Source organism: Lacerta agilis, chromosome 1, assembly GCF_009819535.1.
Source record: "Lacerta agilis isolate rLacAgi1 chromosome 1, rLacAgi1.pri, whole genome shotgun sequence".
Classification (NCBI taxonomy): domain Eukaryota; kingdom Metazoa; phylum Chordata; class Lepidosauria; order Squamata; family Lacertidae; genus Lacerta; species Lacerta agilis.
This window is the reverse complement of record NC_046312.1, coordinates 100,035,204-100,096,151: the sequence shown is the minus strand read 5'-3', so window position 1 is coordinate 100,096,151 and position 60,948 is coordinate 100,035,204. Positions and strand designations below refer to the sequence as shown.

General features: G+C 39.5%; 1 protein-coding gene across 1 annotated transcript; it reads right to left on the bottom strand.

Annotated features, from left to right (window-relative positions):
* Positions 1 to 2,878: 2,878 nt before the first annotated feature.
* EPC2 (enhancer of polycomb homolog 2) lies at positions 2,879 to 49,822 on the bottom strand. The gene is made up of 14 exons (XM_033164419.1): positions 49,402 to 49,822; positions 23,808 to 23,967; positions 21,563 to 21,708; positions 17,186 to 17,392; positions 15,858 to 16,006; positions 15,424 to 15,556; positions 14,141 to 14,332; positions 13,445 to 13,534; positions 12,307 to 12,452; positions 11,854 to 12,197; positions 7,049 to 7,185; positions 5,745 to 5,901; positions 4,941 to 5,274; positions 2,879 to 4,136 (listed from the first exon to the last, which is right to left on the bottom strand). Exons 1-14 carry the CDS (start codon positions 49,552 to 49,554, stop codon positions 4,064 to 4,066), a joined length of 2,421 nt encoding a protein of 806 aa, XP_033020310.1. The 5' UTR covers positions 49,555 to 49,822; the 3' UTR covers positions 2,879 to 4,063.
* Between the last annotated feature and the right edge of the window lie 11,126 nt (positions 49,823 to 60,948).

Genomic DNA, 60,948 nt, shown 5'->3' with positions numbered 1-60,948 from the left:
AGAATGTATTGTTATTAGTATAGTTTGATCGCCACTAAAGGATGGCTATCAATATGAAAGGTGATTTGTAGATTGATTAATTTAATAAGTACACCTCCATTGAGGCAGGCAAGTTGTCACAGTTCTTAACATAGTGGTAGTCAATGTTTTGTTTCTGCTCAAAGGCAAACAGTCAATCCATTACATTTTGACCTGGACCACGCGTTCCTTAATAATTTATAAACATTAAAGAACAAAACACAGCATTCAGAGGGATTACTTTAAATAACCTCAATGTTTTCCAGCTCATTTGCTAATTAATCCCCAGAATATTGAATTGCATTCCTGACTTCACTCCCCTCTAGCTTTATTCTTCCCACCTGAGCCCAGTTGGCCTTTTTACCTGTTGCATAAAATCAGTAGAAATGTTTCAATGCGGCAATTACAACATTCCACCTAATGGTTAATTTGGGTGATCAAGTGCCTAAAAGTCTGGAAGTAAAGCAAAGGCTGCTCAAAAAGTGGCTATTACATATTCAGGGTTCTTCCTGAATATAAATTTGCAAATTAAAAGCCCTTTAGCGCTATGTAGCATGGTGGGACAGTTAAGAGGTTTGGAACACATACCAACATTTTTTAATCCACTAGGTTAGTATTAGTAAATGAACCAAAGTCACTCAGCTATTGGCTCCACATCTTAGGTAAAGGTAAAGGGACCCCTGACCATTAGGTCCAGTCGTGTCCGACTCTGGGGTTGCGGTGCTCATCTCGCGTTACTGGCCGAGGGACCCAGCGTACAGCTTCCAGGTCATGTGGCCAGCATGACTAAGCCGCTTCTGGTGAACCAGAGCAGTGCACGGAAACGCCTTTTACCTTCCCGCTGGAGCGGTACCTATTTATCTACTTGCACTTTGACGTGCTTTTGAACTTCTAGGTGGGCAGGAGCAGGGACCGAGCAACGGGAGCTCACCCCGTCGCGGGGATTCGAACCGCCAACCTTCTGATCAGCAAGCCCTAGGCTCTGTGGTTTAACCCACAACGCCACCCGCATCCCAGAAACATCTTAGGTACTGCTGTGCTAATTTGGTACGGTATTTCTAACGGGCGAATTTCCCTACTCAGACTCTGAGCAGCTTGGGATATTCTTACAGTGGCAGCAGTCTTCTTGGTACTAATAAAATGTATGAGCACAGCCCCACCTCAAATGTTGCAGAGTACCACCCTTGGTGTGCACATGTTACCTGTGGGAGAAGTGGTTGAATAAAATGAAAGCATATTAACAGGAGTGTCTCTGCTATAATTTGGGTCTTAATTTTCTAAAAAGCACCTGTCTGCATGGAAGTAAATAAGAGCATTAAAAATAGCTTGGTCAGTGAGAACTAGGAAACTGCAAGTAGTTTTCTTTGTACCCTTTTATCACTATATGTCTTTTTCCATCCTTCCTTTTCAACCACTTCATTCAATTTCCCTTCCACCCGGTTGCCAATTTTTTTTCATTCAGTTGCTGCAAACCTCAATGTTCCCCTAATCTGTAGGTACCTGTTTACAGGTGCTGCCACGTTGTCTACATAACAGTTGGCATCCTCCCTTAAAGTTGCGAAATAGAATGTATGATTTCAAAGTGATGCAAATCCAGATATATTTGAATTATTGGTTCTTTCTTTAGCAGTGATTCTTCAGACTCATAAAACGAAAGAAAAGCAGACCTCAATATACCAGTTTTTCATGGCTTGAACTATGGATAGATGTTCAGCTTTATTTGGAAGATACAAGGAGCCACGTTCAGTACTTCTGTAGGCTCTTCAGGACAATTTAACTGACTCCCTATATTTTGCAAACAAACAATATCCTATGCAATATTTAGACTGGCTCAATAGTACGTATGGAGCCATCAAGCATGGGTCACCTATTAACTTCTTACCTTTTTTCACAACCAAATCTTCACAAAGCACGAGGATAACATATATGCTGAAAATTCTTCTGAGAAAAAGTCATTCTAATCATTTTCTTTCCTTCTCTGCAATGTTTTAAAAACTCCAGGAGTTCATTAGTTGCCAAGAGGGGGAATGTCCTCTGGCTCTCTCCTACTTTTAGATAATCTGAAAACTCTGGCAGCAAAGAAGCAAAGAGGCTCAATGCATTTTACTTTAGAACAGGTAACGATTCTTTATATAATAACTGATGGAAGTATATTAATAACATGGTATACACACATGATTTATACTTTTTAAAAAAGAGGCACAACATAAAACCATGTAATATAATATAATAAGACCTAAAGGCAGCCTAATTCAGATGTCACTTGTTACTTCAAATATGTTCAGTCTCACTTCAAAAATATAAATTCAGAAACAATTAAAATTAGAGAAGCATTTTGTAGTTTTCTTTGCCACATACATATTCCAAGTAGTAAATTTCTATTTAGATGATTCTGCAAAAGCAGGTGCAGCATAAGTTACAGCTATGAGGTAGGGATTACTTGTGCAATATGCACTAATGTACATTGATACAAATGAAGGAAAATTTGCCCCTTTAAACAGATTCAAGCCCCAATGAAGAGATTGGCACATGCTACCCTGTGTTGCCCACACAGTTCTGCACATGCCCATTGTTTACCACAGAGTCTACCATGTTGATTTTTACAGCACTATTTGTTCAATGATGTCTACACGGTACCAGTCCAATGTTGGGATTCACACGTGCAGCCTCGAGTGCTGGATGCAGAGATCCAGCTCCATGCAGCAACCTTCTGCACATGCACTCCATGATCCAGCCAGTCATGCGCCTCGAGAAGCTTCTATGTGTTGCTGGATGGAGGTGCAAGTGTACATGCTCAACCTCGGAATATGATATGCAAACTGTTCTCCGCATTGTGAAATAAATACGTATGCAAGGTGCCCATGTTTTGATATGTATTTTTATTTCCCTGCAGTTTTCACTTATCAAGAACAAGTAACAGGGAAAGTTGTCTGAACTAGTGCATAAACAAACATTCTGAAACACCACTACACGTATCTAATTTACAAGAACCGTATAAAAAAAGTCACTAAAACACTACACTACGAAGGTGTCCAACGCTTACAGTCAGACTTTTTCCAACCCGTTACTTGCCTTGTAGCCACAGGAAAACTCTCCAAAATTGAAAGACAATCTGCCACAACCCTCCCCCCTCCCCCATCACCTGGGATGGCTCGATATCTAGACATCCAATAATTATTGCAATGATATATAATGCAATACATACCTGGTAAAATATCATTTATGTGGTGTGTTACAGTTAAAAGCCGGTTAAATTATGCAGACTTCAGATAAAATATAATCAGTTGAAAATTTTCTTCATATCTGCACAGTTTAATATGTGCTAGATGCATAATTTTTTACTAGTCAGGTTTTCTGTGTAATTATTTTTTATAAACTGGTATTATAAATAGAAATATACATTCAAAATATATGGAAAAGTGGGTTACTACATTAAATTTGCATGTATCGATCCATCCCTTTCCCCTGCACAGTAATAGAAAATACTATTTTGCCTTGAACTTCATATTTGACAGTGAAATGCCACTAAAGTATTTACCAAAAAGTCCATCTAAAATTGTGAAACAAAATGAACCAAGTGAAAACTTTACATTTTCTTTAGAAAAAAATTACAAGAATTTTTCCTAGCTATGAATCTTTTAACTTTTTTTTAGACACAAAGTTGGATTTATTTTTACAAGATACAAAATGTAAACATGGCAAAATAAATAGTTAAAACAAGTGATGCAGGATCCCATTTCATGCTCATGATCCCATTAAAGAATTATTTTTAAATCCATTCAGTTGCAAATTCAAGTGCAAAAGCATGATGATGAATATCTACTATTCAAGTAACAGAAATAATATTGATGATACAAATAAACTATTTTACAAGGTAGTGATTTTCCCAATTTTACAAAATGTACATTATATATCGACTTAATATACGATATGATAGTCCATTTAGGTCCATTTTAATTCCCTGTGATCCACAGGGTGTTGTTTTGCATTCAGCTGGAATATAAATGACTACACCATTAGCACAGGTTGAGCCACTGCTTTGAGGTTATGTCACCTCCATTGCTACTGTCGTCTCTGCTATTCCATTCAACCCCAATCGTTCTGGTTCATGGTTCTCTCTGAAAATGGTTATAAAAGGAAAATAGTTAATTTCTCAATATTTGGCAAATTAATTATCTTAAGTGTTTTTTTCACTTTAATTGTATGGATAAATAATAAACATAAACACAAATTAAATTAAGTGAAAATCTTACTGTTTATTTTCCAGATTTTTAAAATAAAAAACTTACCTATTGGATGTTATTTAAAGGTTCATCAAAGTTCTATTTAGTTGAAATGAATCTTATCACATGAAAACTCACAGTACAATTCTATCCAGGTTTACTCAGAAGTCACAGTAAGCGACTTATCAGAGATAAATGGATATAAGACCGCAGCCTCAATATTTTCACCAAGCAGTCTAAGTTTCTTCCACAATAACATTTCAAAAAAAGTTTTCTTCTGATTATAGGCGATTATTTAACTGAAAATCAGGACTGTGGGTACATTCAGTTCCAGGAGCACACAATGTAAAACTGAAAACAGAATTCAGTGTACAGAAAACTACTGAAGGGGAAAATAAAAGACATGAATGGTAATGTGTGGATTTTCAGAATTTTCCTGAAACTTCAGAAGGTGGTATGATGACTGAATAAACTTTACAGTCACTGGGGGTGGAGCTTCATAGCTCCCTGTACCTCCCTATGACCATGAAAACTAGAACAAATTAGTTCAGAATATAATTAAAATTATACTTTTGTAGGATGTGATCTGGGATCAATTCAATTTTATGTTAAAAATAAAAAGCAGAGGTGGTCACATTAAAATCCTGATTTGAATCATTGTCTGTCTGTCTGTCTCTTTCTCTGTTTATATATACTCACCTTGCTATGCTGCTGATGGCGCTACTAGGAGTCACCTTTGGCACTCTGTCCATACTGGCAGCAACTGTGGCAAGTTTTAAGGCAGTTGGCGATGGTGCTGAAGTCCTTGTATTGATATGTACATTGACTGGAGAAACAACACTGACATTGTTGAGGTGCACTGCGTTGGTGAGACAAGAATTGTTCATGGGAAGCGTTTGAGGGCTGTTTGTGCACAATGCTGGGATTAAGTGGTTTGTGGTGGTGTGGCCAACTGTCCTTACAAGTTGTACAGTTGAGATCCCTGGGCTAGATGACAGAGCCATGTTGGTGGAGTACAGAGTTTTTGACGTTGCTGTTCAAAACAAACACACATATACAGTAAGATTTCCAGGAATAAACAATAACACGTTCACGAAAATCAAGGTCATTGTGAAACTAATCTAGAACTAAACACCAGAACTCTTTTGCTTAACCCTCCAAAGCCTGTAAAAATTTAAAATGGTAAAGGAGGTTTAAGCTGAGGATAAGATCTGCCAAGCTGCTTTGAAAGGGCTTGCACAGTTGAGTGCGGATAGTAAGAAGGATCAAAGCACTAGTGGGCACACAAGAGGCAGCCACTCACTTCTCTAAAGTGTGGCTGAAACAAAACACAGTGAAAGTATGACCTTGTCCATTTGATAAAACAAATTTACTCTCAGCTGAACATAGTCTCATTTATATCCTAGGTTTGTTTCCAAACAATAATTTGATTTCACTAAAAATAAGCATCAAGCAGTTTGTTGCAAATCTCACTTGACTGAAGAACAAAAAAGAACTCCATACCTGTGGGCTGAACAACACCATTTATATTGTGGCTGGCGCTCTGTTCCTTTGTCACCTCACTGCGACTGGGAGCAGGTGCACTCACCACTGCAGATGCAGCAAAATGGGCGCTGGCCGAGTCAAGCGTTTTTGACATACAGTCAGAGGTGCTTGAGCCCTAGGCAATTTGCACAAAACAATTATTGTTAATTATGGACTAATAATGAGATGCTGGTGCATTAGCTCAGTGTGCGTCTCATAACAGGCAGAGAAAGTCAAAATATGTTTCCAACTCAGTGTTATTACCCTTCAATATCATATCCCAGAGTCAGGATACCATAAATGAGTATCTTTGCCTTTCATCCTATACCTCTATTAGCTCAAAATTATGTTGATCCGTTCTGAAACTATAAAGAGTTCCTTTGGATGTGAACACCTCCACACCTCAAACAGTAGAAGTTCCTGCTACATCAGATACTGCTTGCCAAGAGCTACAGTAGACATTTGGTGGTGTGGTGGTTGTGGGGGTAAAGCTTCAATGATAATGTGCAGTGTTCTGTGTGAGATTATTCTTAAGAATTCACAATTCCAAATAATTTTCAGCAATAGTGTAATAATTTCCAAACAAAAATATGGGAGGGCTTTCTTAGAGTGTATAATGTGAGCCACTTATTATTTAGATATAAAAATGTTATTAAAAACTCATTCACAGGAACAAAAAAATATGAGGGATGCAATCAACTAAGCATTTCTTAATCCAATTTTTACTGATTTCAAATGATCCTGCTTGCTGAATCAAATTTTAAAATAATCTGCTTCCTTTACAGTTAACAAAGTAGGTATTTCTGCTACCTAGACCTACAAGCAGAACAACAGTAAAGTTGACCCATACTTTTGATATAGAGAGCCATCATGACATTAGCAGAACTTTTTTGTTTTTGTCGTCTATGAATGTGACTGTCCAGTTCAAACAACACATTTGTCTCTGTGTATATGTGCATGTATACCTAGAGCAGGGATAACCAATTGGGTGCCCTCCAGAAGTTGTTGGACTCCAGTTCCCATCAGCCCTAGCCCTATGACAGATTCCAACAGCATCTGATGGGCACCACTTTGGCTATCCCTGACCTAGAGGAAGGTCAGTCCAGGGATGACCACATGGACAAAAAGTGCAGTGTGAACCAGTTTTAAAGGAAACATCTCAATTCCTTTTTTGGGGGGGGGGGGTAGTTTCATTCTCTCTCTCTCTCCCCAGGAGCAGGGATAACTGCTGTTAGAATCATGTTTATAATAGAAGAAAACCAGTTTCCAGAACAGAATATTACCTGTGCTTTTGGATGCGTCTGTTGGGAGGAATGCTGAGACTGCTGTTTCTGCTGAAGCTGAGCAAGTTGCTGTCTTTGCATTTGAACTAACTGCTGTTGATGTGTTTGAAACTGTTCTTCTGTAATACCCCCTGTTACTGCAGAAAAAGAGATTATGCTTAAATTTCCTCAAAGAATCTGGCAGAATACAATTCTCATAGGAAACTTTAAAGAATATGAAAACAGGACAAAAAGCAACAGATTTATACAAATCAGTTAAGCAATGTACAGAAGCTTCAGTAAATGTGTTTAATCTTGTGCTGTTAACTGGTTTCTGTTTTGTCTAATGACTACCTGCTGGATCACAACAGTGAACAGTTGATTTATAGTAGCTAAATACAGATGCTATGGAAGAATTCCTTGTCTAATGAAAACCCTTTGAAAATTTGTTGTGCTTTGAGGTAAGTTACTTAATATTTAAAATGCCACCAGAAAGGAACTCCTTTCACAGGTACTGCAAATAATTAAGTGGTCATCAATTAACAGGTTCTGTAATATTCCAAGGATCAATGAGTCTCCTGAACAAATGTTGCTTTTTCCTTGGAATGTTGAGAATGTTTTATGGTGGCTTGTGGTCATCTCATTATTCAAATTCATTGCAACCTAGTGTGAGTAATTCATGGTTCAATTAGTGGCCAAGCTGAAGCTCAAGTTCATGTGTGAGTTTTAAAGTAACAACAAAGATTTATAAAGCATTCATGAAATTTTATATTACACCCCAAAATATTTTGTGCTATGGGTGCAATCAAATGGGAAAAGCATCCATCGGCAGTATAGGAAAGGCAGCAATTTGAGAGGCTGCAGATTAATTGATGAAAGTTGCCTCCATCCCTATTCCGCTGATGGATGTCTTGCATTAGTGGGTGTATACCCACTCACTGGATCCCGCCCTATGTATTATTTTATATAACTGTTATTCTAGAAGTCACCATAGTTTTCTTGGAAGCTAGTACAACTCACAAATGAATGAAGAAAAGGCAAAGTCAATGAAGCAAATTTTGTTTTGCCTTTGCTGCATTCTACTGCTGTGCAGTCCCTTTCTACTGCAGCTGGCCAAGACTAACATCAATCCCCAAGGAGTTTAGGAGAGGGAAAAACAGGCTTTCAAATATTAAATGCCTCCTATATACTCAAGTGGTTATGACCTAGTTTAAATTGACGCCAACAAATGGACATGCAAAAAGCAGAAGTTGTAGGAATTTTTTTCAAGTATTTCAGCCCAATTATGGTTTTGACTTGTACTTGGGAATGGAATGATACTTGAGCTCTTCAGTGTAAGCTTCAAGTGTTTGGCATTTAGCATCAGAACCTTAGTCTTATGGTTGAATAAAAGATTTAACGTGCCTAAGCATTTCAATAAAAGGTATCATGTGCCTAAGCAGCAGAACCAAAATGCTTAACATAGCTTTTCACCCCAGCTTCACTGAAATAGATTCTTCTGGCCATATTTATTTTGGAAACATTCTATTAAGGAGAACAATAGATTACTGTTGCTTTTTATTAATTTATAGGGAAATTACAAAGATTTAGTGGAGAACATAAAATTGGTTTTGTGTTACACAACTCGGTATGCTATAGTCCTTCAGAAATTCAAGAGCAGGAGGTCTAGATTATTTTTGAAAAGTTAAAGTAAAACATTTTTACAATACAAGTTCCACTAGTTCCTTATACTGTGATTGCTATTCTTTCCAAAACACAAGTAACAGTAATATGTCAAGAATATGGAAGATGTCAGGATCCCAAAGGATGTGCTCTATGTGGAGCTGGTTTCAGGCACCAGGCCTGTTGGCAGACCAACTGTGTGTTACAAAGACGTCTGCAAATGTGACATGAAGGCTGGCAACATCAACTGCTCCTGCAACAAAACATGTCTCTCCTGCATCAGTCTCTACAGCCACAACAGTTAAGACTTCACCCCCACCATTTTCTCACAAAACGGACGGATCCCAAGATAAACCAGGACTGCAGAACACAACACATATATATCATATTACACATCATAATTTGCCTCAAAATTATCTACACATTTTGGACTAATCCAACCTTTGGGGTGATCTTTGTTGGTTACTAAACTTGAGGATGACACCATCATTGCTACTTATTTCACAAAAATATCACATTTCATTAATGCTTTGCAAGGCAGATCATTTCTAGATGGCAGCTGACAACCAGATACACAATATTGCTGTACCCTTTCTACACAATATGAAGGGTAGAACAATAAATCCATATGCCCTCAAGACTATACTTTTTATTGGAGGATGGAATGTATTTTCTGTATATAAAAACTAGATGCTTCTCTCCCAGAAGGTGCATTTAATGCTATTGTATCTATGGTGTGGTGGTATGAATATTAGAAGCACTATGGTCAACTATGATATAAGTAGGACTTGAGCATGATTCTCCGACTATTTTTGACTAGCTATCCGAATGCCCCTCATGTGTACCATTTTACAAAACTTTCTATTCTAGTTGTTCAAAAGCTGTGCCATTTTCTTGTGTACATCTTGTCACATTTAAATTTATTTATTTATTTATTAAACTTATTAGCTGCTTTTCACCCAAAGGGTCTCCAAATAACTTACATTGGCATAATAGACAAGAAACATGGAGGGAACACTGTGCTACTGAAGACTAATTTAGCTGAACCACATTCGGCTTCGACGCATGTGCTCTCAACCTTTAAAAGGATGATTTTTGACTCGAACTCAAATCTGATATACAGTGGTACCTTGGGTTAAAAACTTAATTTGTTCTGGAGGTCCGTCCTTAACCTGAAACTGTTCTTAAGCTGAGGTACCACTTTAGATAATGGGGGCCCCCCTGCTGCTGCGCTGCCACCGCGCGATTTCTGTTCTCATCCTGAAGCAAAGTTCTTAACCCAAGGTACTATTTCTGGGTTAGCAGAGTCAGTAACCTGAAGCGTCTGTAACCCGAGGTAACACTGTAAAAAGAACTGATGCAGCGCAGTTGTGACCATGAGCTTTGCCATTCCTACTCCTGCAGGCTTTCAAATCCCACTGGCAGGAGCCCACTGGGTATACTTAAGTAAGCTATCACTCTTTTAGTCTCAGTACGCAGCCTATAATATGGGGATAGTAGCCTAATTATTGCAACGTTCTCTTTGAAGCATCTAATTTATGAAAAGAGTTAGACAACTAATAATTATAGAAATCAATATTCTTATGCCAAGAGTAATTTCTCTTGCTGATGTAAAACTTGTTTTTGAAAGTGTGAATCATTTTGTAGTGCAATCCTTGGCAATGACTGTTTTGCTCTCAAAGGGTACAGATATTATTTGTCTACTGTGCACAATCACTTGAATTTGACAATTAACCTGTTAATGACAGTACTACTCAGAGTGCTGCAGCTGGTTTCATTTTCAGCAAATATTAATGGAGAGGTTAACAGGAATATGGGATCGGAGTTCTACAAAAAACCCCAAAAAGTTAAGATACTAAAGTGTCTTCATCACTCCATTATATATACAGGAATCAGTTCTGAGATCAGTTGCTGCTGGCATGTTAAGCAAGCACACAATTTTTGCTTATACCACTTACAGAAGGCATTGAGAAGAGATAGGAAGTAACTGTTAAAAATCAAGATCCTTAAGATATTACCCAATTACTGGGATAAAGTGCCTATTGCTGCCGCCTCAGGGAAAGACAGGGCAATATATACACCATGAGTTCCTGGAAAAGCTTTTAGGACTCCCCCTTCTCCACTTTAACTGAAGCTACTTAAGACCTATGAGAAGCAGGCCATCAGGAAGTTCATTATATCAGTTTCTGAAGAGACTGCCCAAAACAACTTAGTTTTTTCTTAAATATTTTTCTCTTTCTTTCTTTCTTTCCTATTTTGATTTGCTGTATGAACATTTGAAATGCCATGGTAAAATCACACAATCCATGTGGTAAGCCACTGCACACCAACAGCTTTCTAGTCAGTAATTATGGCCACACAGAGTGATTTAATAATGGCCTTGACCACCATTAAAAAGCTAATGTTGCTCAAAGGAGGTGTGCATAAATTGCACAGCATTGTGCACATACTGTTATCAATACTAATAAGCAAGGGCAACTCCTAAGTCCCACACGAAAAATAAAGGATTATGCCGAATGCTTCTTTAAAATCCAGCAATGCGAAGTTTGGTCCATGGGCGATGCAGCGTATGAAGGTCAATTCACTTATTATCACCAGTTGTGTATGTGTGTTACAGGGTGGCTTTCATGTTGCATTAAGGATCAAGGTGCTACTTGTGCTGTAACTGCTGTAAGTAATGAATCAGTTTTTGCGATGCAAAAATAAAAATAATGGGACTTTATTAATTTCATGTAATTTCTTCTGTTGTGTAGCCCTACCTTATTTATACATGTCACCAAAGCTTACTCACCACTAAGTGTGCAGCCTTAGTGCTAGCAGTATAATCAAGTCATATGTTAGTTCCCTGTTTAAATCCATTAAACCAAATATTAGTAAATGATCTATGTGGGTGGGGAGTGTAATCTCAGGGACAAGATATCCAGGACATCATTCATTGCCCTGCATGGCTCTTTACACACCCACTGTATGAAGGAATAAAATATCTGTACAAAAGTATGTAAAGAACACACACTGTGATTCTATTTTATTGCAATGACATCTCTCTCTTCCCACCCCCCAACCCCAATACACATACTATTTTCTCTTCTAGAATCCTCAGCTAAGTCCCAGGTGCAAGGTGATGCATATGCATTTAAAGTTCAACATTACAAATCTCTGCCTACCTGATATGCCATTCTTGCTGGTGTTCAATAAAGCTACAGATGGCGCAGAAACTCTTTTATTATTCACAGCCTGCCCTGGTTTCCTTGAGGTACATTCTTCGCTATCACTGTCCTGTATGTTTAGTAGCCGTGGTTGGAAACACTGCAGTCGACACGATCTGATATTGCTTAGTATTTCAGAAAGAGAAAGTCTATTTTCACAATGTTTATTGGAAGCATTGGTCCGTGAAAAATTAGAAGAAAAGTCTACATTTTGGGAAGAGCTTGAGCAACTGTTTAGCATATCTGGGTCAATCTGTTTCAGGACAGGATCATGTTCTGTGGATATCCGGTCCATCAACACCCTGTTTTAAAAGAAGAAGAAAAATATATAATATACATTTGAGTTTTGCTTCCATGAAAAGGGAAGTAAATAGTATGTTATTTTACCAACAAAATTAGCAATTCTCCTACCTTCCACCCCTGCCAACTCGTCTTCTTGCAAATCCTATACATCTTCTTGGAACAGTAAGTGTTGTAAGGCAATGCCTATATCTTAGCTTATCCAATTCTGCCAGTTCTGAATTCTCATGAGAATAATTAGTTTGGTCCAAATGAGCCTGCAGAAGACAAGACAAGAATAATTTTGCTTTCATTTTTGGGAAAGGGAAAATGAAACTTGAATAGAACTATTTACGTAAAGGTCCTGACATTATTTTGGCTGCAAAAAGCAGAACACTTTCATAAAACAAATTTCTCATTTTAATTATTGCTCTCTATTGCTTTTAATGCTATACACTACCCTGATGAGGGGATGATATATAAATACTTTTACAAATATGAATAGAATAAACAAACATCATACAATGTAAGTAAAGGGTGAGACAATTGCTAAGAACACACAAACATTAGGTGTACAAGTAACAGGATTAGATTTGCAGGGTTTAAGCTATTGTGTAAGGTATTTTGATGGAATGTAGTCCCATATACCTAAACTAGTGCATTCCTGACACTATTAGTAGGTTTTTTTTTAAATCCCTTCCACACACACACACACTGAAATAGGACATGAAGTTCCAAAATTGAACAGCAAAAGCATAAAAGAGTAAAACCAACAACAGAATAACAGTATTCCAAAGGATCAAAAAAGTATTACGATTTAGTCCGTAAAGCCTGGGGAAATAAAAAGGCCTCCACCAAGCACCAAAGATTGTAACAAAGGCATTGAGTGAGCCTTGTTGGGAAAGGCATTCCACAACTGGAGTGTCACCATTGAAAAGGCCCTCTAGTAGCCATCAGCCACACCTCTTTTGGCAGGCATACCCTTTCAAGCATACTGAAATAGTTAAAGTGAAGCTAGCAGTTCCGTGTGTGCCCCAATTTCCTCAAGGTATAGCCCTTCCTGTACATTTGACAGCCTTGACTGGATATGCTGTAGCTGGCATAATCTGATATTGCTTAGTATTTTAGGAAGATCAAGTCTGTTTTTAAACACCCAAGGTAGACGAGAGAGGAAAATGAAGAGGAAGGCTGAATTATGCTCCTTTTGACCAAATGTCTGTCTTCTGCATTAATCAATTAGATAGGTCTTAACAGCAGCAAGGATCCTTACAGCATAATACTGGCATCCTGCCCTCCTTCTGAATGCACTGGCTCCATCAGGATCATTTTCTTCTTCTGGCTCAGACACCGGTGAGGGTACCTAGGGGGCCAAAGCAGTTTGATTTAAAAACACGCTATTGTGCCAACTTATTATAACTGACGAGTACTCCGTTTGCTCAGTTTTAGCAGTTCATTTATTGGAAACTTAATAAAATAAAATAAATTCCCATCAGCCAGCATCTAAGGAAGAGTGAAGCAAGTTTTGTGAACTTGAGGGTCTACAGAATTGTTTTTCTCCATTAGTCCCCCATATCCCACAGAGACTATGTTTCAGAACTGTTCTTGAGAGCCTGGGAGGTGTGAGCTGCCCAAATGCAAAAAGGGCACCATAGAATCATAAGAGTTGGAAGAGACCACAAGGGCCATCCAGTCCAACCCCCTGCCAAGCAGGAAACACCATCAAAGCATTCCTGACAGATGGCTGTCAAGCCTCCGCTTAAAGACCAGGCTCATCTAAGCCCTTTGTAGAAGCCTAAACAGCCCTTTGGATCCCAGTCACTGTGGCATGACATTTCAACAGAAACCTATGGTGAAAAGGCAACGTATTTTTTTTTAAAAAAAACTTTTTTTAGAGTGACAAATATTTCTATTTTACACAACTTTTTCCTTTTCTCTCTGTCACTATATCTTAGTTGACATGTATTACCTGTGGAAATTCATCTTCATCTGAACTGTGGAAGTCATACTGTTTGATATCACTTTTACTGATCACAGGCAAAGGCTCAGTAGTGGGTTGCTGAGGATTTATTACACTCTCAGTTTTAGGCTTCTTTGGATACTTCTTCTTTTGACGGACAACATCAGACACTTCCTCTTTTAGAGATGAGTGGTGAGCATGCTGTTGTATACAATAAATTTTGGACAACCCCCCCGTTTGTTAATAATTATTCTTATTTCATTAAACAGTCTATATCCACCACCACCACCCTTCCAATCTCACTATGGTTCAGCTTTGTTCATGAACAGGTTGCCTAAAGAATAAAGTTTATATAACTCTGAACAAGTATTTCTTTTACATAATTTAATATTCAACAACTCACACGTATAATATTCAGTATCCTTTACTGTGTTCTGCACTAACTTTTAAAAGTAATCAGTATATTTATAAAAAGTTGGTGTCTTGCACATTTTTTTCCTGCTCAAAGTTTGTTACTTTGTGGCAGCAGAGAACAAGGCAAGTATGAACCAAACCAAACAGTGATAGGTGCCTACAATGTAATAACCACTAGATGTCATCAAAGTTAAATACAAGAGAGAAACGTTTTAATGAAATATGTTCTTTTTGATTTAAAATATTTGAAAATGTTTAGTTCTTTTCTAAAAATATATGTAATGCAAATAAACCAATTCTAAAAGCTCAGTGAGCATGAGTCTCTATGAAGTAATTGCAACTGTTACCATTACAGTGATTTGAAGACAATGCTGGAAGATTATTTCTCTACTAATATGAAGCAATTTTTTTAAAAAAAATATGTCTGGATAAATTAGCTAAAATTAACTGCCAAAAAAGCTTTAATCTACAGTTATCTCTCGTAAGAGGACTAAAGGAAGAAGCAATTTTTATGTTCTTGACCTCTGTAACCTGAAAGCATTCTAAAATGCAGCAATGCCTCCACCAAATGGCTTCATATACAACTAGAAATATAGACTTTTCTAACTAGTTTTCATAAACCAAGAAGCACAGCAAACCTTCCCAGCTCCTGTACTATTGATTTTTGAACTGCTAAAATGAAAAAAGATATACAGCTGACTGCATACATCAGGTATTGGTATCGGTATCTGATGTACATACAACTTAAGATAGATTTTTATTTCTGCTTTCTTCTGACAACATAAGAAAATAATTATTACTGCATATACATCACACTTTCCACATTACAAAAGAGGACAATGTATCCTGGGTAATTAATGGTGATGCAAGTAATTTACCTTAGCTTTACATTCTTGAACCTTGTGATGATTTCCATTATGAAGAGCTGCAGGAGTGGTGTTCATCTCTTTTTCAGTTGTATTAAGTTTGACTTCGTTAAGTATTTCACCTCCATAATCACCCAAATGGTATCTTAACAAAAAAGAAAAATAATTATTGCTAATCATTAATGAAATACTTTAAATATGTGAAGTGCTTTAAAATATATTGTCTTTATTTACTGTCACATGAACCCTGCAAGGCAGGTCATCATTGCTTCCTATTTACAAACTCAGAGCAGAGGATATGTTTGATATAGGACAGAACACCCCATGTGCCAAGTGCAACATTCCACCAAACATACTATATTCGCTAATCACTGCACTTCCAACTAAAACATTATTTTATGGAATTCAAGTGGAACCTCTTTAACAAGAATGGAAGAAAAAATTACCTTTTCTCTACAACTTCCAATGTCAAATGTAACAACTCTCGTTTTGTTTTCTCTCGTCTCTTAATCATCTCTAAAATTGTTATGGCTCTACTAAACTCCCTTCTTAATTTCAGCATTTTCTCATAAGAGGCTTCATCATTTTTTCGGTTCTGTTGGGGGGAAAAATATTAATAGTAAAAAGCATATATGGAAGATGTAATCGTACGGAGTTTTAATAATTGCACTCTATATTGAACCACTGACATTTAAGGTTGGGTCCAAATTATGTTCAGGTAGCATTCTGCTTCCACAACAGTCATCCAGAACAAGGTAAACTTCACCTCCCCAGTCAAAAACATCCACAGAGCCTACACCTTGCCTGAATTGAGTCCATGACTTTAGGCACTTGGTTCAAGACTTGTACTGCCTTACCCAAGTTAGATGAAAAGGAGGTAAGCCAAATGTCAGCAATGCCCAAATTTCCAAATGGTTTTTCCCAACAATGTCATATAGAAGTTAAATAGCACAGAGAATGATACAGACATAATATTATTGCCATGGCACAGAGCAGTTCCCCAGCATCACCTTCTGGAAGGAATCTGCCAAGTAGGAACAGAAACACCAGAACACAGTGGTTCTCAATATCAAGCTCAGCCAGTGAATCTCAAAGGACACTAGTCCATGTCCCTGAACAGTCCAAGAAAATTAGCATGGTCACACTTCTCCATCCTTCATCCAGCAAATGTCATCCCATAGGGTGATCAAGCCAAATTGAGATGACTCTTAAATAGTGTCATCTAAAACTGAAAAGCCACTATTTGCTCAAGCTACTTCCCTAAAAAGGAAACAGTTACAACTGGCCTATAGAATATTTATTTATTTCCAAAATGCAAAAACAAACAACAGAAATCAAAACAAACAAAGTTACATCTTTAACCTAATCTTCAGGGTCTAATAAGATACAGAGATCCGGGCATCTGAAATCCAAGGAAATGAGACTGAATCATACTAAAGAATGGACTGCAGAAAGTGACAAGAGAAGGGAAGCTAAAGTCTTGAACCAAAAATTGTAAATTAGGATCCACTTTGAAGGCACACTGCATTCATGGTAGCTATAGTACTCCAAAAATTAGAATGAGAATGTGGTTATAGTCCCATGATCTTTATTTTATTAATATTCTAGCTAATATTACTTAAAAACTTCCTTACTATCATCTTGATTATGAGTTAGGTAACAGATTTTAGCAGACAATGCAACATTTTCCACCTTTTGTCCTTAATAAGACAAATAATTTGTGACATTTAACCTTTGGAAAATAGCAGTTTGGAAAACTGCAGAACCGAGTTACCTTTCTTGTCTGCATTTTCTCTGTTCTCCTCCGAAAAGCCACGTATGGATCATTGTTGGTGGAGCCATCTCTTTTTTCTTGCTTGATTTGGGGGATGAGGGAAGGCCCTCTGCAGTTCTTACGTTTTCTTACCCAGTAGTCATAGACAGCCTTAATAAGGTAATCATCCTCATTTAGCAGCAACTTAGCTTCCTGAAGTGTTACAAGCTGGAAAAGATATAAAAACATTGTTGTGTAACACAAGGAATTATTTTAAAAGTTGTTCTTAACAATAATCCAGGATAATTTTTTTGAAGAGGAAATGTAATACACAATCCTCTACAATGGATTAGCTATTAGAACTTTGGTTTCTTCATACAATTGGTACTGCAAGGTGTAAAGAGAGCAATGTGGCATGACTTTACAGCTTAAAAAAAAAAGATCTGTTACACAAAAATTAGACATCAGACATTTTATGACGAAATACTTCTTTAATACTAATTATTCATTGGTGTCTGAAATGCAGTGTCTGTATCATTTGCTTCCTCTGTAGCAGCAGACAGTTATTTTGGCTGCAGGTGCACATTATATTTCCATACTGTCAATATAGCAATAGAAACTAGGAGGTTCCTTCAGGTGATTTGGGTTGATCGAAGTCAAAATATTTCATACCTCAACAAGCATATCTTGCTAAACGATTAAAGGCTAAAATGATGCCTACACTTGTGTCAAAATAAATCTATAATTTCCCTTCTCGCCATTTCCATAATGTGGACCCTGGCAAACCTACCAATTTCTCTGAAGAAAAGAGTTATTCCAGGGAATACAGATGTGGACCACTCCTGAGCTACACTGGAATTACCTGAGTTATGTCTACACTCCTTGAGTGAATGGTCTCTCCATTCCAAGCAACAAAGCAAATAAGCCAATTAAGTTCTATTAGGTATTTAAAATGATCTACATATTTTCTTTACTCAGTCCTTAGGAGCACCCAATGAAAACAAGTTTTTATTCAACTAAAGGAGGAAAAGCAAACTGGAAAATGTTGGTTCATCTTTATATAGATAAAATTATTGAACTTTAGTGCTGTGGAATCTAGGCTGCTAAGCTTTTTTCCTTGCCTCACAATGACCATAGGGATAGGAATGATTAGATTTTCGTGGGATTGATGTATAAAACTAAAGAACTAGGGTAAAAGGGATATTTTATCATAAAGAAGAATGAGAACAGCTCACAGCCGCAGGAAACAAGAGTTTTCAGAAAGCCTTCTCTCGTAGTCAAAATAAGGATATCAACACCCGGCGGCCCTATTCTAATTAAAAGTAGTCACACTTATCTCCCATTAAAATTAATGGGGCTTAAGTTAGCTGTAACTACTTTGCCTCACAGACTTTAATGGAACTTGAGTGCAACTAACTTTTGCTGGATTGAGACAAGTACTTTAGAGAAAAGGTACCCTATAGGTCCCAAAATACTGATTTCTGATGCACTGTGATGTACTATAGGCATTCCTAAGTGCTCCTAAGAGCTGCACATTGTAATCCCAGGTGTTTCCAGAAATACAAATGTTTGGTAAAGTAAAAGAGTTTGACATTCTGGGACTACTCTTGTTAAGTTTCCTCCTCTGAAAACACTCCTACAACAGTGATTCCCAATTGGGGGTTCACGGACCCTCGGGGGTTTGCGTAACTCACCCAGGGGGTCCTTAGCACCATTCACATAACAAAAATTACTAAAAAAATTCCCCCCAAAAAGTAGAGGGTCCATGGCTTGGCTTTTGAAAAACATGGGGTCCATAGTACTTAGCTAATTGGGAACCACTACTTTTAAAGATATTGGCTGTGTTCACAAATAATGCTAAACCATGGCTTGCCCACTCCACCCTTCCCTCTATTCCTCCTGTTAATGGGATGAGGACTTCTGTGGAGATTAGTTTCATTTTCAATGAATGTTGGCTTGTTGTGTCATATGAACCTGGAATTAAGTCTCATGGTTTGTAGTTACCTTACATTAAAAATTGCTTGACTTTACTGTAAGTTTGTTTGTAAAGCTATTGCATATGCAGGCAAAGACTGTGCTCTTAAAGCTGCAACACTTTACAAGTAACTTTTTATGGGGTGGCAGGATGAACTGGTTCTTAAATTCTGTCAAGGTTCATTGGCTTCAGGCACATCTGATAACAACGCTAATTATAACAATATCAAGGATTTTATAAAAAATGTTTTATTTCACTTTTTGAGAATAGTAACTGGATACCTAGACATCAACTAAACAGAACAACCTCTCCATTATGCTTATATGCCTGAAAATGTAAAGCTACTTTTGACATAAGTTACACATTTGTTCTATATATTTGAGCTCAAGACATTTGAGCTCTATTGTTCTTTGTTAGCACAAACAACTATTTCTTAGAAATGAAAACTGATCACTTAATGAAGTTAACTACTTCGTTGGAAGACCTTGCTTTTCAGCCAATAATGATTTAATAGCACCTACACATAAACTATTGCTATCAGCTACTTTTCCTATACAAAACGTATTTCATGGGCAACTTTCCAGTTCCACATGTTCAAATGCTTATTCTGGGATCCTGCACATGCTCTGCTTGATTAGGTTTAATGCCATCCAGTGCCTAAGAATGGAAGACTGAACTTTTGGCAGTTTGGAAGAATACACACTCAGAATGAACCAATATTCAGCACAAATCTCTAAGTTGTTCCATGCTCTTTCATAGCCTCATTTTCTTCACACACACAAAAATGATCAATTAACTATCATTATTTGGACAGTATCTGAAGTTTACACTAGTTGCTATCTTATTTATACTTTATGATTTCTAGGGTCAAGTCCCCTCTTCCAGAAGAAATGTGATCCTAGCATCAATTATGACAGAGTCTGATCTATACTGAGAGGCCCTATAAAGTACTATTTAACCAGCCAACTGAAGTACAGTGGTACCTTGGTTCTTGAACATAATCCGTTCCGGAAGTCCATTCGACTTCCAAAACATTCGAAAACCAAGGTGTGGCTTCCGATTGGCGCAGGAGCTCTGCAAACAATAGCCAACAGCCGCATCGGACACTCCAGCTTTCAAAAAACATTCGAAAACCAGAATACTTACTTCCAGGTTTTCGGCATTTGGGAGCCAAAATGTTCGAGTACCACCAAGGCATTCAAGAACCAAGGTTCCACTTCACTTGAAACAACAAAGAAAATTTCCCAGTTCCAGGTTATAAATAGAATGGCTCCAAAAATCTCTGGTTTTTGATGGCTCTAACCACACCATTTGTCTAAATTGTTAAGGCTCATGTAACATATAACTTGTTCACTAGGCATTTCTAAAACTGTTGTTGGAACCACAGAAGAATACGCAAATCTAGAATGATTCCTCAAAGTATAGATAAAACTTTAATTCAAGTTTGAATATGGTTTGGTGAGGTTCAGGTGACCCTCATGCCGCCTATTTTATAGCTCTGCTGTGCTTCTGAATTCGTTGGAACAGAGCACTGAGCATAATTTTGCATCAGCACTGTGGAACATATTGCCCTGTGAAGAATAACAGTCCCCTCTCTTTTCTTTCATCAGTTGGTAAAGACATTTTCATTTTGGCAGGCCTTTGCCTTGCTTTGTACTTGATGTTTTGTTTTGTTTAAAAGTTGTATTTTAACCTTGCACAATACCTGTCTCTATTGAATTTTTAAAGTATTTTAACTGAATGACTGTTTATGATACTGTGATTTAGATTTTTGTAAATCACAAGGTGGAAGTGAAATTTCTAAATAAAGAAATATCAGTAAGAAAAAATTGGAAAGCTTAAAATGAATACTTTTTGACAATATAATGAAACTAAGGATTTATAGTCTATTGTGTAAATTGACATGTCATGTTTTTCTTTAAATTGGAGAAAAGCTTTTAGTTTGACAAAATGCATGCTGTGGTCCTTTCTACAGCAGCATTAGTAAATCCTAGCTAAAGTAATTTTCTGCTCACCTCCTGCATTTTGCACCTAGGCATGACTCAAGCAACCCACAAACCATGTAACTACTGTCCATAAGGACCCTCCATGCAACATTAAATGAGAGGCACAGAGGGCCTTATCCCCCCACAGCTGAGATAGGCATTCAATACAACCTCCCAACAAGGAAGAGGAACTGGTAACAGATAAAGGAAAACTCCATAGACTAGTAAAGCTTAAGGCTTTACTAATGAGATATAAATAAATAAATAAAATTTTATTTATATGCCACCCATCTGATTGGGTTGCTCCAGCCACTCTGGGCAACCCCCAACAAAATAAATAGTAAAAATAAATAAAGACATTCACATTAAGGGACTCTTATCAAAATTCAACTTTATTAGTGAAATCTTAGATGAATAGTGCTTTGGAAACCGCAATACCTGATTAGAACTAGCTTTCTCAAGCCTGTCTATCATAATTTCAAACTGCAGTGGTTTGATTTCCATCTTCCGGTTGAGCCTATTTAATAATGTCTCATCTTCTGAGTCCATATCATAATCAGGTTGCTCATTGTCCAGATTGAAAGCTGAAATAAAAAAGGGACAGAAACATACTTTAAAATACCACATGAAATGGACATATGCATACTAACAACAATCAGCTGAAAATGAATAAAATGTCAACTAGTTCAAACAGCTGCTCTCAAAAGGCAGGAATTGTTTATTGGAAAACTTCATCTTCCACCATAGACAATACAGAAGATCAGGTTCAGTACACCATAAGAACAGAATATCTGTGCTGCTGAAAGATACCTACAGAAAATATGGCTCCAGCTGACTCAAAGAAGTGACCTACTGTGCACAATACAAAGAGAGGCAAAATAATTTGGGGACTATTAAACTACGAAGACTTAAAGAATAAAATAGAACAGAGCACAACTTAGAAAAAACTTTCCCCTAATGTAAGATGATAGCTTTCCTATCCTACCATATAATATGTGTTAAAACACCCTATCTTAATGGCATTAACACTCTTTAATGTCTTAAAGGATAGCCGGACACTTTTTCCAAATACCAGTTCTCAGATTACAATGACAAAAGAGGAGGAAGGCCTTATGAAATCTACAAGCCCTATCCTTGGATGCCTTCAATTTTAATCAAATTAGGATCCACAAAAACCTTCTAAAGCAGAAATGAAGGGGCTTTCACAATCAGCCACCCTTATCATTCAAACATTGGCATTTATTTGTTTGGAAGGTTTTCATAACCTTAACAACAGATGGATGATATAAATAAATCTCACTTTCTTATTGCATGATTATTTTTTTAAAGGTTAGATTATCACCTATCAGAGATAACTTAATCCTTCTACTGCAGAAGACTGAATAAAGTAATAATCAAGATTATTCCAATTCTATGAAGTTAAGGTTCATATTTATTTATTTTTCTTTCTCCAGTAGTAACTGTTTTTATCTCCAATACAGTTCACATTGTGCTAACCTCTCACACTAGGCATAAACTTAACTTGTCCATAAGTGTACAAGAGCATGCAACAAACAAGAAGCTCATCCACAATCTTGAAGTAGCAAGTATACAAAATACTAAGACAGAAAAAAAATCCAGAATTGCACAACAGTAGTTATAAATGGGGGTGGGGCACCTTTTCCCTTCCAGATATTCTTGAAGTACAACTCCCATCAGCCCCAGCAAGCACGGTCAATGACCAGGGACGATGAGAGTTGTAGTTCAACAATCCAACAGGCTAAAGCTTCCTCACATCTGTTATAAAAGGATCCTGATGCACATTTCAAGCATCAGCTCTTCCTTGGTGAAATAATTTTTATTTCTGGGCACAAATATTTTTTAAACGCCATATTCAATAAAAAGTGTTCTGTGGGGAAGAAGTGAGATTTGAAACATGCATTGAAATCTTTAAAAAACATACTTTGTCTAGAAAAGCTTTATATAATAAATAGATGCCTACGAACCTAACTACTTTCCATAATCGGCACCAAACAACAGCACCACTCCCCCCATAAATTCACAGAAAGGGCATAATGAAAACTGTCATTCTGGTCATCCCCTGCATCTGTCAGTAAGAGATGCCATGGTAAAGCCAATACTGAATGGATTGTTCTAATCCCAAACACAATACCTGGCAAATGACTAGATCCATATAACCCTTTGTTCCCATTAAGGGTGAAATACTGGATTCAAGGCTCCCAAGTGGGTGGCCAGCAAGCTGAAGCTAAAAGATCTGGACAAATGCCAGAGCCAAGGTGCCACCATTAAAAATGCCCTATTCTTGGTCCACACCTGCCTCATATCATTGAAGACCCCAAAGCAGGATCTCTATGAATGACTTGGACACATGCTATTGTGTATTTTGTTTGGATAAAACCATAATTCTGAACTACAGAAAATGGTTTTGCACCTTTTTACTATTTCTGTCCTCATCAGTAATAAGAAGCCGAATTGTTTCTGTCGATGTGAATTATATGCAAGATAATCTAGAATCTCATCCACAAAACAAATATAGAAGAATGGCTAGTTCCCAAAAGGCCTTCCTACTTTTCTCACATACTGAGGAAATTACATTACTTCTTCAACCTGTTACTACTGCACATCTTTTGTCAGTGGCTTTGACATTTAAAGCAAAAGGGGGGGAAAGTTACAGTCAACTTACGTTGGATATGAATGAACTGTTTTGGCTGTTTAAACTCTCCTTTGTATAGACGATTGTAATAGTTGACATTACTTTCTGCTTCAGGAACCGGAATAACCATGTTCTCTTTCTTTTCTCTGAAGACTTGCTGTGCTGAGATAGCTCGTTGCAAATGGTGTTCCTAAAAAGAGGTAGTAGTTTAGATGTCACTACTGCACTATAGAAAAACAACTAGCACATGATGAAAATAATAAAATTTGGAAGAAGCTTGATTTCAGAATATTTCAATAGGTCAGATAGACAATAATCCTTAAAATGAGAAAAATATTTTTACTAAACTATTATATATATTCAAGGGAATGTCCTATTCATCCTTCTTCAATGAACCCACAGGTTACAATTAAAAACAAAACAAACTTTATAGAAAGATTGCTCTCATTGCCTTGCCAAGTGAGAATACCCTGCAGGCAAACAGGCAGGGAATCTTTATAGAAACTATTTTCTTCTTCTTCTGTTAAACCACACATAAATACTATAAATATGTGTGGGCATGAGGACTAGTAAACATATTAGTGGGTTAATTACTTTTGTGCATTTTTTTTTAACAAGGCAGCTGTAATGAGAAGATGTTTGGCAAAGGAAAAGGGAAGAGATTTTATGAAGTACTTTCCAGATGTGTGAAAGATGTAAAGGGCAAAAGCCCCTGCTCACTTTCCACAACACAACTGAAAACCATGAAGGCAGACATAGATTGCAAATTGATTAAATTAAAAAGCTTGTACCATGCAATGCCTCAAAAACAGGATCAGCAAAGGAACTGCTGGATCCTAAACCAACCCATTTGTTAGAGAGGGGGCTTGGGATAGTGGCTCCATCCCATGAGAGATCCTGGGGCAGAATTAGGATTACCCTGCCCATGAAGACTCCTAAGTATCAAGATTAAGTTTTAAAATCCACAATGAGGATCAGATCTTTCTCTTTTTTCAGTACACAAATATTTTAAAGCAAAAATGTACTAAATACATTAATTATGAATCCCCCAACAGAATATGTGTTGCCTGCTTCATCACTTAAATTCTCATACTTCAAATAATAAACAATCCTAAATTTGCCATAATTTCTTTTAAATCTTCATTAACCACATGCAACACACACTGTGCTTGTGCTTCAGATAAGAAATTTTCAAGACAGGTATCAGTTTCTTATAGGAATGTTTAAGTGGACTCTTAGGTTAGCGTGAAACATAGTTACCTTATACTGAATCAGACTAGTGGTTGGAGAGAAAATGTAATTCACATTTCTTTCAGAGGGAGGGGATCAATAATTACAGCCATTCTATAAAAATTATGAGTATATTAAATTCTTCCTTGAATTTAAGGAAGAAAAAGCTTGTGACATCCATCTACTGGCCATGTTCAGACCGTGGTAAGTGTGATGTGAAGGATCATAACCTGTGTCTGCATACACGTGCTCACCTCCCACTCAGCAAAGGAGGAATTCAAAAACTTTTACTTTTAGTCCCAAACTGTTAATACAGTACAGTGGACGCTCGGGTTGTGAACGCGATCCGTGTGGGAGGCGCGTTCGCAACCCGCACCGCTGCGTCTGCGCGCGTGCATGATGAAATTCGGCGCTTCTGCGCATGTGCCAAAGCCCAGAAGTAACCCATTCCATTACTTCTGGGTTCGGCACGGTGTGCAACCTGAAATCACGCAACCTGAAGCAGCCGTAACCCGAGGTATGACTGTACTATGTTTAGTTTCAAGGGGCAAATTTCTGAAACTGAAAGTTTGATGTTTGCATTGTAAGTTTAAAACGGCAGAATGAAATATAGCCACTATACAAAAGTGTAAGAAAGAAATTCTTTCCAGTTCTGAAAACCATTACTCCTCAATTAATGTGCATTTATTTATTGTATCTACATAGTAGATTTAGAGGCTGCCCTTCAGCACCAGGCCCCCAGGGTGGTGATATCTGAAGCTCACACATTAATTATATTCCCTATCTATTCCTGAAAATAACATTCAATTTCAAATCAGTTTGTTATATTATGCTCTGAATAAAACACTTATGAATGATATCTCATCATACAAAAGCAACCTTTGCAAAACATGCTCAGAGGCTAACTGCATAATAGGACAAACAGAACTTTCAACAAAATGTTTCATAGTGGAGTGCTCCTCTTCACTTCTGTGGTCAGCTGTGCTCTCCTACGGGTACTCTACTCTATATATTGCACAATGTTAACTCTCTTATCAGTCAAATTTGTAATTTGTCATGAGAAACTAAATAGACAATTCAATGGGAAAGAGAGAAGCAATACTCTCCTGAACTCATTTCAGCTTATTATTATTATTAAGCTTATTATTATTATTATTATGCTTTACAATTGGTGCCCAAGTTTACTTTCTTCTGGTCCTTTTTTCTTGTGTGTCATGTTGTGCGACTGCAGGCTTGCAGGCAGGGACTATCTTGTTTTAACTGATTTTACATACCGTAAGCCACTCTGGGAGGCTTTTTGGCTAAAGGGTGGGATATAAATACTATAAATAAATTAGAAAGGAGGAAAGAAAGATGCACATGAATAAGAAATTACACACCATTTACAATGTCACAAATTTACATGCAACTTATCTTATGCCTATTAAGAGACTAATTTATAAAGTGTAATAAAGTTAGAAATTGAGGACCATATACTGCCCTTCTTAGATTCCACCTCAGAGGCAATCATAGAACCTGAGCCTGTGCCTCCCTCAAACCACCAGTCAGTGGCTCCTCAAGCAGGTTTGACACCTTTAAGGCAAAAGGCTCTACTAATCAGGGGTTGGCCTAGATGTACAGTATTACTTAAGGCTCAGCCAGGGTTTGCCAGTTGTCTGCATAACATTCAAGTTTGCCTTCCAGCCTTGGCTCAACTTGGAGCTATCAGGGTGCTACCCATTTTGCTTCTTCACCTTTTGGCCTTGACTGCAGCTTGCCTGACTTTGCTAATGATCATGACCTATCTGATGCTATGTCTCACCTTTCCTTAATGAAAACTGGTCTCTTCTTTACTTTATTTGATGAACCTTAATGTGGAAGTGGTGGTACAGGACCTTGCCACAAGTGCCTAGAACACGTCACCCCTTCAGGCTAGAACTCTATCTCCCAGCTGGGACCACTGGGAATGTATAGGAGGGAATAAAAAACAAACAAACAAACAAACAAACAGAAAAGGTCTACTCTATTTAAGTGTTAAACCACAAACATGGAATTTGTTATAAGCAAAATGCTAAATTTTCCCCCTGCCATGGGGAAAGGAGCCTAATTTGCCTTTCCCATTCAAGTTAAGATTTGACCCTTGACCGTTAAAAGTGTGTGTGTACTTAAAATAACGAATATCTCTAAGTAATTTGCAATAAAATACAGTAACAATAAAAATGCTAATATCTTTCAATAGATTTATTAAAAATAATATAAAAGCACAACTGTATATTACAAATAAAACTGAGCAGAGTACAAAACAAGACAAAAAATGTAAGAGTCAGAATCTTGGAGAGCTTGAGTAAACCTAAATTTTAATAAGCTTTTTAAAAGTCATTATTCTCTCCACTTCATGAGTTACCCAAGGGGAGGCATTCCAAAGGGTGAAGCTTTTGCTGGGAAGGCCCACTTTTACACTGCTTTCAAGGGACAACTCACTGGTCGTGGAATGACCAGCAAGGTTTCCCCAAAAGATTTTCAACACTGGCTTGGTGTGTATTGGAGGAGACTGTCTGCAAGGTATCTTGGTCTCAAGTTGTTTTAAAAAAATATTTATAAACTATAGTTTAATAAAAAATGAAAGTCATATATATCATACAAAACATCAATAATACCACTTTCTTAAAAGAAAAGGTACATTTCAAATACTAGATTCCTGCTAAACCTCTACTGGCACTCCTGCTGCTCTAAATGCTCTATCCCTACCTAGTAAAGGCCAACTAGATTCCAAGGGTGTGGGGAATCACAAGAAGTGCCCCATTACAGGATGTCAGTGACTGAGGTGGAACACATGGGGTCAAATGGTCCTTAAGGCAGTTTAGGGCTTTGAGAATTAATACAAGTTGAGCCGAATCAGTAGCAAATTGGATTAGGACTTTAAATGCCAACAACAAAACCTGGCTCAGTACCTAATAGGCAGCCTGCACAACTTTTTCAAAACTACTGCAATATGTGTAAAGCTGGGTCACACTAAGCACCCCAGCAACTGTATTTTACACTAGTTGCAACTTCTGAAGCAAGTGTAAGGGTAGTCTCACATGTAGTACATTACAGTAGTCTAATCAGGTTACCAACACTAGTCCTGTCTAGGGACAGCCATAGTTGGCACCAACTGCATTTGGTGTGCCAAGTGCTACAAACACAGCAGTGTGCCTAGCAGCACCTTTAATACATACACCTGCTTCTTCAGAGGGAATATAACCCTATAGAGAGTTGGTACACAACCCAATTGTCTGAGCTGGGAACCACCCAGCCACAGGGCCTCCATCTTGTCAACATATGGTCACAAGTTATTAGCGCTCACACAGTCCATGAGTGCATCCAGGTATCAGCGTTTGAAACTCTGATTGTTCTAGACGCATTCTGCGACAAGGAATTTCATTAATGAGAGCAGTTTCTGAGCTCTGGGAGCAGTACTGTGCCTAAGATTTCAGATTAAAATTGCCACTGCTGGAACAAAAGGAGGACCTTTTTCTGCCTCCACACTTCCAGTCACTCTCTGAGGAATGGAGGATGTACCCTCATAAGAATATTAGGGGGCAGACAGGGGAAGTATGGCTTTGTTTTTTGCAGTCTTCAGATAAGGACTAGACTATGCAAAAAAAATAATGAATATAATGTTTTAGCTGCAGTTAATTCATTTCCAGCATTGTATTCTTGTAATAAAAAAGCACGTTGCAGCACCCATAACCCAGATTTAAGCTGCCATTTAGCTCCTAGCTTTCATATCAGTTTCTAAAACTGCCAGGTACTGCTTTAGGGTATGCACCTGTCTCCAGATTCAGAGAAACAGAGTACAGTGGTACCTCTGGTTACGTCCTTAATTCGTTCTGGAGGTCCGTTCTTAACCTGAAACTGTTCTTAACCTGAAGCACCATTGTAGCTAATGGGACCTCCCGCTGCCCCGCCAGAACACGATTTCTGTTCTTATCCTGAAGCAAAGTTCTTAACCTGAAGTGTTATTTCTGGGTTAGCGGAGTATGTAACCTGAAGCGTATGTAACCCGAGGTACCACTGTACTGGTAACATGTTGCCTTATCTCTTCTAACAATCACTCCCCATGACTTCATACAGAAATTAAATATAACTGGGGACAAGATGGTGTGCTGTGGCACCCCAAACACAACTGCCAGGGGGCTGAGGTGCAGTCATCCAAACCCATAAGCAGGAGTGAAACAGCCCCCCCCCAACCTACAGATGCAGTCCAGGAGGATACTGTGGTTAAGCTATCAAAAGCTGCTGAGAGTTCCAGGAGAATCAACAGTCACGCTCTTCCTGTTATTCTCTTGAAGGTCATCAGAGTGACCAAACCAAATTCTGTCCCCCAAAGCAAGGGCTTAAGTCATAATGGAATGGGTTGATACAATCATTTCATCCAAGAACGTATGCAGCAGAACTGCCACCGTCCAGTGGAATACATGGATCAGAAAGTAATTCAGGTTTGCTAAAACAACTGCGGGGTCCAGAGAATATCCCCTGGCTCAGGAAGGTTAAGAGCAAACATTTTCAACATATTGGTTAACATACGGGTTAAGATATAACATAGTAGTTAAGAGCAAACGTTCTTAACGGCAGTGTTCATGTACCGGTAACTTGGATGGAGACAGGTGGCTGAATCAAATGGTGTCCCTTCCCATTTCACTGACAGATGAGATTCCCCTTCCCCAGCCCTCTAAATATGCTCAAGAATGGGAGAGTGACCCTTTGGAACAGTATGGAAACAGGAAATTGGTGAAAGTAGCTCTCCACCCTGTTCTGGTGATAAGAGCCTCTACTGGATCAAAAACTTTCCAGCAGCATGAAGAACACCTGTTAGACATGCTTAGAAAATTGAGGTAATTTAAATCTGTTTTAGTATTTTAACTTTTGCATGTTTTAAAGTAGGGATGCACTATTATATCTTCTGTAAACAGCTTCAAGTGTGTATTTTTTTTAATGAATGAATGAATGAGCCCAGTGTGATGCCCTTCTTGAGTACTTTTGCCTGGTTGGAATGAACTGTGATAATACTTCTTGAGTGTTTGGAGCTGTGTATGTGTAAAAATACCTGACTTTTGTATGAAGAAATTTTGGAATGTAACCAACTGTACAAAAGCAAGAGTCACATCCCTTGCTCCATCCACCACTGAAATGTGGTGTCTGAAATATTCCCCCAAATTCAATCTGTCACCTTACCACGGTGGCCCAGTTTGCACATCACTCTAAAACATTCTTCTGACAGCAAAGCAGACTTCAGAATGCAATTATATATCCTCCTCGCTGGCGTTTCCTGGCTTAGTGATACTTCTGAATTGGACATCACAGGCTTTTTTTCATTCATACCATAGTAAGCCAATACAGTCATACCTCGAGTTCCGTATGGTCCATGTTGCGTACGTTCGACTTATGGACCTCCGCGACCCGGAAGTCCTCCCAGGAGTGCGCGCCATGCACTGGTGCGCAGAAGCATTCTGCGCACTTCACACATGCGCAGAAGTGCAAAAGCGCGCGAACTTCTGGGGTTTTTGTTTCTTCCGGGGGCATTCGTTAAGCACACCTGTGTTACATAGCGCGATCCAGAACAGATCGTGTGCGTAACACGGGGTACCACTGCACCAAACTTCAGTTGCCATTGTGTTTTTCTGGAAATGAAAATAATCACAACCCCCAGATTAATGCAAAAAGCAAGGGAGTATGATATGTTTCCTTCACACACCAGGTGGGGAGGGGAGACAGCCTAGATCAGCACATTCATTGTGAACCATTAACTTCTTAATGCAAGAAACCGTAAGGGCCATAATCCTGGAATCTGCACCAGTACCCTCTCATGTTGCAGAGATTTCTACAAGCAGGGCTGGCCAAAACATTTTTGCACCCAAAATTAATGAGAATATTAGAGAATTTTCATTTAAAGTAGGAGAATATTCATTTTAATGCATTGAAAATGATATAATTTTAATGCATTGAAAATGATATAATTAGTTAGTATACATGTTTATTCATGGGTAAACTTGTTCAGATGGCAACCAAAATCTAAATAAAAATATAGAAAGGTCAACTGTTTAAATCAAGGCCACCTCACATGCTGTTACACATAATTGTATAGGCCTAGGTACTTTTAAGTGTATAAAGCATTAAAGCTACTTTCTGTAAAAAATAAAACAAAATCACACTGTATGGCCAAGGGTATAGACTTGCTAAGAATAAGGTCACACCAAGATAGAAAAAAGGCTATTACATATAGTTGAAATACATATGAATTCAAATGTTCATCACATTAAATGAATAGCATTTTTAAAACTAAAAAAACCCACAAATGTTTTCTGTAGCTCACATTTCAGAACTGCCAATGGTGAATGACACAATGCCCAGTAATGTAACTGGATCAAAAAAAATCATTATTCATTACTTAACACTGGCAATATCACAGCTTGACTTATTATTTACTAGATTTTTAAAATGTGGGTTGTAAAACTGGTTCTTACATTAGAATTTACAGTTTGTGGAGAATATTCTCCGGAGAATTTTCTAGCAGAGAATATTCTCACCTCACATCACTACTTGAGACAAACCACAAAAGGGCACCCCCTGCAAGTGAAGGAGTAAGATCAATAGTGGGAACAAGGCTGGCGGAGGGGGGGGGGAGACAAGCAGCAACTGTTTATCAAGAAGCTGCTGTAGAGGCAACTTGGGGGTGGGGGCTGCCAAGGAAGCAGAAGATCCAGCCTGAAGGGAACATGCCAAAGCTGTCACCGCCACCATGGCAGCAGTGGGTGATGCATTCCTTGGAGGCTGGATCTGCTGCCCCTGTGGATCCTGCCACCTGAGGCAGTGGCCTCATCTTACCTCATGGGTGGGTCAGCCCTGAGTACAAGCCTTGGGTTCTAGGCATGTGCATCAATTCAAAGAAGTAACACAGGGCTGCCTGAAGCAGGATGTACAAACGGAACAAATTAAGAAATAAAGCAAGCGTACAATGAAGAGGGGTAGGTATGTAACTATGAGTAGGGAAGTACTTAGCTAGTTTAAAAACAACTACTTTTAAATATGTAAACAATACAAAAGGCAATTCCATCAGGGCTAGATCAGAATACAAAGGGAGAGCATATAATTAGAATCTGAACTTAGATCTCCCAATTGCTAGTGCAGCATGACACTATAGGAAACTAGGCAAGAACATTTTTGCAGTCTCTCTCAACAAAAATAGCTCCACATGCATACATATACTTATACCACATGCTCTCTGAAAGCCCTCGATTAAGTATTCATCCTCGAAAGATTTCAAATATTTACCGCAGATATGCCACAAAACAGCAAAACAGACTGAAAGATTCTTAACAGTGCCATTCAATATATGTCTACTCAGAAAAAAAGCCCACTGAATGTACTCTCAGGTTTAAGATAGCAACTTAAATCACTATTCAGTTCTTGAGTAAAGTATGCATAGCATCCCCATTTTTGTTAAAGTAACTGCAGAGCTTATTTATTTAGTGCATAACCTTGGAATCCACAACTGTGTGTGTGTGTGTGTGTGTGTCTGTGTGTGCAATTTTCTAAGCATATATAAATGAGAGAGGCAAAGAAAGAAATGAATGAAGCACTCTCCACTCTTAATTGTTACAAGGTATTAAGTAAGCAATCAGAGCTCAAAATTTGCAGTAGACGTACTACAATAAGACATAATCTAATTATCTGTGTGACCTAAGAATGAGGAAGAAAAAAATTAATTTGAATGACCAGTAGCAAACCAAAAACCCAGGGGCAACATTGCCTTCTGGACAATCTGCCAAGGGACACATACCAGTGGTGAGCAGGGCCAAAGGCAAAAATGAGTGGAGCAACAAATGCACATTCTACCTTTGTACAGTAGGCCGCCACACACTCACACACACCTCTCTATCCTCCATCCAGGCAGGTAAGAAGCATTATCCATGTTCAAAGAGGACACATTCTAGCCAAGCAAAAGCACTCAAAAAGGGTGTGAAGCAGGGCTAGTGAGGAGCATGACCTAGAGGGCAGGCTGGAGAAAACCCCACTTGGGGGTGTTTTAGTGACCACTAGAAAAACAAGTTCATAAGAAAATGAGGCACATAACCCTAAAGCAGATGTGCCCCTTATTTCAATAAAGGAATATAATAATGATAATTATTATATTATATTATCTATCTATCTCTCACCTGACTAGGTTGCCCCAACCACTCTGGGCAGCTTCCAAGAAATTAAAACACAATACAACATCAAACAGAAAAAACTGAACAGGGTTGCCTTCAGATGTCTTCTAAAAAGTCTGATATGGTGCTTGCTCTCCCTTCTGACATTCAGGGTCCCTGCTTCAACTCATGCCATCTGTACTTAACTTGCTTCACCTCTGAAAGGCTCCAAATTCCTCTATGACACCCCACTTTCGGCTTGGGATTAATCTGATGCAGAGTTCAGTTCAGATACGAAACTTGACTGTGAACATAACTTCTCCTAAGAAACATGCTTGCACAACCATGTTAAGAGAACCTTCTTCTTGCTGTCTGAGATGACAGGGAGATGACTGGGAAAAGCTGCCTTGTGGTTGTGGCATCCCATTTTTATGGAATTCATTTCCCAAAGAGGCTTGCCTGTTATCTTCTTTAATATATTTTTAGCATAATGCAAAAACACTTTTATTTTCCTGGGTTTTTAACATCAATGTATTTTATTAACAACTTGTTTTATTACTTCATTTTTACCCCGCTGCTTTATTTGCTGATGATGTGTTTGTATTTTATAAAATAAATATTGAAGCAAAAAGGGAAACAAAGCAGCAGAGACTGAGGTAATAGGTATGACAATATACTGAACTGAAATCCTATTAAATAAAAACAAATTTGCTTTCTACTCCCCATCATTTCATCAACAGTCATGCAATCTATGGTATATTTCTTTCCACAAACATCTAGCACCTCCTTTAATGAGCAAAAACCAGAAACAAATCAGATACAGCCAACTCACAACTTATGCATGTTTTGCTTGTGTGAATTCTGCTTTATGCACTTGGCCAAAAAACAAAAAATAAAAAGGGGAGCATCAGGAACTTTTTGACTATACATGATTTTGGCTTTATGCGCTATCCCCAGAACATGCCCCCTATGTAAGCTGAGTCGACAGTACAGTGGTACCTCAATTTTTGAGAGTCTCAGAAGCCAAACGTTTCGGTTTTTGAACGCTGAAAACCCGGAAGTAATTGCTTCCGTTTTCGAACGCACCTCGCAAGTCGAATGGCTTCCACTATGGTTTTTTTTTTTCAATTTTCTTGAATGACTTTGCAATCAGCTCTTTCCACCTTGGTTGACAAACATTTCGGAAGTCGAACAGTCTTCCAGAACGGATAACGTTTGGCAATCGAGGTACCAATGTATAGCTAATTGCAGTAAGGGTTTTTGCAGTTTACCTTGTTAACAAAAAGACAGGTGTTATTTATCTTGCTGAAAAAAGACAAATTGTCAAATTCTGTATGTACATACAATAAGAATTCCTAGTTCATTTCCACTGCAAACCCTGTGCTGAAGCACACACACATGCAAAACACATGCAGAATTGTGTCAAAGGCAGGGGATCCTGAGCCTCTGTGGTCTTTATGATACCTCTGACGCTGTGGTTTATACCACAGAGCCTGGGACTTTTGATTTAGCCTAATGGGAATAGGAAGGTATGCGGGTGGTGCTGTGGTCTCAACCACTGAGCCTAGGGCTTGCCGATCAGAAGGTCGGTGGTTCGAATCCCCGCAACGGGGTGAGCTCCCGTTGTTCGGTCCCAGCTCCTGCCCACCTAGCAGTTCGAAAGCACGTCAAAGTGCAAGTAGATAAATAGGTACCGCTCCGGCGGGAAGGTAAACGGTGTTTCCGTGCACTGCTCTGGTTTGCCAGAAGCGGCTTAGTCACGCTGGCCACATGACCCGAAAGCTGTATGCCAGCTCCCTCGGCCAGTACAGCGAGATGAGCACCGCAACCCCAGTGTCGTCTGCAACTGGACCCAACGGTCAGGGGTCCATTTACCTTTAACAAGGCTTAGGCTTTAAACTGAAAAACATCAACAAAACCTAAGATGCTTAGATCCCAATATGTGCTCACAGAAGGGGGTTTATATAAGAATAACTTGACTGTTTCAGTTTGGGGCAATTCCACTCTCCATCATAGTCCAGCATACAAACATTTAGGAAATGTTTTTTTAAGGAGGCTTGGAGGTTTGCAGGTAGGGGTGTTCAATAAATCGCCATATCGTTGGAATACCAGTATTGAAATAACATCATGGTAAGTGTTTCAACAAGCCAATATACCGGTGAACAAAAGGGGGTAGCTCAGCTGAATGAAAGAAATGAAGATAAGCCCTCACACAAACCAGCAAACTCTTTCAGCTTTACTAGTATCTATCCACTTAAAGGTAAAGGTAAAGGTACCCCTGACCATTAGGTCCAGTCGCAGACGACTCTGGGGTTGCGCACTCATCTTGCTCTATAGGCTAAGGGAGCCGGCATATGACCGCAGACAGCTTCCAGGTCATGTGGCCAGCATGATTAAGCCGCTTCTGGCAAACCAGAACAGTGCACAGAAACACTGTTTACCTTCCCGCCAGAGCAGTACCTATTTATCTACTTGCACTTGACATGCTTTTGAACTGCTAGGTTGGCAGGCGCAGGGACCAAGCAACGGGAGCTCACCCGTCACAGGGATTTGAACTGCCAAGGTTGGCAAGCCCTAGGCCCTGTGGTTTAGACCACAGCCTTATCTATCCACTTAGAGCTCAGGTAATTATGCAGAGCTTGCTAACAATCCAGGAGGAACCCCCAGGACTAGACAATCAAAGAGGCAAAGTAAACAAAGAACTGGAAAGCACTTCTTTCTTCTCCCACCAGTGAAAAAAGGGGGGGAAGAGTTTATTTTTATTTTCTGCTGGTGTTGATATTGTTGGTTCCCCGCAAACAGCTTTCTTCCATATGAAAAAAGATGTTTTTTAATTTAAAGGAGACTATCTTTTTGCTTGCTTGTCCTCCCTCCCTTCTATAAAAAGGGAGAGACTGGTGGGATGAGGGAGGGGGGTTGGGGGGGGGATGGGAGAAGATTGAGCTGGCTGCCTTATGCTGAAATGGGAGGTTGGGTACTGCGTAAGAATGATGGATGGGGAGGGTGTTTTTCAGTAAGCAGTGAAAGCAAATGTGTGTCTATTCACAAGCAAGCCCTACGGAATTCAATGGGGCTCATTCCCAGGAAAGTAGAAGTAAGCTTAGTTGAACTCAGTGGGACTTATGCATGCACAGATTTCACTTAGACCTCTGAGTGGGGAAGCAGATGCAACGACTAGTAAATCACTTAAACTACTCATAAATTAGTTGAAAATATATTAAATATAATATATGGAAATTTCTTTAATACAGTGGTACCTCGGGTTACAGACGCTTCAGGTTACAGACTCCACTAACCCAGAAATAGTACCTCAGGTTAAGAACTTGGCTTCAGGATGAGAACAGAAATCGGGCAACGGCGGCACGGCAGAAGCGGGAGGCCCCATTAGCTAAAGTGGTGCTTCAGGTTATGAACGATTTCACGTTAAGAACGGACCTCTGGAACGAATTAAGTACGTAACCAGAGGTACCACTGTATTTTATTGAATCTACTATTTCCTTACATTTTAAGGCTCTCCACCACCACAGGGAGCCTCATCATGGCCCTCTGCTGCTGTGGAGAAGCACAGTGGGACCCTCTGCCACCACAAGGAGGTGTGGAAAGGCCCTCTGCTACTGCAGGAAAGCGTGGCACACCCTCCCACACCACTTGGAGGCATGGCAAGACCCTCTGCTGCTGTGGGGAAGCGTGGCACACCCTCTGTCACTGCAGGGAGGTATGCCGGGACCCTCTGCCCCTCAGGGAGGCCCAGCAAGGCCCTCCACCACAGCATATATATATCGTGATATATCAAGATATCATAATATTTAGCTGGTGATATATCATGACGTTGAAAACTAGATGTCACCCAGCCCTATTTGCAGGGGGCATGAAAGTGTTCTTCCACAAACTCCCTTCTTCTTGAGCACTTCTTAATAGCAAACAATACAGAACATGTAGCCAAACCCCACCTTAAGCATCTACTAATCAGGTCAAACAGTGAGCAGTTACCTTACCCAGAAAATTCTGAAGGCACGGGCTGAAGGAAGCAAGCCAATTCTAACTCTCAGTACAGCAGCAGCAAAACATGCAAGACCTAAGAATTTTATATGGAGCCCTCCAAGCCATAGTGATGGGATTGCAACTAACTCAGGGCTAGGAGAAGGTACAGAACTGATTCTTAGGCCCTAGCCAAGTAGTGGAAACTGTGTCTGCACACAAAGCAGTGGGGGTCCTCATCTCTCAGGTATAAACAACCTAATAGGAAAGCTTTATCAATGTTAAGAATAGCCAAGGAATTAGAATTTACTTACCGGTACAACTACTTTAATGTCATATTATTACTCCTGCCTGAAAGTGTAAGATATAAATATTTTATACCCTTCAATGTATGTTGAGTTTCCAGGTAGCAGGTAGTATTCAAATAATAAAAGAAAATTGCTTACGGAATTCACTAGGACAGGGACTCTTAAACTGTCAAAGCAAGCCTTCCTAAATTAAGATGGAAAACTATGTTTCGGTTTGTATGAAGACCCTTATCATTTTTGTAGCTTGTGGTCTGAAAAGACAATTGAATCCATCTACTAATACTAGCATGCAGTGATCTCACACACACACAAAAATTAACTTGAAGAGAAGTAGTTGTTCTGCTGATCCCCAAAATTGGTAATTCAACACAGGTACACATGTCACCAAGAAACACAATTGAATGAGTTAAGTGTCTCAACCTGTTTTGAAGAACCACTGCTCTAAATTTTCAAGTGTTTTTTTAAAGGAAATTCTATCATACTGAATAGAAAAGAAACCTGTTCATGGTAAATAATGGCAGGCTGTAACTGTATTGGACAAGTGCAGAATCTGAAACCCAGCTGTGTTGTAGAAATGGCATAAGTGAGGTAGCTTTTAACGGAAACAGTAATCTAAATCCAAATAACTGTGCAACCTGTTCCACATACCAATGGGCTTGAACAGTGGCCCTCTTTACCTCCTGGCAAACCTCTCTTGAATATAAAGAAATTTTGAAGGTAATGTGTGATATGCATAGGGGGCAGCAGTTCAAAGGGCAGAAAGAATCCCATTCAACATGCCCAAGCCCCTGAGCATACCTAAACCAGAGTGGATAAAAATTTATGATTTTTTCAATTTAAATTGAATTTTTAAAATAAAATGCTTTTGGAGAGAAAAATGTTTCTAAATATAGTTTTCTATTTAAGTTACATTATAGTCCAAAGGCTATTCATCAGGAAATAAGGATATGTTTTAAGTTTTTCATGTGTGCCAAAACTCAGTTTAAGGTTTCTTTTTAAAAAAAAAAATCATTTAACTACATCTGTTAACCAACATGGATACATATGCTATAATGTTATTGTTTTAGTTAAATAAATTGTTTAAACTGTTATTAAGGAAATGATTATTTTTCTCCTTCTGATAAAGTACAGCAGAAAAGTTGTCCAAATATAAACAGTTAACTTATTAAACCTCACAATAATTTCATAATTATCTGTCAATGTATTTCTAATAGTATAACCAAATCAGTAATTTTTGATATAACTGTAAAAACTACTCTGAAAATTTATTATTCCAAAAATGAAACCTTCATCCGGTTGTAAATATTAAGATTATACCAGCAAGAATGAGTCTTTCTGTTTAAAAAAAAAAGATTTAAATCAATACTTACTGACTAGTGAATTAAATGTCTTACTGACTAGTGATTTAAATAGTGATTTGATTTGATTTGATTTAAATCAAATCAAATCCACCGTGACCTAAACTAGTTCTTTGGATCATGACCATTATCATTTGGTCTGTCAAAACGTAAGAAATCAATACAGATCAATACAGAGTCTAGTCCTGGAAGTGTGACAGTACAAACAAAGCAAACCTTTAGCAATACAACTGGAGGTGCAGGGGAGGGGGGGTTTAGAAACAGCAAAGTAGGGGAAAGGCAGATTGAATTATTTAAAAATACAACCTCCTCACTCAGAATAATATACTGGGCATAAACTGACTGTCTCCTTCTGCAAGAACTACAATTTGCTTATTCCATGCTTATTTAAAGAAAGAGAGAGAAGTTTCCAACAATATTTTTCAAACTGGATCTTCCTCTATACCAGAGATGCTGTGTGAAAAAAGTGAATATAATATAGCCTTTAATTTGCCATTTGCCCGCTCACCAGGAGCAAGAAGAAACTCTCAATAGAAGAACAAACTGTACGTGACCCATATGGAGGACTCTTGGTCTCCCACTTTGCAAGCAATTACAAATTTAGGGGGTGTGCAGGAGGGAGAGAGGGGAGCGAAGTCACACTGATAAGGCATGTGATTAATGCTGCACAGTGTTGTTTAATGCTACATTGCATACAACCTGTCTCTCTCTCCACCCTGGGAGAACATTTTCCACTGCATTATGCAAAATGTTCTCTCTGCCTTAAAACTCTCTTTACCACATACATTCTACCAAAAATGACCCCAACAAAAACTGCCATGGTTGTTGAAATTATGGCCCATCTCTTTCAGCTTCTACTCAAAATGTTCACAAGCAGACTATTCCTTATTGTTGATTTTCAGACATATGCTGTTCCTGAATACTGAAGCTCCATTTCTGCTTTTATGACTATTAACCATGGATAGAACTATTCTGTGATTTTGTCCAATACAATTAAAACCTAACTAAGATACTACATTTTATTCTCAAAGTTTAGTGTGCCTTGTGTGAAGTACTGTACCTGCTTTTACTATAAATAAAAAGCACCCAAAGCTTTCAGGTGAGCTGCACCAAACACCTGTTTATCACAGCTTCCCCTTGTTGTGCCTTTTCCAGTTATACAGCAGTTGTTTTTTCTGGGAGGGGAAGTGGGGGAAACATCAAGCATAAATGTACAAAATATTAAAAGTGTGACCACAATGTGGACTACATCTAGATTTTCTCTAGAGGAGGAACAGAGATCCAGCAGGCACCCCAGTGGAGAAAGAGACTGAAATGTTCACACCAAAACCACCTTCCATGTTGTTACAGAGTACCCCCCCCCAAGCCTTCAGAGCAGATTTTTAGGGAGAATGGAGTGGGGGAATGAGTAAAAATGGTTACTCCACCCCAGGGTGGATTTGATTTAAATCACTAGTCAGTAAGGATTGATTTAAATCACAGTTTTCTACATAAAGACTAATTTTTGCTGGTATAACTTTAATATGCAAGTAGATGAAGATTTTTAGAATAACAACTTTTCTTATTAGTTTTTTATCCCCAGTTTAAAAGGTTAATCATTCATATGACAACTTTTGTGTTGTACTTAGGAAGGAGAAAAATAATCATTACCTTAATAATAACAATTTAAATAGATTTATTAGATCCATTCCACTCCAAACAATCAGAAAAATATTGTTTCTATTCTATTCACTGAACTTCTTGAAACTTAACACTGAAGGGGTTGATTCTGTATTCATAGGTTTGTAGAACAATAGGATTAAAGTCTTTTTCTCAACTCTGTTCATGTTATAACATTTTTGCTGTGAAGAAGAGGCATGTGATCTCTGCTGAGTCAAATTCAGTTTTGAGAACTGCAAAAGTAAACCAAGCATTGTGATAATATCTTGTAGGCAGAGAAACTGCCCAATAATCATACAAAAACCTCTGGAAGAGCATAAATGACATTGTGAATAGATTAATGGAATTTATTTACCAAAAAAATTAAACATATACAGCCTTATTCTACATAATTAAAAAACTAATCTTTATTTCATGATTGAATAACCTTTGGATGGCAATATATTTTCACCAAAAAACTTTTTATTTTAAAAAATCCGATTTAAATTTTAAAAAAATCCAATTTTTTAAAAATCATTTATTTTTATCCATCCTGCTCCACCCTCTTCTTCTAGCACAGGCAGAACTGTACTGAGTGCAAGCCTAGATCCAACACCATTAGATATACAGAATGTCACAACGCTATTGATGTTTTATTTTCTGACCCTTTGTTCTTTTTTCTTTTTATGTAATAAAAAGCAAAGATGTAGAGAAGGGAAAGGGCAGGATACGGGGGGGGGGAGGTGTAGAGGGAGGGAGGGTATAGGTCAGATTGAAATGCCTATATACTTGGAAACACTTCCCAGCTCAGAAAGTTGTTCTAGGAACAAATATCTAGTTACTACCAACAGTACAATCAGCCCCAAAGCAGAAATGACACTGTGGTCAAAGAATTCAATCTAAGAGGCCCACCTGGAATAAGAGAAATCTGGAAATTGCAGTCTACAGAAGGATGCATGTTCAAATACAGAAAGCACACTAAGCTCCTCAGTCCATTGTACTACCACTGGCAAAGATTTGACATTTTCAGTAAGCTTTCTACTGTGACCCCAAGATCTCTTTCCTCAACAATTACAGCCACTTTTGACATCCTCAGTATATGAGGCATTATTTTGGTTTATTTATTTATTTGCTCAAGGTTACATTGAATCTAATATACTAGTTGGTTCCTAGTCAACCAATTTGAAAAGGTCGTTTGGGAGTTCTCCACAGCCTGCACATCCTGAATAATTCTGTGCAATCAATAAATTATATTTATTTCACCCAACTCCAGATCACTGGTTAATAACTAGAATTATTACAAATTTAGATTCTTGGGGAACTCCATTGTTAACTTCCCTCTAATGCAAACCACCTGATGATTTATTCAACTCCCTTTTTAAGCAGTTACTGATAAAAATTGCTTAGAAACTCTGTGATTCTTCAAAATATATTTAAGTCCAAATTTAGACTTTATCTACAAGATCATTCTAATTTCACGTCTACTGATACTATCTAAAAATTATCTAAAATCTAGTAAAGCAATATTTTCAGTTGCAGAAAAACAAAATTCTGTGTCATATAACATAACATAACATTTCTGTCCTTTGCAGTACTGTCCTTTCATGTAGGGCCAAAGGTTCCCAACTGTTTTAGTCTCAAAATCTTGTGTCGCTCCACTTGAGTCTTCAAATTCAATTCCTCAAAACCATCAACTCTTCTACAATGAAAATTGGTGTAAATAGTTCATTTAGCTTCTATAGTGTCTCCCTGTCATCTTTCAATACTCCTTTCCCCCCATAGCTATCTAACAGTCCCATTGGCTGTGTGACTGATTTCCTGTTTCAGACTATTAAAAAAAATTTTTTTTTATTTCATATTAATATCAAGATTTGGTTCATACCATAAGGTAACAGTAAGAATACTAGCATCAAAGAGTTTGGCTGCAGTCATAAGCAACTAGTAACATGTAATTACTGGTGGCTATGACTTTGCATCCTCATTCGCAACACACTTCATATCTAGGCAGTTAAACAGAGCTTGGATGAGCATGTACATCCATGCGCATTTCCACATGTGTGCAAGCTAGCTTATATGTATATATTTCTCTTTACAGAATCAAGGCATTTGACTTGTTCCATAATGGTTTACTTTACCATCAATTACCCTTCATATGCCCGAGTTTGTGCTTCCCACCGACACCTTTATTTTAAGAAAAATTCCCCTTTAAGATTAAAAGGACTGACTGCATTAGGTCTTCTGGAAAATTCTCAATTTGCACTGAAGTTAAATTTGATACTACTATGGCCACAGTATCCAAATGGTTTGGCAATGCTTAGATCTCACAGCAGATCCTCATCAACATTAACAATGCAATCCTATGCTCACTCACCTTCCACTGAACTCAGTGGGGATTACTTCTGAGCAGACATATCTAGAATTGCATTGTTAGTAAATCAAAAGTCATCTTTCTTCTCGATAGCTCCATGGTCACTGCTGCAATCATCTGCAAATCTATTGGACAATATATCGCATTAAATACACTGGGACTTAATTATGGGGAAACACGCATAGGACTGGGCTGAAACTACCAGTTTCAAAGCCAAGCAAGGTCCCGTATGGTTTCAAACTGGGTGGGGACTGAGTGTTCAGATTCCTGCATTCCAGGGGGTTGGACTAGATTACCCTTGGGCGTCCCCTCCATGTTTCAATTCTACAATTCTATGATACTCCAAGATGCACTTACCTTTGCTTTAAGTGCATCTGTGTCAAGTGTTGTCTCTTTCCTTTGCTCAAACTAAAGATGAAAATATTTTACCTAATCCACTGAACTGATTAAATTCAGTCACTGTTGTTGCATTCCCATTAAAGGTAAAGGTACCCCTGACCATTAGGTCCAGTCGCGGATGACTCTGGTGTTGCACACTCATCTTGCTCTATAGGCTGAGGGAGCTGAAGTTTGTCCACAGACAGCTTCCGGATCATGTGGCCAGCATGACTAAGCTGCTTCTGGCAAACCAGAACAGTGCACGGAAACGTCGTTTACCTTCCCGCCAGAGCGGTACCTATTTATCTACTTGCACTTTGACGTGCTTTCGAACTGCTAGGTGGGCAGGAGCAGGGACCGAGCAACAGGAGCTCATCCCATTGTGGGGATTCGAACCACCGACCTTCTGATCAGCAAGCCCTAGGCTCAGTGGTTGAGACCACAGCGCCACCCGCATACCTTCCCATTCCCATTAGGCTAAATCAAAAGACCAAGTTCTAGAAAGCTGAAGTCACTTGGGCTGTTTCACACACTCTAAAACCCTCCATGTGGAATGCAAACCCTGGGGAGGAAACAACATCTGAATATGGCCACACTAAGAGGCACCATTTCCCATCAACAATTGTCCCAACAAGGGAGGCAACAGATGAATGGAAACATTCATGTGGCTCTCTACTGGAAAGCAGTGCATTTATGACAGGTGTGTTGCTACTTCCTATCTTTGGGCTGTGTTCACCCTCTGAAAACATTTTCAGAATATCTGAACCCAGCTCAAACTGAACTAAAACTTGATTTCAACGTGTGTAAACTCCATTATTTATTAGCTAAAGAAACTTACACAGCTATCTTTAGTTTGCCTTAACAAAGACAATAAAATATAGGTTTAGGCCATGGGTAGGCAAACTAAGGCCCAGGGGCCAGATCTGGCCCACAGACGGTCCAGGAATTAGCGTCTTTTTACATGAATAGAATGTGTCCTTTTATTTAAAATGCATCTCTGGGTATTTGTGGGGCATAGGAATTTGTTCATTTTTTCCCCCTTCAAAATATAGTGCAGCTCCCCACAAGGTCTGAGGGACAGTGGACCGGCCCCCTTCTGAAAAAGTTTGCTGACCCCTGGTTTACGCTGTGACTTCTTGTTGCGTTCACTGCAAAACTACCAAGCTGCAAGTACATTTCTGTAAATTTTTATTGTATGTTAATGATTTAGGATTCTGCCATGCTGCTGGAAAATACCATGAAAAGGCTTGTGTTCTAAGGCTTGAGGCAGGGTTGGGGAACCTTAGACCCTCCATAGTTTGCTGGAGAGATGATGGGATTGTTAGTCTAGCAGCAGCTGGAGGGCCCCAGGGTCCCCACCAGCTTTAGGCTGCAAACTTATCTGGGAGTAGCCCATCAAATTCAACGGCACTTATGGTACTTCTGAGTGGACATGGCTAGAACTGCACTGTTACTAAGTACAGAATACCACCTCCTAACATTTTTAAAGACGCTTTTCACTCTGATAGCTGCAGAACTGCTAAGAATGGTCATGTGTGTGCGTGAAATGTGCTAGTAGTTTTTCAAAAAAACAAAACAAAGCTTAGTAAAATATTTTTTAATCTACTGTTTAGTCTCTCGTGCTTTATGCGTAAATTAGATTTTAAAACATGTATGCATTTATCATCATCAAAATTAATGCTGCCTTTATAACCACAGCGGTAAACTAGTACAGCTAAAGGCTGGACCATAGGGCTAAATTCTAGGGCCTCACAGTCCAGCCCTCCACCAGTGACCACCTAGAGCAGAGATGATGAAATACTAATTTAATTTGAGTGGAACTGCATCTAATTATTGTAGCTACTCAAGTGGCACTATTGTCATGTTCCACTTATACCTTACAATCACAACACTACAAAGTTACATCTATTCTACTTCATGTTTCTGTGATTCTGTCCAGCAGAACTGATCCCTAAAAAAGCTATGCAAGTATTAACTAAAAAAATAAAATAGTTATTTACACCAGGCAGGGGGAGAAGAGAGAGACAGCACCTCTTTATTAGGGGTCCACCATTTAATAAGATTAATCAGTACCCTGATCCTGCCAAGCCAGCTGTAGAATTGGTTCAAACAATGTAATTTGGGTTACCTTGCTGCAGAAGTCATCCCCCACTTTAAAGAACAAGAATATACCCAGTCTACCCATATACTCTGTCAACCCACTCCCACACTATTTTAAGACCTCTGGCCCATTTATAGAAGTACTGTACTCATCATCATCAATGGCAATTATAAGCAAAACTGACTGAAATGTGACTGAAATGTTTTCCATGTAAAACTGCATGAAGGAAATAAAACAGAGGTTTTTTATATTGCCTCACCGCATATATATATCCACCCTATTACATCAGAGAGACCCATTTGTAATCTGCCATAGTAGCCTTTATGTTTTTCTCAAACAGAAATAGAGAGCAACTAAGAGTATGTGAATGCAGTGAAATTCAATTTATTTAAAGTTAGAACAGCCTTCTTGAGTCTCCATATCCTGTTGGACTACAAATCCCACCCTCCTTGACCATTGGCTATGCAGGCTGCAGGTGTTCCGAATTGGAGTCAAACAACATATGGGAAGACAAGGTTGAATTAAGGCTTAGTTAGAAGTCCTATTCTAACATGGGGAGCAGATAGGCAAACACACATAATCATCACCCCAGCATCAACATCAAGCAAGACAGTCTGGAAGAAAAATTCTAAGCATGTTAATTTGAACACGGCTAGAAGCTTCCCCCAAACTGGAAATCCTGCCTTATTCAACCAAACACACATAGAACTTCCTTCAGATGTTAATGCTGAATGTGTGACAATCAGAAGAGCCTGCCATGCAGGGGCACTGCGGCAGGACTTGCATGTGCACTCCAGTCCCACCCCACTTTTACCTCTTGCATGTTCAATAGGGCTATAGAAATGCAAAGATACAATTTTAAGGATGGATACTGTATCCTCAAACCCCTTTTGTCAACTGGAACTACTGCAAAGAGGAAGAGACAGGACCTTGAGCCAAAAATATCTGTGATCCAAAGAAATAGAAGTCCAGTGTCAGGCTTTTTTGGTGGCCACTCCATAGGAGGGACCTGGTGCATCTTTAATAACTAAGCTTGATCTGGGCCAGGCATAGGCAAACTCGGCCCTCCAGATGTTTTGGGACTACAACTCCCATCATCCCTAGCTAACAGGACCAGTGGTCAGGGATGATGGGAACTGTAGTCCCAAAACATCTGGAGGGCTGAGTTTGCCTATGCCTGGTCTAAGCTAAGAATGGTTTGTTCCCATCTTGTCCTAGCAGCCCTTTCTTTTGTTTGAGCCACTTCCTCTCTACAGAGACAGAACCCAGCACCAGACTTGTATCTGCAGCCCGGCACAGAAGCTCAATGGGAGAGGTCCCACTGAAAAACAGTCAACCAGTGCCAGGTTTTCCTGACAACAATTTCAGAGGAAGTATTGAGAATGGCATAGGATACCAGATCAGAAATGGCAGTCATGTATAGAGGAACCCTCACGAAAGAGTAGGTATCAAGATATACTGAGGGTTTAATTATGTCAGTGGTTTCCAAACTTTTTTTCCTCATGGATCATTTGAAAACTGAAGGGTCTTAGCGGAATATTTAATGATTTTTAATGATGCACTGTCCAAGATGCTTTATGATTTTTATTTGTATATTTATTGCTTCTTATATTTCTTATATATTTTATAATAATAACTACAATGCTAAATAAAAGACAATTAAAAATCAGCATGACTATTTAATGCAATGAATATGCCATCTCTTGTCTTCAACCACAAATCCACAGACAAGCTGTGGGCCACACGAATGAAGCTAACAAGTGATTGGGTGGTCCGCAGGACAGTTTGGGAATTTGTGATGTATGTAAACCTCTTTGTGTAGTTCATCAGAAGAATGTGTAAATTAAATATTTGTTTCAATGTGATTTCTTAGTAAGCATGGCTAGCATTGGACTTGAAGCTTACTAACTGTGCAATCCTATAAATGTCTACTCAAATAAGGCCCATTGCTTTCAATATTAAATCCAAGTAAGTGTGCATAGGATTGCTTTATAACATTAATATTATTCATATTTATTACTTGCCTTCCTCACAAATGTGGCTGAAAGGAGAGAGATATATTTTAAGTGGAAGTCTAAGTGGGTCAGATGTCTGCACAAAAGACATTCTGGGTCATAGAGCCGTACTAGGAAGTAAGACTCACTGGACACGGTGGGACTTCGTTCTGGCTAAACATGCACATGACTGTACAGCAAGGCTTCAACCTAACCTATCTGTGAGAATGTCCCAAAGAGACTAGATAATTTTGTTTTCAAGAGACATATTTCATATTTGACTGCAAATTGTAAGACTGCTTTTCAAAACAACCAATAATAAAGGTTGTATATGTTGGAATAATTTAAAATGTTTTTATTAAAATTATACACAAAATTTGCAAAATTTAATATCCAGATTTTAAAAATAATATTAATTCCACTTTCTACAAAGTGTAAGTTGGCTGAAACGATATAAATCTGATCTCTTTTAAACTAAACTCCTACTGGAAAAAGCAGTTAATTAGTAAATATAAACTACATTATAGTTTGCTTTAAAAATAAACATTTGCAATAATTCACTTCCTAAAAGGGTTAAGACAGTTGAAGTATTAAAAATACTCAATATATTATAAATTATAATGCAAAAAATACAATGAGGTCATAATCATGAGTTACCAATGAATGATTACAAAGATGCCTCTCTGTTTTAACAGTCAAATAAGGAAGCCAATCACAAAGTGTGCGACCTCCTTCTGACAGTCACAACCAATCCAACACACAGTGGGCTGGCAATGAGGCGGAGAAATCTTTTCATTGAAGAAATTTCTGAGGGTACATTTACTATCAGCTCTGCATGCAAGCACAGCTACTTTAGAGGGGCAGCTTGTACACAGAACAATATGCAACTCCGGCTTTAAGAAAACTAATTCAGCAGGTTTGCTCAACTAGCACAAATAATACAGACAGCAGGTGTGTAATCTAAAACATACAGCAAAGGATTATACCTATACTACAAAAGCAACCTTAACATTTAATTGAAATCATAACAATGAATTAAATTCAAACTATCACAACCTAATAGAGATGTGAACTAACAGAAAGCTGGTATTTCACACCTACGGCCCATTACATACATTCAACCACCACAAACAAGTGTCATAATTTCCAACAACATTAGTGGTCACTTGCAGACACTTCTGTTGTGAATCATTGAGTCTCAGTTACAATTCTATACACATTTATTAAGCAGTAAGCCCCAGTGAACTCAGTGGTACCTGCTTTTGAGTATATGCATGTACTGGATTGTGCTGACAGTCTTGTTTTGGCAACAGAAACAAATCAAAATATAACGGAACAGTGCTGAATCACAGAGATTAACGTAAACCATAGAAATGCCGTATTTTTGTTCTGCATGGCTCACAGGTTAGCCAAAGCAAACTGGCAGCGTTAAGCCCCACTTGGATGCAGAAGTGCGGGCTGTCAAAATAATATGACAGCTTCCGAGTCTTGGGATATAGTCCATTCCCTGCGAGCTAAGCACACCGCTATTTCATTAAACTCAAACAGAAGCAGGACCCTGCTTCCTTTCCCCTAACGTACATCTCTGCTATTTATCCTGCCAGATACAGTGCTGCCATCACTCGCTGTGCTGATGCCCTGGAATAATGACACTCCGTCAAAAGCAAAACAGCATATGGGAAACTCTAGGAGCGGCTGCCGTTTTCAGCCCAAGCCCACCTAATGCACATAACTGAAGACCAAACAGCAGCAGAAGACAAGCTCCGACAAAAACGGCCGGCGCGCACACTCTCCCATTCAAGGACGCCTTTTGCGCTTCCCTTCTCTTCCGCCAGCGTAAGAGCCTTCCCCTCTCACTCTCCCCGCCCCTCCTTAATCAAAACACTTCGCGAGTCCTGGGGACGCAAAGAAGATGGCGGAGCAAGGCCCCGCTTACGGCGCCGGAGGAGAGTTTACGCTGCGCTGTTTACGCAGGACCCCATAGGGAGCGTGCGCCGCTGCGGCGGCGAGCGTGCGTAGCGGCGCTTGGTGAATGCCAATGGCCTATTTCCCGTGAGGGGAGGGAGGGTGGAGATGTCTGATAAACAATGGTGCCCCCCCCCACTTGCGCGACTCCCTTACCGATTCCTCCTCCTTCTCCATGCCAGTCGGCATCTGCGGCACGGCGCGGTTGATGGAGACGCAGTCATTGAGGTCGGGCATATCCTTGCCGCGGTAGATGGGCAGCGGTTTGGCGGCGTCTAGCGCCCGGGCTCGGAAGGAGAGTTTGCTCATTGTCTCCCCCTCACAATAACACCCCGGGGCCGGGCTGGGGGGGGGAGTGTGTGTGAGGGGGGACCCCCTCACTACGGCCTCGCCGCCGCCGCCTCCCAGCCGCTCCCGGACCCGGCCCGACACACCATGGAGAGCCCCGCCGCCCCGGAACAGCTCCGCCGAAGAGCCGCCCGCAGCCCTAGGTCCGCGCCGGGCTCGCTCGATCCGCTCCCTGCGCCATGGCAAACATGGCGGACATTAACCAAAGCGGCCAGCGATCCCGGCAGTCAACGCGAGAGCGCGGGGAGAGGGAGGGGTGGGGAGAGAGGAGAGAAGTGCGAGCGCGCGAGCGGAGTGAGGAGGGGTGGGAGGGGGGAAGAGAAGGAGAAGCGGGGAGGGGGGGAGGCTGCGCGCGCAGCCCCAGCCGGGTAACCCGCAGAGCGGGCTTAGAGGGATACGAAGACCCTGCCGCCGCCAACGCCTCGCTCTCGCTCTGCTTCCCGCCCCCACCCGCTCGCCGTTCCTTTGCCTCAGCGAACGCCGCTGCCGAAGGCGATAAAGCGGCCGAGGCGCTGCTGAGGGGAGAACGCCAAGAGCGCCGTCGAGACCTTTCCTTCCCGGCCACCAGCAAACTTCCACCCCCCTCCCGCAATGTATAAAACACACATGCCTTCTCCAGTTAAACCCTCTATTTATAAAGGAGTTGGCGGCTTCATACATTCCTCTTTCACACGGGTTCGAGAGCAGAATACGAACGGGGACTGGCACGTGTATGAGGAGTAGGTGGGGAGCAATGGGCGCTGGCAAGGTACTTGTTGAACGCTGAACCCGGGGCAAACCTGGGTCTGGATTTCTTCTGCGTAATGTGTGAAGCCGCCTGGGTGACTGGAATAAGAGGTGAAGAACAGAGCTCCCCTGCTTTTTTCCCCTTTTGTTTTCTGTCTCATTGGTAGTAGCAGTGTAGAAAACGGCATTTTTTTTTTTTTTTTGCCCTTCTGCCAAGAACTCAGAGAAAGGTAGGGGAACACCACTTTCCATTCTAGTTGCCTTCAAAACAACCCTAGACTTAGTTTAGCATAGCAGATAAAAGACTAGATAGTGAGAATTATCTATGGTCTTTTATTCACCAAGTAAACTTAAGTAGGGTGCTGTCAGCACACACAACACCAATCTTTTAGATAGATAGATAGATAGATAGATGTATAATTGGAAGTCAATTGTGTTTATTCTGTATTTTCCTCTATTTTCTTTTCTTCCTTTTTTCCCTTTATCCTTTTCTCTCTTCGTTTTCTTTTCTTTTCTCTTTCTTTTTCTTATGTTAGACCTGCGGATGCTGCGGAGGGGCTGTGGCCCTGTCTGGCGACAACAAAGAAGAACACCTAGAGCCCAGAGCTGCGGATGCTGTGGAGGGGCTGTGGTCCCCGTCTGGCGAGAACCAAGAACAGGGGTCAGCAATGTTTACCGGCCATGGGCCGGATCACTGCCACGGAGATCGTCCATGGGCCGTACTGGCACAGCGCGATGCCAGAAATCGCTCCTGCGCATGCCCAGACGCCGAAAATCGCACCTGCGCAGAAGCGATTTTCGGCATTTGGACATGCACAGATGCAGTTTTTGGTATCTGTGCGTGCGCAGATGCCATTTCCAGCATCACTCAGCGAGTCCCTGCGCCACGCTGTGCTGGTTTAGCGCACCAGTGGGGGATTTGCCGAGCAGGCAGCTGGTAAAACGGTCTTCGTGGGCCATATCCGGCCCATGGGCCGGACGTTGCTGACCCCTGACCAAGAAGAACACCTGGAGCCCAGAGTGAATGAGGCCCGTGTCAAAAAGAGTAATCAGAAGACCCCCTCATGTCTTGGCCTCCGTTCCATCATCTCCTGGGTCCGCAAAGTCTTCAAAAAAGTCTTCAAAAAAGACACCTGTGCCACCACCGGAACCCAGCACCAGCGGGGCCCCACAAGCCAAGAGGAGGCTGCTCGGCACGCAGCTGAGGCAGTGGCTTCGCCGACGCAGCAGCTGCTTGCACCCAAAGACTCTTTGAGGAGGAGGAAATGCCACGACTTCCCCTGCCCCTAGCCCTCTGGGTGCTACCAGGTGGTGTGGGCCGCCCTGGGTGCCATCGCATCCGGGATCGATCCAGGGGTGCTCGCAGCTGGCCGCCTCTCCATGGACTCACACACACCAATCTTAAAGCAGTTTATTCGCCTACCTCACTGGGTTATTGTGTGGACTCCCAAGATAATGCATGTGAAGTACTTTGAGCAATAAAAGATGCTCGTGGAATGTTCTTAAAATATTATTTTTATAATAATATATATAGTGTAGGTAATAAAATACAGCATCAGCTCATGTTTGAGAAGCTCTTACCAAAGAGATATGACAGTAAAAAGATGTATATATAATGCATTTCAAGAGTTCACTTTTCAGTTAAAGCTCTGTAAACTAGCTTGATTTCTCCATATTCAATAGCTCTTTGCTGGCAAAACAGTAGTAAGAGTTTGAGGAGAGCTTGGATTTGGAATGTGTGGCTCATAGCTCAAAAACTTACCTACAGGTACTCTCATTAGGTCCTCACTACATCCAGTAAACCTACAGTACAGTACTTGAAATTAAGAAAAGAAGGCTGTGTACACAAGACTGAAATGAAAACCACTGTAAGTCCATATGTAATGCAAAATAAAAGCCTACATTGGTCAAAGAATGCAACCACATTCCCCCCCAGCTTTTGTTCTTTATTAACAAGCAGACATTTGCACCAACACCATGAATGTTAAAGTGAATTTATTGTGCATGCATAGTTGGTGAATACCACCCCTGCACATGTGCAATAAGACTTTCAAACATAATTGGCATTTAATTTAAAGACACCACACAAAGCTATGATGTATACAAATTCTGGCAGTAATTTAATACTAGTACCGGTATGTTGATGTGCATATGTACAGGCAAATACACATTTTACCTAATACACTGAGAGTGATCCCCAGATGAAACTCAGTTCATGCATTTCCCTATGTAAAATAGATATGAACAGAAAAATTTCTTATTTACTGCTGTGCCTGTGCAAACCTGATAACCTGTCTGTTTTTATCATTATTTGGCACATGGGCTTCAAAGTGAAGATCGGTTCAGTTTAATGTCATTCGAAATAGAAGCTAGAATGGCACTGAATATTTTTGTGGGATGTTCTTTTTTGTACCAAAAGACATTCTTTGTACTGTACCCAATATTGTGTCTGCGTTCTACTTTCTTTGCCACAGCTATGAATGGAGCTGAACGATAGAAACAGTTTCCTCTGCTCTAGTGAATGTGAACATGCGTCTAAAAGTAGAATTGTATAAAACATTGTCCAGTGTGATCATACTGTGAATAGAATTGGCTGTTGCCATACATGCTCAGATCACAGTAAAGGAGCAGACTACCTAGACCTCAAGCCGTCTAAAAAAACAACAGCCTAGGAAGAGAAGATGAAAATGTTGTTCAGCATCCAGGGAAGGAAGTGTTGAAATAATGTGTGACTTGAATTATCTTCTCATGATCATCCTGGGCTATTAATCTAGGGGCCTGGTATTACTGCCCATGGCGATTTTGTTAAAATACATAATCTGCATATACAAACTGGCTTTATTTTTACTCCAACCACTACCAGTTAGAAACACTTGTCTGTGTCACACAGAATCATATTCCCTTCACACAGATCCCTAAATTATACTTACTGCATTATTATATGTATATGCACATGTATGAATAAAGATATTAAATATTCATAGCCTATACTTATGCAAACATTATCTATTTATTACTTGAGCAGCAGTGGTGGCATCCACATTGCACCAGGAAGAAAAGTTGGTTGTCTATAAAAGTGTGTCTATAACTGCATAGACACACTCACAATACCTGGACAACGTTTAGCACAAAATTTTACATTCAGTTCATACCACTTGTATAACTTTTGTCATGGCTGCTGCTTGTGAAGCACAAAAGTCCACAAAAATCTAGATGCTTAACATGTGGTTGATGTTTTTTATCTTGGGCAAAACAATAAGACTACAGTCCTAAACGGAAGGTATAATCTCAGGGATAAAATGTTGATTGGCATGTACTGCCTGCTGCACTCAGGTCTTCCCATAGGCATCTGGTTGGCCACTGTGAGAACAGGATGCTGGACTATGATGGGCCTTTGACTGGATCCAGCAGGGCTCTTATTATGTTCTTATGCTTAACCAAGTTACAGCTTGCACTAACTGTGTTTCACAGTAACATTCAAACATTAGACACAGAGGTGTAGGAAGGTCAGGTGGTACCCGGTGCGGAAAATTTATTGTCACACACCCCCATTTATCCCCCCCCCCGCAAAAATGGTTTTACGTTATTTCATATTTTCTTACAAAGGAATAATAACAAGTAATAATAATAATAAAACTTTTATTTATATCCTACCCTCCCCGGCTGAAGTCGGGCTCAGGGTGGCTAACATCAGATACATAACATTGTTATAAAATCAAACAATAATTAAATTACCTCCTAAAAACATCTCAAAATCAAAGTCTAATTAGATGGCTTTCCACAGTGTTAGGGTTGGGAACAATAAGTGCTCTACTGAACTGAAATTTCAGCCTTCACGACGTAGGAAAACAGCCAAGTAAACAGCTATTTTGGTGGAGGAGGGTCAAGATATTAACCGATATGCATGAAATTTCATATATAGCTATATAATCCCTAGTATAGTAAGATAAGACCTTTGGAGCAGGTATTTTTTAAAAAAAGTTTTTTATGAACCGCCCTAGTAGGGCAGTAATTGTTCCTTGATAATTTGTCACCCCCTCCATTATGGAAACTGGGCCGATCCGCCCTTGCTACGCCCCTGATTAGACATTGCTAGCTAGCAGATGTATTAGTGGTGTTGCCAATGCCATGTGGACATGGAGCTTTGCTAAAAGCAATTTATAGAACTAAACTCGCCCTGGAAGAGTCATGAAAATAAGATCTAGTCCCCTGCCCCACTTCATGCCAATGCATTACTAATCGTTAAGCCCTCATAATGCCTTACAGCCCGCTGTCACCAAGACTTAAGTGCCACAAGTAGCACCACTGAAAAAAACCTGAATTAGCAACTAAAAGCAGCAATAATAAATCCCACCCTGAAGGATTGCTCACAACACAACTAAATTAAAACAACAAGGCACTGAGCAGAAATGCCATTAATTGCTTTGGGAGATAATCAGTAGCATCTCCAGTTGCCCCCAGAAGCATAAATGGATAAAGCCCAAAGATCTGAGTGCGGACATTATATGAAGAAAGAAGACAGCTGTATTCTGCAGGGCATCTGAAACCTTTGGGTGGTTTTCCAAGGACAGCCTTTAGCGTTTTGCAGTGGATTTAGGGCACAGACACTTTCCATGCTATCCCCTCGTCCAAGTAATAACTAATATATTTCCTAATCTTTTCTCCAGGTTGTACACATGTATTATCTCTTTTTAGCAACAGTATTTTTAAAGCATGCTTAAAACCTGCCCTCATATACCATTACTTTTAGAACATTTGCCCATTCATATGCTTATAGTGGGCATCTGCACATGAAAAACATCTCAAATGTGTTGGCTATTACTGATAGAAGGGGTGTGTGATTAACACATTCAGATGGGGGTGGACAAAAGGGCAAGATCATTGCCACACCAGGGCCAGATAAATGGAACAATTGTCTTTAGCTAATGCCTCTGCCAGGTATTTCCAGCAGTCAGCTGTTTTGTGACACTGCTGTCAGACTGTCCTCTCAGAAATACTAATCAAGGACAGCCCCCCACCCTCATGCCAGCTGTTGGGGGGTGCAATATCCAGCACTTCCATTCTACTATAGAACAAGAGACTTATGATAGAATTTTCCCCTCCTCTCCCCTGGGGCCCCTTCCCCATGCCCTCAAAATAAATAAATAAATAAATAATAATAATAATAATAATAATAATAATAATAATAATAATAATAATAGTTTATACCCCACCCATCTGGCTGGGTTTCCCCAGCCACTCTGGGCGGCTTCCAACAAAATATTAAAATACAGTAGTCCGTCAAACATTAAAAGCTTCCCTAAACAGAACTGCCTTCAGATGTCTCAGCTCTGGCGGTTTGGGGGACCCTCCAGAGAAGATTGTGGCAGCTCAGGAGGGAAAGAGAGGAAACAGAAGTGCTGCTGCATCAGCAGAACTCCACTGGTGCTGCTTTAGATATAACCCATAGTTTTAAAGGACACATGCAATATCAAACAACACATTTAAAATCACATGTAGTTTGTATTAGAGTACCCTTTTTACCATCCATGCTAATAGCAAGAATACACCACAAGTATCGCACATCTAGATCTTAGCTTCATCCATTAAAAGGCTATGCATTGATGGAAATCTTTTTTCATAGATAAACTTTAGATTATTATTTTTTGTTTCCTTAAGCAGATGGCTTAGAGCTCCTGCACCAGCCATGCTTCAAATTAATAGTGGCTTGAATTTTCCAATTTAAATTAGGTCTTTGAGTATTTAAATATAAATACATATCTCTCTGTCATGCATTTAAGAGAGCTGGAAAGTATTTAGCTGAGTAAAGTGCAGACTCCCTTCAATTCACTGTGTAAGATTTAAACACACTATATTTAGCTAAGGAGAAGTCATTTATTCACTGGCTAATAATTCTGCTCAGCTATTTGTTGTAAATCTGTGCTAGGAAATGCCATCTACACCATAAATTTAATGCCTTTAATACTATCCCCTCTTGCCTTCAAAGCATCAATTTCACCAGTGCTTGTAGAGGTGGGTCCCATTCTAAGCATTTGTTTACATGCACATCAAAACTATATTGAATTCTGTTAATGGTGATGAAGCTTTGGAGGCTGGGGGGAGTGATGGCATGGAATGCTTAAGAACATCTCAGCTGCTCAGGAAAGAAAGCTGAAAGCAACACAATATTCATATTTCAGGTTTTGTAAGCAAAGATTGAAACCTCATAGATCCTAAAAACAGAAATACTTAACACTCCGAGGAGGATTCAGAGGTAATGCACAGAAATGACTAAAGTACAGATGCAAAGTAGGCAATAGACTGAAGAACAGTAACATTTGAAAAGAGAAGGAAGGAAAAAGCAAGAGGTTTAAATAAAAGGGTATAGAAGATATGGGACTGAGGTAAGAATGTGAGAGGAGGGAGCTGAAACAGCCAAATAGCACTGAAGAGAAGAGGCAGCTGAGTTATCTGAGTGAAACAGGGTGACAGACAGGAGTGCTGGGAAAGCTTGGCAAAGTCCCTGAAGAATATGTAACAAAGGAGGCAGTGAACTAAGAAATTGAAACCCAATGAGAAAATGGGTGGTAGGGAGACATGGAATTGAAGAAAGGAGGACTGGGACAAAACCTCCCATTGGGCTCAGAGTCAGGAAGGGCTGTAATGACTGGCAAGAAGGAAGTGAAGAGGCAGGACAGGTTGGGTGGATGAGGGAAGTAAATGGGTATTGGGTTGCCGGGTCTAGAGCAAGAGTAGGAGAGAGGATCTGGCTGGCAGGTGAGGCTGCCCACCTGTCAATTACCTCATCTCTCCATGGTGCCAAGTGACCCAGCTTCAAAGTAAAGAACAGGGAGTGCACTCTATCTCAGTTCTCTCTTCCTTTGCATCCCAGCCTTAGTTCAAGCTACAGGTAGGTAGCGTGTTGGTCTGCCATAGTCAAAACAAAATAAAATAAAAAATTCCTTCCAGTAGCACCTTAGAGACCAACTAAGTTTGTTCTTGGTATGAGCTTTAGTTCAAGCTGTTACTCAAGGGGGAAATGTCAAACCCTTGAAAGTGATCAGGCTTCCTGGTAAGTGAGATGCAATTTTTGTAAATGATGGCAGCATTCTGCCCCACCAGCTCCCCGAACATCTGCTGGTGCTGTACTGAATACCTAAGAGAGCATAGCTGGGAGAAGGCCAGGCTCACCCAGGTTTCTGTAATGCATGCCAGGTCATGTGGTTGATAGACCTTTAATCACCAACAGCACCTTATAATGAGATGGCTCATTAGTCAAAGTGTTGAGGGCATTGTTGTAAATATTTCTTGGCAACTCCAGCAAAGGAGATCAGAGCATGGAAAAGGTGTTGGGGGTGAACATTGTGCCCATGCTTCTTAGGGGCTTCATGTGAAAATGGCAAATTACTCCCATGCAAGTAGGAGGTTTGCTTTGCTATTCTGAAATCTGTTCAATCCTGCCAGGTTTATCATTTTTGGGCATAGGCCTGAACTGGTGATTACCATTCATTTCATCCTGCCCAGTGGTATTTTTCTAGAAAAGAGGTGCTGGAACTCATTATGAACTCACCCGTGTTCTTTTAGAATGGCAATGGTGCCTACCTGAGATGTGCTGGAACTCAGTTCCTCCAAGTTCCGGCTGGGGGAAAAAGTTCTGAACCAGACCCAACACATTAACAGGTTTTGTAGCACTGTGGCAAAAAAAGGAGGGGGGGGAGATAAAAGCAATTTCTCACTTCGCTACACATTTAAAACTTGCATAATTTTTGGGAAAGTACGCAGCACCTTTTACAAAACTTAAGATGTTGAAGTGCAAGTTTGGATAGCAGACAACATTTGAGTAGCCAGAAAGCATGTCTTCTGCACAGGGGGGAAGTGCAGAGCATTCTGATGGATAGATAGATAGATGAATGGGTTTGGAGTCCCACTAAAAACTATGAAGTACTTCTTTCTCCCTTTTGCGGAAAACTCCCAAATGAAATGAAAGGCTCCTCTGTCCTATCAGTGTCAATGGGTTTTTGTCATTTATGAAAAGCTTAATCAAAGTAGCTACTAAGCATGCTGAGTGGCTCCTGCTCAGAGAGTTAAACATCTCAGCTGTTCCAAACTGTTTCATCTGAAGTTACTATAAGAGTTTAGAAGGCTAGCCATCTGAATCCTTTCCTCCCTCCCTCTCCTGGTTAAAGAGTTTACTGTTTAGAAATGATATGTACAATGCCAGAAAGCTACTAGGTTAGAAGCTTTCCTAAAGATGAATTCAGTAATGTCTTAACATTTTATGGTAAATTTTTAAATACAGTTCACTCCATAAATATCCAGTCCTGAATGCAATGAGTACAACAGCTTACCTTCTTTTTTTTTTTTATTTCACAGACAAACAAAGATTTATCATAACAAAAAAAATATGCATCACATAAATTACCGAGTCATTACATCTTATTACAACTTATTTCCAATTCGATCCCTCCCCCCTCCCTCCATTCTTTCCTCCCCTCCCCTCCCCTCTGCTTCACAGTTTACCTTACATGTTGTCCTTAATGTCTGTTAATCTATCCGCACGTCCTTTTATCTATCCAATTTTCTTTTACAACTTGTTCGTTTGGATCTTTACCATTCTGCCAAGAGGTTGGCTCTCTTAACATATAATTTAAAATAATTTTTAAGCGTTTCCCAATTCTTTTCTATCTCCAATTTACCTTTCCCTTGTAATTCTTCATATTTTACTGCCCAATTATAGTAAGTCAATAGTTTTAATTGCCATTCCTCTTTTTCCGGTACTCTTTGAGTCTTCCAGTTTTGCGCTACCAACAATCTCGCCGAGACCGTGGCATATAGTAATAGGTGTCTATCTTTAGCCTGTATTTCATTTTCCATCATTCCTAAAAGAAATAACTCCACACTTTTTCTAAAAGAATATTTAACCATTTTCTTTATCTCCTTATATATCATTTCCCAAAACACTTTAATTTCTTTACAAGACCACCACATGTGCATGAATGTACCTATTTCTTTTTTACATCGTCAGCATTTGTTGTTTTCGTTCTTGTAAATTTTTGCCAGTTTGACCGGTGTGAGGTACCATCTGTATTGCATCTTCAATAAATTTTCCTTGATGTCGTAATTTGGGGTTAGGTGGTTATCCCTCCTCCATAATCTTTCCCATTTCTCTAACATTATTGGCCGGCCTAAGTCTCGGCCCCATCTTATCATGGCTTCTTTGATTTGTTCCTCCTCTGTCTCCCATTGCAATAAAATTTTGTATAAATTTTTTGTATGGCTTTTTTGCGAATCCAATAAAATTTCCTCTAATTTTGATTTCCCTTTTGCAAATCCAATTTTTTTATCTTGTTGGAATTTTTGGTTTATTTGGAAATATTGGAGCCAGCTAGTTAAGTAGTCTTTCAAATCATCATATGCCTTTAGTTTTAATTCTCCTTCTTTTTCTTCTAATAAATCTCTATAGGTAGGCCAATTGGAGTCCATATTCCTTCTCTTCACTGCCACCATCTCTAGGGGGGATAACCACCAAGGAACCTTTGTCTCAAAGTATCTTTTGTATTTTAACCAAATTCCAAATAACGATCTCCTAATTATGTTGTTCATAAAGATGTTTTGTTTGTTTATTTTCTCTTTCATTAGGTACCAATGCCAGCCAAACCCCAGTCCTTCTCCCTCCAAGTCTAACAAATCGTTATTTTTCAGTTCTATCCAGTCCTTGATCCAATATAGTGCTGCTGCATCGTGGTACAATCTTAAGTCTGGTAATCCGAAACCCCCTCTTTCTCTACTGTCTATTAAATTTTTGTGTTTTATTCGGGGTTTTTTCCCATTCCAGATAAACTTTGTGATGTCTTTTTTCCATTCTTTAAAGTAGTCTGTCCCCCCTATTAATGGTAAGTTCAGAAACAGATAGTTCATTTTAGATAGTACGCCCATTTTCACCAGTGAGATTTTTCCAAGTATATTTGTTGTTCCAATAACAACAAATAGTTTAGACCTGTTAAAAGAAAATTACGGAGAAAAATGGAGACAAATTAAAGGAAAATTGGAAATATGGTCCAAATTAAAAACAGCTTACCTTCTAAGATGTTAATTCTACTGTTATTCAGTACTTCTTTAAAAAAAAAAACACACACACACAAGCAAAATAACACTAGTTTCTAACCCACACTCCTATTGAATAACTCCAACATTGCTGTAATTTCATGGTTAAAGCAAAGCTGGAATAACTGTGGCATGATTACAGCACTATCTTTATTTGCTTTTTTGGTTGTAACTCCATAAAAAAGGGTGAGCCAGCATAAACTATCTTGCTATGTTACTACGTAATGCACTCTGGGACAGCATTTTGTCCTGAACATGCAGCTGGCTCCCATGTTCCTCCTCCCTAAGCAGGAGAAACAAACCATGGTCCCTGGCTTAGCATTGCTTCAGAACCAGGGATCATGGTTTGTTTTGCTACAAAAAGGCTATGATGTGAAACCAACATTTGTCCAATTGCAGTTTGCTAGGGCAAAATAAGCCATGACTCCTACCGGTAGTTCAGAAAGAGGAGAGTGCAAAATATGGTCTGAAGCTGAACATCAAAAAAACTAAGATCATAGCCACTGGTCACATCACCTCCTGGCAAATAGAAGGGGAAGAAATGGA

Coding starts and splice junctions, on each gene's coding strand:
- EPC2 (XM_033164419.1), bottom strand. CDS start 49,554: ATGAGCAAACTCTCCTTCCGAGCCCGGGCGCTAGACGCCGCCAAACCG. Junction 12,453..13,444: donor CAGGATGCCAGTATTATGCT/GTAAGGATCCTT, acceptor TGTCTTCTGCAG/GCTCATTTGGACCAAACTAA. Junction 7,186..11,853: donor CAGCAAGAATGGCATATCAG/GTAGGCAGAGAT, acceptor CTTTTTCTGCAG/TAACAGGGGGTATTACAGAA.